General features: G+C 34.2%; 1 protein-coding gene across 1 annotated transcript; it reads right to left on the reverse strand.

Moving 5' to 3' along the window:
* Positions 1–261: 261 nt before the first annotated feature.
* Positions 262–32,299, reverse strand: LOC128222134 (uncharacterized). The gene is made up of 13 exons (XM_052931003.1): positions 31,877–32,299; positions 25,585–25,681; positions 22,255–22,346; positions 21,703–21,779; positions 20,419–20,509; positions 20,153–20,264; positions 18,721–18,791; positions 16,938–17,094; positions 10,113–10,183; positions 9,389–9,473; positions 7,578–7,654; positions 2,980–3,067; positions 262–2,493 (listed from the first exon to the last, which is right to left on the reverse strand). The coding sequence occupies exons 1-13, from the start codon at positions 31,938–31,940 to the stop codon at positions 1,440–1,442; spliced, it is 2,136 nt and encodes a 711-aa protein (XP_052786963.1). The 5' UTR covers positions 31,941–32,299; the 3' UTR covers positions 262–1,439.
* Between the last annotated feature and the right edge of the window lie 21,207 nt (positions 32,300–53,506).

Here is a 53,506-nt window from a genome sequence, read left to right on the forward strand (position 1 = left end):
ACGGGAAATCCTAACTTCTGGTATATACAATATATTGGTTTATTCAAATGGAACTTTGAAGTTTGTTTTCTCGCTAACGACATCATTAATTTAAATATCATTTCTGCTTGACAGGGATCATGTGATGAGCGAAAAAGCCCTTTTCTATATAGGTTTATTTTAATGGATTTATGACGTCACGATTTTTTGCTTACTTCATAATAAGTGTTATACCTATATCTTATTGTCGGGGTTTGTTTGTTGAGAAGAAATACTACATCGTATATATTATTTCATTTTAATGGATCAATGAAGGAATAAATAATTAACAACATGAAATTTTGGAAACATGCAACAAAAGCAAAACCATATGAAACGCAAATATTTTACAGTTTGCAAGATGAGTATAAGCGAAAAAATCATACACATGTATGTTCGTTTGAAAAGAAATATCCGTTTTTACGCCTGGGAGTTTACATGCAGTACTGTTTTTTCGACCAAAATTGTTTGAATGAGGTCCCTTTCACAATATTTTTTTAAACAAAAATTAGGCTCTCTTTTTTAGCTCATACACTTATAGCAAGAAGTAGAGACATGTTTTATTGCAGTCATAGGTTGTTATAATTTTTCAAGCCCAAGAGCTTTAAGGATGTTTGTTTAAGAGTTCTGCGTTTGAAATACACTATCTTTAATTCACACGTTAATGTTTTCTATCGTTTTTTTCACAAGTCTAAGGATACTGGCCCCATTCACAAAACGATAATAAGAAAACACTGATATGTATTTTGTAATGTATTGGTACTGTTTTTTTAAATAACTGTTAAAGGCCTAGTTTAAAGGCTTAGTTTAAGCCTTCTGTAAGCTTCCCCGCCAAAAAAATCAACTGCGTACAGTACACAACCTCTGTTTCTTGATCTTAATCTACTTGCCTTGATCCCTCTTATCAGATCTCCGATCTGAGTATCCTGCTGTGCAGTTTTAGAAGTTTTACTATAGAAATGGACCCTAAATGGCCCTGAGCCAATAAACGAATACACAGGAAATTGGCCCCTACTGTGACACCAGTGGAATTGGCAAGAGATGCCCAGCAGGGGATTATCATGCCAAACATTCCTTAAACAAGACCTTTAAGGACTAAAATAAAAAAAAATATTACGAAATACTAAAAAACGAAAGGAGGAGTATATTCAAGAGTTCTGCCTTATTATATTTCTAAATGAATGTTATAACAGAAATATCAAATTACTTGATATCATTAATTAAAGAATAAGAAGAAAGAATATTCGAAAGGAGCGCAAACATTAAATAGTAGAATACCGATGCATGTTTATACACCAATAACTTCATACAGTGTTCATTCAAACAAATTGATAATGATTTGTGTCCGATGAGACCGTCGTCCAATATAAAACGTCGAATCTTTTGCTGTTAATCAAATTTGTAACACCGTTTCTCATTGGCTAAAAGCCACTAGCCCAACCATTGAAGAGCGAAAAACTGATCGGAACGCCCTTTCTTTCAGATGAGACCACAGAAGAGGTTCGAAACGGCTGCACAGGCTCGATTGGTTGAATTGGAACACCTTTGTTAACCGGTTTTGAAGCAACGGATCCGATCGGCTTGATAATTGAGTCTGGCTTAACTGGAGCAACATTGTTATGTATGATTTTTTGGTTGATATGTTCTTGTTCTACAGATTCAATATGTTTGCTAGCTGAATGTGTTTTGAGAGGTTCTTCAGTCATGGGTAACTTTTTGTTTTGAAGATGTTCTTGATTAGGCAAAACGTTCAGCGGTGCTTCATGTGGAACCATTCCTTTTAGTTCTGGATACAACACGTCCAGTGGAGTCTCTTGTGCTTTAACGATCTTTCCTCCCGTTGAATCGACGTGTGCAGGCAACTTAACCAATTCCTTGTGCATCGGTTCTTTGGCGGCTATTTTATGAACCGATTGCTCAATTGGCGTTTCGAAAGCTGCCTTTTTGACTCCACTAAACTCAGACACAGCTTGAGCCTGAAGCGCAGCTATGTCAATGTCATTAGGGTGAGTTTTGAGGGCCCCCTGTATTGCTTCTGATGGAATAACTCTCATTTCATGGGGGAAGGCTTGCAAAAGAGACAACAGATCAGGATCCTGGATCGGAGGACCAGCGTTCTTCAAAACTGGCGCAGCGTTTATTGGGCCTGATTTAACAACATCTTTCTTTAACTCCTCATAGACTGGCTTACCAACGTGATCAACATGGGTCAGTTTCTGCTCATGGTGAACTGACTTCTTTTCTGGAATATTTCCAGCGAGCATGGGTTTCATTATATCAGCCAAATTTGGAGCTAGTTGTGATGACTTCTGTAGTTGTTGCTGTTCTAGTATTTTCTGATTCTCCATCGCCCTCTGTCGGTCCTCACGATCTTGCTTATGTGAGCCATCCCCGTCAAACACTCGACATGGACCGGTCTCTCCGGTGTAAATATCTATAAAATTGTAATTGCAGAACGCGTCACAAGGGTCGATCCTGCAAAAGAAGAGATAGCATGTTTAATATAATGATTATAACAGTACATCAAATTTATCGCAACAGTAATTCTGAACTCTTCAGCCACTTTCCATCTAAAATAGCTGTCGATGTATGCCGGTACATCAGAAAAAGAAGTTCGCTTGTTTGTTTTTAAATAAAAATATTCATACATTGTAGTGTTTTAACGTGTATTATGTATATCTCAGTCTAAACTCCTTGTCAATGAAGTGTATTATTGCATAAATAATTATTATTCCAAGTGGTAAAGTCATTAAGTTTAACAGCAAAATTGAATTCACTACGCGATCTACTTAGGTGATCCTTAATCGTTCTGATGAATGGACGCGAGACAAATCATTTTACAATGCAATAAAACTCGAATTTACGTAAATGCTTAACGTAAGAACCAACTGTATTCACTTACTTAAATGGTAAATTGTGTCGATTTAAGTTTAGGTTTTAAGTAAATCAATACACACATACTGGCACATGAGCCTGTTATTCGATGGACATATGTTTGCTGGACAGGTGTACCAAGGGCAAGATCTCGGCTTTATCCCGGCAGGGCATTCTGAAACACAAACAAAAAAGTCTATAATGGTTCTTATTTCAACAGGACACCCTTTTACATCAACAGACAAGTCTACCAAGGGCCTTATCACAGCAAAACACCCTATTACATAAACAGACAAGTCTAGCAAGGGCCTTATGTCGGCAGGACCTCATATTACATAAACAGACAAGTCTATGAAGTGTCTTATGTCGGCAGGACCTCATATTACATAAACAGACAAGTCTAGAAAGGGTCGTATCTCGGCAGGACACCCTATAACATAAACAGACAAGTCTAGCAAGGGTCTTATTTCGGTAGGACACCCTATTACATACACAAAAAAGTCTATAAAGGGTCTAATCTCGGCAGGACACCCTATTACATACAAAAACAAGTCTACCAATGGTCTTATATCGGCAGGACACCCTATTACATACACAAACAAGTCTACCAATGGTCTTATATCGGCAGGACAACCTGTTACATACACAAACAAGTCTACCAATGCAGGACACCATATTACATACACAAACAAGTCTACCAATGGTCTTATATCGGCAGGATACCCTATTACATACACAAACAAGTCTACCAATGGTCTTATATCGGCAGGACAACCTCTTACATACAAAAACAAGTCTACCGATGGTCTTATGTCGGCAGGACACCCTATTACATACACAAACAAGTCTACCAATGGTCTTATATCGACAGGACACCCTATTACATACACAAACAAGTCTACCAATGGTCTTATGTCGGCAGGACACCCTATTACATACACAAACAAGTCTACCAATGCAGGACACCCTATTACATACACAAACAAGTCTACCAATGGTCTTATATCGGCAGGACACCCCATTACATACACAAACAAGTCTACCAATGGTCTTATATCGACAGGACACCCTATTACATACACAAACAAGTCTACCAATGGTCTTATATCGGCAGGACACCCCATTACATACACAAACAAGTCTACCAATGGTCTTATATCGGCAGGACACCCTATTACATACACAAACAAGTCTACCAATGGTCTTATATCGGCAGGACACCCTATTACATACACAAACAAGTCTACCAATGGTCTTATATCGGCAGGACAACCTATTACATACACAAACAAGTCTACCAATGCAGGACACCCTATTACATACACAAACAAGTCTACCAATGGTCTTATATCGGCAGGATACCCTATTACATACACAAACAAGTCTACCAATGGTCTTATATCGGCAGGACACCCTATTACATACACAAACAAGTCTACCAATGGTCTTATGTCGGCAGGACACCCTATTACATACACAAACAAGTCTGCAGGACACCCTATGACATACACAAACAAGTCTGCAGGACACCATATAACATAAGCAAACATGTCTACAAAAGGCCTTATCTCTGCAGGACACCATATAACATAAACATACAAGTTTACTAAAACTAAGATATCGGTTGTATCTCGGCAGGATATTCTGAAATACATGTATAAACAAAGAAATATACCAAGGGCAAGATCTAAGCTTGATCTTGATGGAACACACTTTAACGCAACTTAACGAGTATACCGATGGCAATATATCGTCATGCTCTCGACGAACGCACTGTTAAATGAGTGATTATAAGTGAATTGAATAACGGCGTACATGTTAATGGAGACAGATTATCAAGCAGGACAAACACTCATGTTTTACGCACTGTTCTCCCATGCAGGACAGACGCTAATGTTTGACGCACTGATCTCCCATGCAGGACAAACACTAATGTTTGAAGCACTGACCTCCCTTGCAGGACAAACGCTAATGTTTGACGCACTGATCTCCCTTGCACGACAAACACTAATGTTTTACACACTGAAGACGCACTGATCTCCCTTGCAGGACAGACACTAATGTTAGACCCACTGATCTCCCTTGCAGGACAGACACTAATGTTTGAAGTACTGATTGCAGGACAGACACTAATGTTTTACGCACTGATCTCCCTTGCAGGACAAACACTAATGTTTGACGCACTTATCTCTCTTGTAGGACAAACACTCATGTTTGACGCACTTATCTCCCTTTATGTACAGAGAACATACACCATTTATCTGTTTTCTGCTTGACATGGCTCATATAATACGTGATTTATAGGAGGCACAGCTGATTTGTAAGTATTTGCTTTTAAATGTTTTTTTTATCAGACATTCATCACGTTCTAGCTTGACGAATACACGTGAACGGTTCCAAATATAGTTCATGTTTACACGTTTATCATTTTATCGTCGTATGGTTTTGTAAGGTTTCGTAATATTGAGGACATTATTTGCGAAATATACATTACACGTATATTATTTGTAAACATTAAACAACTGTTCAATGACAAATGAATTTTTTATTTATAATCACTATCTATTAGTAAACAATACCGAGGGTTAAATCTAAAGTGTTTTTGGTGGGTGATACACCCTTCCCATATCGGCAACACCCATCTCATCCGCCCTCCTGGAAACCAGCATATGCATCCTACTGCCTTCTATGAACTGATTAATTTTGTTATTAATAATATATGTCATGTGTTTCCGTTCCGGATCGAAAAATCCGACCCGAGGGCGCCTGCGTTGGCAGGTAACGAAGCTTGCCGAGTTACCGGCCACGCAGCGTGCCCGAGGGTCGGATTTTTTATCCGGAACGGAAACACATGATTGATATTTTTTCTAGCATACCTTAGATTACATTTTTTTGTGAAAAAATACATAGATTGATGTTTACTGACGTCATGACGTGCACTAATTTTTATTCACTGCATACGTCAAGAAGTTCCTTCAGTATCACGTCTTTTGAGGGTTATTTTGTTTTGTTTTGAAGGTATATTTTTGTAAAGTTAATGTTTATGGAACTCATCTATTGAAATCTCATAATTATGGTTACAAAGAGTGTAAAATAAAAGAAATGAAAAGTATTACGTCACAGCGCGTGACTCATCTGGCATGGGGAATGCCAGATGGAGTTTTCCAGCACGGCTGAATTCACCGGAAATGCCTATCCGGTGTGCTAGAAATTCAAATATGTCTTTAGCGTTGTTGCGCGCTTCATTAAAATTAATCGCGTGCAGCATATACGCAAGAAAGAATACGACCGAATCCTTACATGAATACATACAAATTTAATATAATTGGTAGATGAAACCTATACCTACTTCAACTTAACATTTGTTTTAAAAAATACGTCGAATTAATTATATTTATTCTTTTACAGCCTCATAAATTAAACCATTATGACCATGTCCATATTCTGCAGCATACTGGCCGTATCAAAACCGAACTCAAACTCCTATTAACAGTTGTTTAAAAAAAACCTCGAATTAATTATATTTATTCGTTTAGAGCCCGATTAACTGTGCACCAAAACCATTAGGACCCTGTCCATATTCTGCAGCACACTGGCCTTATCAAAATCTAACTAAAGCCCTTAAACTGCAATATTCTTTGTGGGCATTTTAAAGGCATAAATGGTTCAATAATTGCAGTGTTGAGGTTTTTTTTAAACACATATTACATATAACAATTAATTATGATATAAAATGGAGCTTTTTTCGTTTAACCCATGTCATTTTCATGATACACGAATCTTGCAACAGATTGTTTTAAATAATTAAAATGTAAATTGTTCATGGATGCAGAACATTAAAAAACAGACAAACGCGTAGCATAGGCTAGGATTTAACTAAAAATACCTCAGATTACAGGTACATTTTATAAAAAGCAAGGAACTATTCGCTTAATTGCTTAAAAGCTAACAAAAAAGGACAAATTCGAATTAAGATAGTTTCAACGTTTCTTTTCACTTGCTTTAAATAAAAGAATGAATGACCCCTTGAGAGTGTCCGAGTTCCTTTTCATTTAAAGCAAATATGTACATTATCAGCAACAATAGGCAACCCTTTTAAGATACAGAGAGTGTCCGAGGTCCTTTTCATTTAAAGCAAATATGTACATTATCAGCAACAATATGCAACCCTTTTAAGATATAGAGATTGTCCGGGGTCCATTTCAGCTTCATTAACTTTGTACACTACCAGTAACAATGACAAACCCTTTGAAGATATAGAGAATTTCTGAGGTATTTTTAGTTATATCTTAGTCTAAGTCTTCTATAAGTGACCCCTCCCCCCCCCCCCCCAAAAAAAAAAAAAAAAAAAAAATGCGTATAGTACACAACCTCTGTTTATTGATCTTAATCTACTTACATTGATCTCTCTTATCAGATCTCCGAGTTTTGAAAGTCTTCTTATAGAACTGGACCCTACATGGCCCTGAGCCAATTAAAGAATACACAGGATATTGGCCCCTACTGTGACACCAGTACAATTAGCAGGAGATGCACAGCAGGGGATTATCATGACAAACATTCCTTAAACTAGGCCTTTAACTTTGTACACTACCAGTATCAATGACAAATCCTTTGAAGATATAGAGAATTTCCGAGGTCTTTTTTAGTTAAATTAACTGTTCTTTGTCATTGTAATAACCTACCCTTTGGCGGCATCGCGCAATCTATCTCATGGCCACCCGCGAAGAATTTCGCCTCGCATTTCCCACACTGTGAAGCCCTGTAATGGAAACCATTATACCTTTATAAGAATCTGTATACAGTCAAACCTGGTTGAACGGTCACCTGCTTTAAATGGCCACCTGCCTTAACGGGCCACTCCAAATTCCCCCCGTATGTTTTTACTTTATAATATACGTGCATTAAGCGGCCAACTGTCTAACGCGGCCACGGCCAATAATTTTTGTCCCCATGAAGCCATATAAACACTAATTAACGGCCACTAATCCCTTGTCACTGACACTTCAACTTTTCCAATACACAGCTTTAATTGCGTATAGAAGTTTACGGAAAAGAACGACTGCCTCGGGTATCTCCGTCATCCAATAAAAATTAATATTGCATCACACGATTTCCATCCGTGTTTACTCATCGAGAAATCATGTTTATTACACGTCGGCGAATGTTTTGATCAGAATTGACACAATTAATGACACAATTAGTAAGATAATTAAATAATTACGAAGTTATTTATTAAATACCGACAAAAACACCGGTTATTATGAATTCACAGTGTGCATTGTCATTCTAAGGCCTGAAACGACTTACGATTTTTATTCACTTCAATATTATTTTTCGAAGTGCACGGATTTAAATTTCTATGAACGGATATTTACAATGCATTGTTCTTGATAAACGTTGATTATGGCTGGAAATAAGACTAATCGAAAGTGTTTGACTCTAAAAGAATGTGTCGAGTGTATAAAGTTATTAGAAAACGGCCGAAGTACAAGAAGTGTTAAAAAGGAATTTGACTGCGAAAGATCGGAAAAAGTTAACTAAAATGTGTATCTACATGTAGTTGTGTAAATGTGTAGACCGATAGACTGATCTGTGGTGTGTTTTGTTTATGCTTTGCATCAACATTTATATAATGTACGGACTATTTAAAAAAAATGAACTTAAACATGCGTATGTACGTGTAGTTGTGTACATGTGTAGACTGATATGTGGTGTGTTTTGTTTATGCCTTGTATCGACATTTAACTAATTATGTATTTTATTTATAAATTTGAAGTATTAAAGTTGAAGTTATTTTATCTATACAAATGTATTTGTATTCAACTTTCTTCGATAATATTGATACAGATGACATGTTACTGATTGTGGTGTGAGGTGGTGGTTAAGATACATACTCCATCTCTGATTATAGCTAAAGTGGCGGAAATGTCAAACCTGGATTAAGTGGCCACCTGTCATAAGCAGCCACATGTAACCGTTTAATTAGCAAATGCACATGATGATGATGATGATGATGATGATGATGATGATGATGATGATGATGATGATGATGATATGATGATGATGATGATTATGAGATTATGATGATTATGGTGATGATGATGATGAAAATGATGATGATGATGACGATGATGATGATGATGATGATGATGATGATGATGATGATGATGATGATGATGATGAAAATGATGATGATGATGATGATTATGATGATGATGATGATGATGATGATGATGATGATGATGATGATGATGATGATGATGATGATGATGATGATGATGATGATGACAAAGGCGACGACGACGACGATCATTCAAAATATGATGATGATGATGATGATGATGATGATGATGATGATGATGATGATGATGATGATGACAAAGGCGTTGACGACGACGATCATTCAAAATATGATGATGATGATGATGATGCTGATGCTGATGATGATGATGATGATGATGATGATGATGATGACGACGATGAAAATGCTTACCTGCACTCGGCGGTAGGGCAGTAATGACCAAAGTATTTGCATGGGTCATCAACACACTTGATGATTGGGACACGAGGTGGACATTCTGGAAATATCAAAGTCATTGATTATTGATTAATAAATGTGTAGACTCATTTTTATCTTTATTGTTTTATTAATGGGATGATGTATCTCTTGTTATACGCATTAGTGAGTATCGACGTATTTTAAGCTAACTTCAGTTGGTTTGATATTGTTATTAGGTAATTAATAACTGAGCAATAACTTCTATTTCAAACATGTGTTTGATTCAAAGCGTTCAAAGATGGAAGAGCAAACAGATGCGACTCTTTTATTCGCACATTGAAATTATCTTAGTGAAATAATATCATACGACTGCGCATGTGCGCTAACATTTATGGTTACCATAGGCTTTCAACATACCGCTGGGCTTAGATAATAAAACCTTGTTTCTGTATGATCTCGATCTCTTGGACACCTTTTTACAGAATTCCATTCGGGCCATCGCTTCAGCATCGTACTATCGAGCATCGCGTTTCAGTTCAAATCATTTACTGTCGAGGGCCCACATCGAATTCCGTACTTTCTTGATTACGAAAGCTGATTAAATTTCACAAACAAGTGGCTAACTTTTGAGGCTAAAACGTCAAACACGCATCTTATTTCTGTATTGAAATTGTGTGTTTTGTGGTCACCCTTAACGTCAGGATAAAATAAGACATACCGTCGCTAAGACAGTCCACGAGCTTGTTGTCAAGGAACCACGTGTCTCTACAGCCGCCGCACCCATCCGGTCTATAAATAGAAACAAAATGGCCGACCGCATTAAGTTTGGTATAAAGACTGTGGAAATCGCCGACACCCACGGAACACAAAAGAAGTCAATTAACGAATTAAATAAAAAAAAATTTTTACAATCTTTAAGTGACTCGCTCATGTTTTTGGACAAAAAATTATTTTCACGATATTGCATCGGAAAACACTTATGTTATTATAATTTTACTCTATAATATCGAAATTGCAGAAAAAAAAATACAGGCATGACATGAAAAGTATTTTGCTTTTAGTGGGGTCGAACACGCGCCGTCAAGGAAAAAAATAGCCTGTTAGTCCACACGGCCACCGGGACTTTAACAAAAGTGGTGGATATGTTGACATATTAAGGATACATTGATAAAATCACGTGATAATGTCAATCAATCAATTAATCACGCAACACCACAGCAGTAATTAATTTTCAATCGTGTTATAAACGCTAATGAAAATTGTTGTCTTCATAGACGATATTTGAGCAAATATCAACATTTGCTGAAGGGTTCTAGCTTTTGGTATTTTTGTTTTAAAACTCCTGATGATTTGCCACACTTTATTCCGTAATTAAAGAAAGTGCATTTAACAAACCATGAGCATGTCACTTTAATATTTTTGTTGATTGAACTATGTGTTCTGTCAATTTAGATCATTCATTAAAAGTAGCTGTATTCCAAAAACAGTTAATTTTAAATGCGCAATTAAGAACAAGAAGAATTAAGCATACTGATAATGTTTTACGTAGACAAGGGGCGATTGTTCAGAAATTGGCAAAGTTATAAACGTTTTAACATATTATTTGTTAATTTTCAAATATGTATTGCTTTGGAACAACAATTGCGTTTTTGAGATCTGCAATGTTTCTGAGAAGGTTCGTGAAACCTCTTAAACCTGGTCGTGTTTTTTTCTCCAAACCCAGATAAGAATATCCAAATTTTGGGCTATTCGGGAAATCCTTTGAGGGGTGGGAAAGTCGGAGGAGGGGGCGGCTAAAACCAGAAATCCTTTTAAATTCCAGAAGTATAAACAATAGTGTATGCGAGGTGGTTTGTACTTTTTTCATTTTTAAATATATTTTGTTTAACTCGGTTAACCCCATTTCCTCAAAACCCTTTGTGATGGACCTATCCTTCAATATCGGTTATACTTGTAATCTAAGTTTATGAGCATTTCGCCATTTTAACCAGTTTCTGAACAATTGGTTTAATAAATGATAAATGGTTATTGAAAATGGAAAATAAATCATGCCAATATTATATACCAGGGGACACCTTAATTTCCATTCTTTAATGTAATCCCTTGTGAATATTTTCCTATAAATGCAACATCTTCGGATATGTTCGGACCGCGCGCGATTCATCGCTTATGTATATAGACTGAATAGAGTTTATCTTCTTATTTTTGTTTTGTTTTGTGTCAGCAGGCCAAGAACAACTTTAATCGACATGTTGGAAACTTTTAATCTATGATATGTTAAATGTGTTTTTGTCATTAACGTTTCATCATCACATTTAAAAGTCATCTTATAAAGTAGGTGTCAACTATAAAGTAATTTTCCGCAACGTAATTGTGATGTAATATGACAAACTGTTCTGGTTACGGTCTGGTCGTTCTGTTTACGGAATTGGTGAGAGAAAAAACACTGCAAGATTTTCTTAAATGAAATGAAGTATTTTATATCTTTCCTAGAAAGAAATAATGAAATATTGGTGTAAATATAAGTAATGAATTTTGTAATTGATGTCAATAGTGGGGATATGAACGCAGTTGGGCTGGTTAAAGTTTGTGGAGCCCAACTGCGTTAAATATAGCAATAGTTATCAAGCAAAGACATACACTCATATAAAACAAAATGAACATAAACATAAGTAAAGAACAACAAAAGTTGTATTCGAACCAGAAGAAAAGAGTTTTGATAATAAAAAAAAAACAACATGTTTTTATTGTTAGTCCATTGTGAAAACATGGCAGCATGAAGTGGATGGGTACGAATACTTGAAGAATGGTATTCAGGTTACAGATTAATGTTTATGTGCAATTGTTTTCTCTCTGGCATAATTGGCAATTTAAAAAGTTTCTCTTACTTAAGCGTTTAGGTCGTGAATGTCAGCCGAATGTCAGGACCGAATTGTCTACATTTAGGCCTCTGACCGAAAGAAAGGCTTTGTTTATTTAACGGTCTATTTTTAGAAATAAAAACTGTTTTACTGACTGTACTCTTAAACTTGAAAAAGGAAAAATTTAAGGAAGCCGTTATTTGTTTCAATCAGTGAAATATATATCGATCTGTTGATCAGCTATATATCTATTTCGTCATGTTTTCATGAATGCATTTAAGAATGAATTGCATTATCCCGAAGTATTGGAAAATGCATGACCACAGTGTATGCAAATCTCGTGAACATATTTACCTGATTTACTGATTCATGTTATGACACATTGCGAGGGCAGAAAGAGAATAAACAATTATTATTGTAAATAAACTTCGGTGAGTAAGCAAGAAATAATCAATCATACTTGATTTAAAGCATCCTATATTGTTATAGAAAAGACGCATGCTATATTTATTTATTGACCTTGAACAAGGTCACGATACGGTCATTTAGGATATTAAAATGTTTTGCAACTTAGGGCTAGTCATAGGTAAAGGTTTTAAGTACAGTCGAACCCGTTGGCTCGAACTCGTTTGGCTCGAATTGTTCGTTGGCTCGAACTTAATGTTAAGGACCAATTTCTTAATACTGAAGATAATAATTCCCGCTTGGCTCGAATTTCCCGAGGCTCGATGTTTTTTCGCCGGTCCATGGGAGTTCGAGCTAACGGGGTTCGACTGTATATACACACAAACATAAATGGTTTGATATGACGCTTTTGCATAACCACTTAATTTGTGTATGTATATACTAACAACCGTATTTATCTTTAGTAGTCTGCATGACCTTACATGTAAACCCATCTACTTCATGGGCCAGCCACTGTTTGTATATACCGCTTCACATGATTTAAATTAATAGCGGGTATGCTTCAATGAATGTATTGAAAATCTTGAGAAATACATATTGACTCCTCATTATTGACCATAAAAGTAGGGAATATATAATATATACATTTGTATATTTGGCGTTCGAAATGCATTTTTGACCTTTATTTGATGACTAATTATTGTGAGAAAGAATTATGCCAAAAAGAACATGAAAAGATATGAGGCTGATTGTTTAGGTGTTTGTTACAGCTAACATTACTATTAAGACTTTAACTAAATTATCTAAAAAAATGTGTAGTATTTACTGTTTGACATTTTATGCATATTTTGAACATTACATCACTTAACTGTATTACACTTTCTATAAAAATAATGTGTTTGACTTGACTTGTGGACGTTTTATATATCAATTTAATATACACAGTGTTTTATATGTTGTATGACATTTGTATTTATTATAAACTATGTATAGTGGGCATAGACGATGTGCAATATACAAATGGAAATGACAACTTTTATTATATACACATCATAAATCCACACGGTGTCCTGGTAGCGCAGAGGTTAGCGCACTCGCATCTCACCAAGGCGACCCGGGTTCGATTCCCGGCCTGGGCGCATGTGAGTTTGGTTAGTGGTCACCAAGCCGGACAAGTGGGTTTTCTCCGGGTTCTCCGGTTTCCCCCACAACACAAGACCACACTCTCGCGTAAAATCGTGCCAACGAGAGTGATTAATATAAGTTGTTATAACTTGTTTCACAATCGTTGTAAAATTAAATAAAGTTTAAACTAAATCCACACGCAATATATATCGCAAAATACGGTAATCCGTTGTTCACTCTTTTGACGTCACGTCATAACAAGTATCGTTGGGCGATGTTAAAATGACGCCATAAAACAAAATAGTGCCTCGTTAAAATGACATTTATTATGAAAACATGTGGCTTTTAAGTGATCTTTCCAGTAATGTATATAATAAAAGGGTTATTAGTACTGCGTTTTGATACGGAATGTCGTCTTCGACTCTCGTGGATTTTTGCAGATTTTGATTTCGCAAGGTTTGTGTATGATATGTATAAGAAAATGCAAAATGAGTGTCGGAGTATTGTTTAGTTGGAAAATTAATATCCCCTTATGGCCTCTAAAAGTCTACACCTATGAGATGAAAACATGTTTTGAGGTCAGCTGGAAAAATGAGGGTAGGTCGGGTAACCGCATTCTCCTTCATCAAAGGTTTAATAATAATAATAATAATAGAGTGGTACGCAAAGCATCTTATCTCTGGTGTACGAAAATTGGTAACCGAAAAAATCACATTTGATTTTGTTACAAATTTGACTCACTTCCTGGCTTTGAGTCATGACAAGTCTTCTTTTTTATTGACTCATATTCATGCACAACATGAAAGCATGAGGTCTTTGATAAAAACAATACAATTCAGAGGCTCAAATGAGTATTCTACGATTGTGTCTTGGCCATATCAATATTTATACTATGTATAAATGGCCAAAGTCAAGGTGCCGATTTGCCACTAAAATTTGAAAAAAATGATAAGATATAACAAACATTCACGTTTATCAACTATTAAAAGACCAGATAGTCCCGTTTCACAAAATTAAGACTGAATATAGCACGTGGATCATTGGATTCAGACATTGACATTGTTTACGTTTATAATATGGGATAAGTACAATGAGAGAGTCACAATTTCAAAATTATTTATGCAAACTGTCTTAAAGCTGCACTGTTACAGATTGAAGGTTTTTATTTTTTGTCTTAGAACAAGCCATTTTTTTGCAAAAATCCATGGAAACCAGTTATATAACACTGCTGACAAAAAAATTAGATCGTAGATTTTTATATTTAAGTTAAAAAATGATGTTTTATGCATTTTTCTTAAACCGTTAGAACGGTTAAAGCCATAAAACATTAATTTTCGAACGGAAATATATCAATCTACGATCTATTTTTTTTTTGTCAGCAATCATATATCATTGGTTTGCTGATATTTACGCAAAAAATTGCACTTTCCAAGACAAAAAAACTAAGAAGTTGTAAAAATGGTATATCTGTGAGAGAGCAGCTTTAAATAAATAAGAATATTAATGTTTGAACGAATTTGTTTAAGAACAGCAGAGACCATTTTACCCAAATTCACAAATACCTTTTAATGAGTTATGTTAACAACTGTTGTCTGTAAAATTATGGTTATTTTATATAAGGCTTTGTGAACGCATTTTTCCCTAGGAAAGATCAAAATAAACTCGTACGAATACATAAAACGTTGTGGGATATATCCAGCTGTCAGGTATATGACATTTAATGATTTTTGACATATCTTACCCTGGGCAAATGGCAATTAATTTCTTGACTCTTTAATTGCGAGGACATAATCATGCCCCCATAAAAAAAAACACTCGTTTATTTGTCAAAAATGTCAAAATGGTATTTAGCCTTTTTACGGAAAACCGAATTGTTTTTACGTAGCAAATTGATAATGTTCATGGAAAATGATAAGTTGAGACGCAGCAGGCATTACAGTTGAACTCCGTTGGCTCGAACTCCCATGGACCGTCAAAAAACATCGAGCCTCGGAAAATTCGAGCCAAGAGGGAATTCTTATATTCAGTATAAAAATGGGCTCTTAACATTTAGTTCGAACCAACGATGAATTCGAGCCAAAAAAGTTCGAGCCAACGCGGTTTGACTGCAATTTAATTATAATATCAGACATTGCCCAGTTACGGCAGATTTCTGCAAATGAATCTCACATAATGTATCGGAGCATTGTTCAAATTAGCTGGTCAATTGAGTGTGTCTTAGAGGATAATATTTGATGTTTATGTTTTTACGTAATATATCTTATATAATTAATAGTAGTTTTCAATCTCATCTACAAATGCAGTTCGGGAAGTTTATGCAGAATATTCATCACGTTCTGTATCATTGTATGCTTAATATAGTTTGTGTTAAAATAGTAGTGTGTAACCTCTACTGCATTTGGCGTTGGGTTTATTTTGCAGAACTCACCTTCGTCCACTTTTGATTATATGGTGTTAAAAACCGAACTACTCGCAGAATTACTTCCCTTACAGTTATCACTGCCACCATGAAAATCACGTGACCAAGAATGGATATCACGTGATTCATAGATAAAGATTTTAAATTATCACTGAATTTTATTTTTAACCTCAATACACCTTGAATTATTGAAATGATATAAAACGATCCGAAATCAGAGAAAATAAACCATTTTAAAAACAAAAGAGGTGATATAGCTTAACTCCATATTCTGCTTGTCAGGGGAAATCACTGCGTATCACTGCGTATGGGCTTGCTTGTTAATTGTACAATCAAAACGATAACTCCGTGTTTAATTACGGATACAACACAGTAAACAATCATTCGGAACTTCTCGGCCATTTTAATCGAAAAAAACCTCGGGTGTACATGGACGGTTTACATACTCAGAAATCAGTATGTTTAAGTCCGCTGCAAGTAGATCGCGTAGTAATTTAATTTAACAGTTAAACTTCATGACTCAACTCTTGGGCATCTTAACTATGTTTGCAATGATACCTTCTCTGGCAATCAATTTAAACTTAGATCAATAAACACTACATTTAGTAAATTATATCATTCAAAATTTTACGAACTACTTCTACTGATGTACCGGCATACATCCGAGGTTGCTTTCGATAAAAATGGCTGAGGAACTCCGCATGTGTAAATAATCAGTTGCATGTAGCAGTACCTGCAGATTGCGTTAGGGAAGTTTCGGCAGATCTTTCCTTCACAAGCTTCCTGGCCACAGGGAGTAAGCGGCTCGTTCTGTGAACACTCGCGTTGCCATGGTGCCACGGGTGCCTTACCGGATGATTTGACGATCGGGCCTGGCATGTCTAAAAATGCTGCGAAAAAGAAGAATATTAACGAATTATTAAAGATGCACCCTTATTCCGGAAAAAATGTTTACCACAATTAATACAATTGGTTTAATATACAAAACAAGATGAATACATGTCGAAATCAATGCTCTTTATGAAGGATACCAAGTTTAAGATGTAAGAAAGGTGTAAAAAAACACGGTATTTCTACCCTTTTAGACGATAGTAGTTCGCATTAAATCTTTTAGCACTCACCAATCATTTAATATTTTTGCGTATATATCTATTAAATTAACAGTTACAATCTTGTTAGAAGTTAATATTTTCCAGAAATACATTATTTAGAAAGTTGTTAAAGCTACAAATGTATATATGTTATATATGTGATAGTTTTGTTTTTGAAAGAGATTGTCACTTTAATCACTTGACTCAGTCGGGCATCAATTTATTTTATTACATATGAAACCTTTTCTAATGCTTTTCATAACGTTATGTTGGTAGTTGTATGCACTCTGGTGTTTTGAATAGGTTGTGGCAGTTATTTTCTTACCCATTTTCGTTATAGAGCCAAACACTCTATTTATAATCAATAAAATAAATTAGGAAGAGTATATAAAATCAAATCGGTTTTTATGTCTATTTAAGATTGAATAATTTCGTGACTTTTCTCATAAGTTAACAAATTTTGAGGACAGTTTATAATTATTAAGGAAGGGAACTCTTTCTCAAATTAGATATACATTTTACATTTGTCTTCGTTCTTCCTGAGCGCAATAATTATTCTTATATTGCCTGGAACAATATCTGTATAGCATTCAAAACACCTCGTCTCGGCCCATACACACTAGGTGTACATTAAATTAGACTTCAATTTTCTACACAGCATATTATTGCCACTTCAAACCACAATTAAAATAAGAATACGAACATATTGAAGCGATTGCCCTTTTCGCATTTGTTACTGCGTAGTTCCACCATAGTATGCACAGAAATTGATTTGGAAAAATATCCATTTCAGAAAACTTCAAAGTGCGATTAAAATGTTTTGAATAAGGACATTAAACATCAATATTAAAGTACATGTATAACAATAACCATCTAGTAATTAAGCTGTCAAGAAATCGTTTTTTTGTGTATTTTCTTCACAAAAAAATTAATTTAAGGTATTCTAGACAAATGTGTGTCCGTTCCGGGTAGAAAAATTCGACCCTTGGGCACGCTGCGTGTCCGGTAACGAGGCTTGCCCTCGGGTCGGATTTTTTTCTATCCGTACCGGGAACACATGACAGATATTATTAAGCTTACACATCCCAGAAAACTATCACGTTTAGAATGTGGAAATATGTTGCTCCCTCGAAGAGGCATCTACACTATGTATGTTCTAAATGAGCTATGTACGTCAGACGCGTAGCTGCCTTTACGCGGGAACGCGGCTGAATCCACATGCTTCTGACAAAAAAAAAAAACACGCCACAATTGCAGTTAACGTACTTGACTACATGATCCTAAAACTGCCCATTTTCCAGTACTAAATAAATGCAGAGAATGCACCAGATTGCACCATGATTTTCAGAGGGGGCATGCCCCCGTACCCCCTTGCACATTTATGAATCCACATAAATAGAGGGCTAGCTACGCCACTGTACGTACCTCCTGTTTCACAATCTACTGCCATATCGTCAAGGTACCAGGCAGGTGCGCAAACATTGCAATTGTTGGTTCTGGAATGTGAATAAACAAAGTTACGATTACGTAATCTTTTCATTACGACATTACTGGTCCAAGCGCATACGTATACAAATATGACCGGAACGGTGTTTTAATACATTTCGTGAATAAGTTGAACTTAATTTACACATTTTGATAAAGAAAACTACAAATACGATACCAACATTGAAAGTTAATTATTAATCATGTTTTATATGGAATTTAAATGCAGATAACATTGAGTGTACTTTCAGTTTCCTTTTATGCGTTATGTTGCTGGCCTTAAAGCTGCACTCTCACAGATTGAACGTTTTGACATCCTTTTTAATTTTTGTCTTGGAACGAGCCAATTTTTGCGAAAATCCATGGAAGGCAGTTATATAAGGCTGATATAATTGATCGCAGATTTTTATATTTAAGTTCAAAAATTGATGTTTTATGCATTTTTCTTAAACCGTTCGTAACGGTTTAAGCCATAAAACACTAATTTTCGAAAGGAAAAATGAAAATCTGCGATCTGATCTTTTGTCAGCAAACTTATATCATTGGTTTGCAGATATTTACGCAAAAATTTGCTCTTTCCAAGACAAAAAAAAATAAACAGTTGTAAAAATGGTATATCTGTGAGAGTGCAGTTTAACTGCATTCTGCACAGCTAGAGGCCCAATTTCTCAAAAATTCTTAAGCTTAGCAGTTTTAAGTAGCTTATTTCAATAAGTCAAAATAATACTTTCATTAATTTTGGAATTATGAAAAATGGATTATTGTGATTGAAATAAGATAATGCCTATCTAAATATATATTATTGTTCTTTTACATGTTCATATACAACATTATTATTCAATTTTTGTCCTCAAAGTAAATATTGGAATTGCTTGATGAGAGTAAAATAGAGCTGTGAACTGTATGATTTGAAAATGTAGTATCAAGTAGGTACAAATATAAAAAAGTTTGAGTACATTAACCACACACACACATATTCACTTTTTATTTTGTCACGGTAACATATCGTTACAACAGACATGTAATAACATAAACAGGCAATTGGGTAAACAACATGACGGAAAATAACAATTGAGGCAATTTTACCACCGGGTACAGTGACAAATCGCTAACAGACATGATTAAGGAAATCAATGTAATACAAAGTTGTACAGCTTAAAATTTGGCATGTATACTCACAGATCTGTTGCCGATATAACTAATTATATAGACTGAGGATGTTAGAATTGTGCAAAATCAAGTAATTATAGTTAAGGGATGCTAGGTGGGGGAGTAAAAAGCTTGACATAGAATTTTGACAAATTTTAACCCATATCAGATACTTTTCAAAAAGTCCTTGATTTCTCGTCAATAAGAGGAAAACGCCCCATACCTGCAGACTGCTCTAGGCACTGCCGGGCAAGTCCTCCCAAGACAGACTGAGATGTCACACTTTGTAGGTACACACGTTTCACGCACCACTGTGTCAATGGGAAGTCGCTCAACTGAAACAGATATAGCACACAATGAACATATTTATAATTACAGGCTAATTGTAGGATACATTTATCTTCTTGAAATGTCAAAAACGACATCATATTTGCATGATGCATGTATAAGATGTTACTGTTACAGAATAGAATACACTAATTGTCTTACCATCATTAAATTTCGGGCACTTAACCCAAGCATCCTTCAGAAAATATTCCGCCTTGCATTCCCCACAGTTGCTTTGGCGACACTTTGCGTTCTGAAATATTATGTTTAAAGATTCACTCCTATTTCCAAATAAGATTTACCAAAATTAGTACAATTGTTTAAATATACTAAAAGAGATGAATAAATGTCGAAAACAATGTTTCTTATGAAGGATATCAAGTTTAATTAAAAAAGATGCCCAAAATACGTTATTTCTACCTTATGAGACGATAGCAGATCACAGTAAATCTTTTCGCACTCACCAATCATTTAATATTTTTGCGTTTTCAGCTATTAAATACACGGATAAAATGTCGTTATCAGTAATAGGTATTTCCCATAATTGCATTATTTAGTAAGTAGTTAAGGTAAATTTATGTTTGTTATATATGTGTATATGTTGATTTTGAATAAGAGTGTCACCTTAAGTTATTATATTATATAAAAAAAACAAGATAGGATAAGATAAAAACAAACTATTAAAATTTGTACTCCACACAGCAGCTTTATCAACATTTTGCATTGTGAACAGTTACAAAAAATAAGTAGTACATGTATATGGAATTGTTAATAAGAGATGACAGGGTAACACTCGCCTCAGCTGTGTAAGCAGCGGCAACGAAAGTGCTTACTATGACATAAATCTTACATAGTTTATAATAGAAGTTCAAATACAATATAAACGGACCAAACACAGATATATTCATTTTTGTCCAAAGTCCAATGTCGTATGTTAAATTTACTTCACACAGCTTCACTTTGTTCCAGACCTCTAGACAAAATCAATTAAAAAAATAAGACATGCAATTTTGCCAAACATCCGATAGGGGTCTAACTGATGGCTCTGTATCAGAGAATATTACCATTTAACCATTACGACAAGTTGTCATTTTTGTAGGAGAACGTTCAAGAGAACGACCAAACGCAGCTATAAGAATCCTATAAAAATGATACCGGACAAGAACATAAAAAGGGGGTGAAAGCTCTAAAGCTCTCAGTTACATTAAATCAGGATGCAGTAGAACCTTTCCTCTTTCATTACTCGAAATTTCAAAAAGGTATTTTTATTTAGTCAAAACGTACCTGGATGCCATATAGTCAAAACGTACATAGAAGTTGTTTTAGTGAAAACGTTCCTTGAAGCGTATACATGTAGTTATAACGTATCTTGAAGTCGTTTGGTCAACACGTACATTGAAGTTTATAAGTGAAAACGTACCTTGAAGTCATTTAGTCTAAACGTACCTTGAAGTCCGGGTGCTTACAGGGCCATTTGCAGGAGTCAACTAAACATTGAACCACCCTTTCCCCGTTCGGACATACTAGAAACGATACATGTAGACCATAATTATAAACCATACATTCCATATTGTATAGACGCCACTGTAGACCATATATACAGATAGGCCATTTAACCAATATATATATAATGTTAGCCGGTCTAATTTTAGAAGGAAAAATGCAAACTAGTGTGATAAGCTCGATGTAGGTGGCATCGCAAGCGTCGTGGTTGTCGTCGTTTCCGGTGTTGCGATTGATAACCTTAATTACATACCAGCTGTTTTGGACACTGTTTAACTTAAATTTAAAATAAAGGGCGAAGGTGTCCATCTCCCACTCACCTAACAGTTCAATGGTTCGATTCCCCCAACTAAGGACAAATTATCTTGGTCTTGAAAAAGAACATATTACAGTATTAGTTTTTACCAGGCGTAATTTAGGGTAATTTATAGTTCAGAGACCGTATCTTTAAATTTGAGCTTAAACACAAAAGTACATTATCAAATATGAACGTACATTTGGGGTCTATCCCGACATTGCAGTTTGCCTTCTCTCCTGACTTCGAATACCAAACCATCTTGCAGCCATTACACTCGGTCCTCTCCATTCTGGATGTGAAATATGGGGATAATATAGATCGGAAGCACTAGAAAGGGTACAAGCATATACACAGACTATACAACATGACTTATCATGGGTGTAAACCATAACGATGTTATTTAAAGTGATATACTGACTGAAATCTACAAAACATTACATTTTCAAACAATGTATTTGAACGCTGTAAGAATATACATGTACTTAGTTTATCCAAAGTCATAATTTGTACACTGATTATTCCCGCTTATTTTTTGTTAACATCATATAATAATTTACTTATTATCTGTAAATTATACTTTCATATTGACCAAAATATCCTTACTGACCTTGACGATAGCCAAGGTCAATAGAGCTTTTGCGGTCAATATGAACTGTATATTTTACAATTAATAAGTAAATAACATTATTACATTATACCGCACGATATATTATGATGTCATATGCTAAACTGTGTACGGTCTTTAAACAGACTTGTCAATATGGAGTTCTTAAAGTTAATTTTCCAGCACCATTATAACGTAACTGTTTCCGGTCTGTAAAATGACAGGTCATTGTTGCGTTTTATTTTGACTAGGATTTTCGTCCAATCATGGACGTTGTATTTAAAGATAACGTAATAATACTGCCTATTTTCTCAACTAGCAAAGAGGCAAAAACTACGCCTACAATAAAGACAAGTATTCCGGGCGAAACCTAAATTGTACGGGTCTTATTATTTTTCGAACTGGCTTCATATCACCTACAAGCATCATATCAATAGTTTTTCGTTACATGATTTAAAAATATTCTTATAAAATTATTTTTTATGCACTTGAAAAAAAAATGAACAACAGCGAATGTTCTGAGTATCATTAATATAACGAATGGTAGACGGTACTTTAATTGTTAACAACTACTTATTAAAGTCAAGATTAACAATGGCTTTTGTCATTTACTTATAATTAAATAATAATAATCATCAATCATATATGATCTTTCAAACTGTTTATAATTTATATACGCTTTTTTGTTCCTTTATTTACAAACAACATCATTGAAATGCAAAATAATTATCAATTATTTAAATAGAGATTCAGAGATTCAAAGATTCAAAGATTCAGAGATTCAGAGATTCAGAGATTCAGAGATTCAGAGGTTAGGAGATTCAGAGATTCAGAGGTTCAGAGATTCAGAGGTTCAGAGATTTAGAGATTCAGAGGTTCAGAGATTCACAGATTCAGAGGTTCAGAGATTCAGAGGTTCAGAGGTTCAGAGATTTAGAGATTCAGAGGTTCAGAGATTCAGAGGTTCAGAGATTCAGAGATTCAGAGGTTCAGAGATTCAGAGGTTCAGAGATTTAGAGATTCAGAGGTTCAGAGATTCAGAGATTCAGAGTTTCAGAGATTCAGAGGTTCAGAGATTCAGTGTTTCAGAGATTCAGAGATTCATTGATTCAATGATTCAGAGATTCAGAGATTCAGAGATTCAGAGGTTCAACTTATATATTAAGTGACTTGAACACAAAGTGTTCCTCATTACGTGATAGATATAATACATTCAACAAATATGTTGATGATACTTGGAAGATGGATAGATTTTTGCAAGTAGTTGCATTCATATTATTTAGCCCAGACCAACGTTAAATGCAAAAATGTGAAATCTTAATGGAGGGCCTTTCGGAAATAACAAATATTTTATGACTTAATTACAAACAAAAAAACAAGTTACATAAGCAAAGTTCATCATCATCTTCAATTAATTTCCATCTTTTGTGAATACATCACATGTCAAATAGCCCTTGTGTATTTATAGCTGGAAATAACAACAAAAAAGCATTCCGTTCTGCCCACGCCATTTTTATCAAGGCCAGACGGTCGTATTTCCATCTATTTTATGATGTTTACAAAGAAACGACTATCTTTTCCTTAAGTAAAATGTGCAAATAAAACAAATTTATTCAGTGATAAAGATCACATTAACTACGATTAGCATATGTCACCTTGACATGTCAACACCCTCACACCTGACCAGACGTTATGGTATCACCCTTTCTGGATAGAAATGCAATACTGTTTGCATTCTCAACTTAAAGGCCAAATTAAATCCTCCTATAAGTGACCCCACCCCTCCCCCCATAAAAACAACAACAACAAAACAAAAACAAAAAACAAATTCAAAAAACAACCGTGTATTGTACACAATGTCTGTGTATTGATGATAATCTAAATGCCTAATTGTCTTATCAGATCTCCGATCTGAATATCCTGTTGTGCAGTTTTGGTGGTTTTATGATAGAAATGGTCCCTTTATGGCCCTGAGCCAATAAACAAATACACAGGAAATTTGCCCCTACTGTGACCTCAGTGGAATTAGCAGGAGATGCACAGCAGGGGATTATCATGCCAAACATTCCTTAAACTAGGCATTTAAACTAGACCTTTAACTTAATTTGATACAACTCGAATTAACACATCTCACCTCCGTTCTGTGCATGAATCAACCCAACATGCTAATAGCAAATACAATGTCAAACAGTTATAAGAGAAAAAACAACATTATAATGGATTATCGGAAAACTAATAACAAGTTAGCTAGCCTTGACAAGCTTGATTGATATGAGTATTTGCTTTAATCCCTCGCCACCCCACATCCTTCACCCCATCCCGCCCCTCTGAGAACGGGTTTAAGGAAACAGTTATCGGGACGTTACTTGAGGAGGTTGATCAAACGCAGTTCTCAGACCCTTAAAATAGTTTTATGTCATAAAAAAACTTCAACTACATGTGATTCTACATATACACCGTAAATAAGCCAGCAGGATCAGTAATCATATAAACTTATACCTGTATTCTGTTAAAGGCACACAATGGAGAATGATGCTAATTTGTTTTTCATTTTCAATGTATTATCATGTTTTACGTATTCAACTACAACTATTTAAAACAACAACAACAAACAAACAAGATAATGCATTAAAAAATAAAACTAACATCATCCTTCATTGATTTTTTTTAAGCTCGTTGTTGTATACACATTTATCATTTATGAAACACGACTCCTTTCAAACGAAAACATTGGGGGAAATTGTTTTGTAACAGTGTAAGATCATACTATAGTTCACCCTATTGAGCGCTTGAGCTAAACTGAACGATTGGCACTGCAACAATAAATACATATCAAATTGATATTCTTTTATTCTACTTTTGAATCTCATTAAATCATAACAACATGTGGTCATAGAAGGGCGACCATGTTCACGTGACTTACTTGCATGTTGCATCCGGGTCACCGGGACATTTCCCGCCAAACTTACACGAGTTGATTAGACACGAAATCCAGTATTTGCCAGGAAAACATGCATCAACTACAAAAAAGAAATACGCATAAATTAAGCACACCGGAACTAGTTTATCCAATGTAAATCCTTAGTGAACACGTGTTTTACCGGCGGCATCTAATCATTTATTGATAAGGCCCAAAAAAAATGATCTGGTTAGGGTTACATCCTTTTCAAAAAAATGTAAGGTTGATAAACCTTTTGATTTATTGTTGTTCTTTTATAAGGCTTTATTATAAAAATGTTATTTCATCATTGGAGAACGGGCCCCGGTTTCTCGAAACTTCTTAAGCTTAACAGGCTTAAGTAGCTTATTTCAAATAGCTCAAATCCATACTTAAATTGAACTTAAATGAAAGGAAATTGGTTTAATGTGATAATCGTCAATTTAATTTTATCTAAACTATAAAAATTCTTAAAGAAGTTAATATTATGCAAATTATTAAAAAACAAAAATAGAGAGCTTATCTTAATCCTGTTATAAGGGACTTAAGAAGTTTCGAGAAATTGGGCCCAGTATTCAAGTAATATTCCGTATAAAGCGTTCAAGGTTTTAAACTACATATCAAAACACACTAAAAAATAATATATATATATTCATTTTTATTTCGAATTGACTATAAAAACGGTGTTGGCGGTGCCTTTTTCGTAGGTATGGTCGGGTAACCAAATGTATCTTTCTAGGCTTAACGCTATTTTTATGCGTGTGTTGTCAGGGGTCATGATTACGAACAGTCTAGACTCAGACTCAAACAAGCCCTTTGATCAAATTACAAAAAAGCATCTTTATTTTTATTCGTTTAACCAAATTTTTTTTTTGAATTATTGAACTATTTCAAATAGTAATAAAATCAGATTTTTTTATCATCAAAACTCATCTAGAGTGAAAGTAACAATGAAATGAAGATTTGCAAGTTTGACACTTGGGTCTGAACTCAGACTTTTGAGTGATCTTAATCATGGGCACTGGCTGTGGTATATAAGTCTTGTTTTTTCATTCCGTCTCTTTTGACCCGTGTGCCTCTAATATATTCGCTGCGCTCCACTCCCTTAGAATACTTATTCAGGAAGAAATGACTTACAAGTCTAGTTTAATCCTTCCATAAGTGTCCCCCCCACAAAAAAAACAAAACAAAACTGTGTATAGTACACAACCTCTGTTTATTGATATTAATCTACTTGCCTTGATCCCTCTTATCAGATCTCTGATCTGAGAATTCTGCTGTGCAGTTTTAGACGTTGTATTATAAATTGGAGCCATAAAACAAATACACAGGAAATTCGCGCCTACTGTGACATCAGTGCAATTAGCAGAAGATGCACAGCAGGGGATTGTCATGCCAAACATTCCTTAAACAAGCTTTTAATAAACTCAAACCTATACGTGAAACCTGTAAAAGCCAGCAGAGCGTTCTCTCAGTATTTGCAATACCTAATCAAAATACGAGCATGGTTAGGGTTCGTTTGTGGTCTGTTCGCGGTGATTGCATTTGTGTTTATGATTTTTACCCGTTTGTATCTTTGTCATTCGCGACTGGGCCATTTCCTTAACGAGGTTATTTTTTGTTTACTTGGTTTGTTCCTGGGGTTTGCAAACTTCCAAGCAAACAATTTAGTATTTAAACCAATCAAACACTGAAATTAACGGGAAGAACTTTTCCATCATGTGAAATGGTTAAAATATTTCTTCTTACAAAACGTATCAAATGATGTACGGTTCGAACAACACATGTTGCAAAAACTATTGTTGCGGTTTTGCATAAACATCTAATCGAACATCAATCTTGTCCAACTGTTTTTAGTGATTATTCAACAAATGCAAATCACGTTGTTTGACGTAGGAGGAACAAACATACATTCTCATTGCAAGTTTTACAAAGAAGGATTAATCAGAAAAATCTAGAACATTGTTTTACGGGCAATATAGATATAATTATTTGTTTTTAGCCTGCTACCTCAACCCCTCATTTCCTTGTTTCATAGTCCTTCACTCGTTGCAAAGCAATTTGCATCATTCCTATCCTATTTTTGATATTAAAAACAAAATTCAAACGCATCACATTTTAAAGGGACTAGACACCAGATGGTCGCACAATCAGACAATACACTATTTCCTCAAGACAATCCTAGAACTATTAATAAGAGCTAGTATGAGGCCAATAATACATCACTTTACATGACCAAATTAACATATCGTCGCTGTCCCAGCTGAGTTTACCCGTTTAAAAACAGTGCATAATGGTTTCCCAGTATATAGTGGGTATATATAGAATGATTTCTTTTTTTCTTACAAATATATCATCTGTTGTCAAGTCTCTTCAATGCACCTTTTTCATCATTTAATAAAATAGACAGTGTCATGTTAGAAAATTCAGATGCTTCATTTTCTAACCGCAAACCAAATAATTTTAAATGCCTTTTTGTTGTCAGTAAACTCACGTTTAAAGGGTGTATTTTAAAATACCTTTGTTTTACATAATTGCAGTAAACCCACGTTTTAAAAGTTGTGTATTTTAAATTAGCTCGTTGTTACATAAATGCGGTAAACCCACGTGTTTAATCGTTATGTACCTGCAGCTTGTTCAAAGATGTATCGTTCTTAATGTCGGCCAAACAGAGAAACAAATACATAATAGTACATCGTGATATGTTTAATGTTCAGGATGCGTTTACGACTGCATCCCGCTGTTAACATTTTAGCAGGCGCCTTGTACCGGTACTGATTACGAACTATTTTTTTTATGACATTTCTGTATTTTTTGGGGTTTACTTAAAGCTGCACTCTAACAGATTAACCCTTTTTACAACTTTTTTTTTATTTTTCTGTCTTGGAATGAGCCAAATGTTGCGTAAATACCTACAAACCAGTGATATAAGACTGCTGGCGATACACAAATCAGCTATTTTTCATATAAACATTCGTTTTTAAAAGAACAAATGCTCAATTGCAGTAGATGCTACAAATATTAAACGTAATGAATTATTATTTAAAATGTAAATAGAAGTATTGATCTTTTTTCTTATGAACGCAACAGGGCAAGCGAGCAATTGAACAAGAAGCGCTAGCGAGCTTAATGGAATTTGCCCGTGTGACCTACTGCGTTCATACGACATAAGTGCCAGAAAAATGCGATCAATCCTTAAATAACACTCCCAATTGGACTGAGAGTGTTCATGTGATACATGACCGTTAGTAGACGCAAAAACGGCTAACATCTATTTAAATCTCGACATCATATCCACTGATCTTGAATAAAGATGTCCTTTGATAATTTCGACGAAGCAATACGTCTAATTTTGGCCAAGGTATGTGCGCAGCGCTTATAAAATGATTATGTAACTGAGTTGCAGCCGGGTTTAATAATTTTAGTTATGATGCAGGTTAGTAACAATATATGCTGTGTGCGGTTACCTATTTCAAGAAGGAAAATAAATGTTTTCTATTCATATGTTCATTGAATTAACGAAATGAGAATGGCCTTTCATATCAACTTTTTCTATTCTATGAAAAATGAAAATAATTAACGCAATTTGTCTATGAGTTTGTTTGTTAACTTCTTCAAATAATAATGTAAAGCAACTCACGCCTGGTTTGAGATCTGATGGATGATAACTGATACCTGAGGGCAATAAATATTATTATCTGGTGCAATACCTCCGGATTGGGGAGGTCACGGCTTAAATGCTTAGTTTAAGCCTTATTATATTCCCCCACCCCCTGAGTATCCTGCTGTGCAGTTCTGGATGTTTTTTATCGAAATAGTCGAGGCATTTATTATTTTATTTTTTTAAATAAAAGTAATATTATTATAACAATAGCTTAAGATAAGAATAACAATGATGTTATATATAATAGCCAATTTATATTATTTACCCAGGGTGCTTCACAATTTGGATATAACAATAGTGATCATGCATTTAAAATGGATTAATATATAAATGTTATATAACTATTTAAAAACTTATCACTCTTATTTGCTTGTTATTTATTTCTAATCAGTTAAATTAATAAATACATTAGCTATGCATATTGCTTATAGCGTTAGTGAGACAATGAGAAAACCTACTCTAACCTAGCCAGTATACAAATATACAGGAATAATGCCTCTACTGTGACACCAGTGTAAATAAACAAGAGATGCACAGCAGCGGATACTCATGCCAAACATTCCTGAAAGGCCTAGTTAAATCCTTCTATAAGTGGCTATAAAAAAATAAAAAATAAAAAATAAAATAAAAAATAATTACAAACAATAACAAAAAACGTGTATTGTACACAACCTCTGTTTATTGATCTTAATCTAATTGCCTAATTGTCTTTTCAGATCTACGATCTGAATATCCTGCTGTGCTGTTTTGGAGGTCTTATTATAGAAATGGACCCAAAATGGCCCTGGGCCAATAAACTAATAAACAGGAAATACGGCCCTACTGTGACATCAGTGCAATAAGCAGGAGATGCCAAAATTACTTAAACTAGGTATTTAAACTACATGTAGGTCGATAAGGATGGTGCTGTATAACCAACGGAGTCACGTTCGTAAATTCTGGAAAATTAATTAACCGTTTTACGCCACAGATTTATAGTTGATTCTATTGGTTTAATTAGTCTAATGACGTTTATTTGTGGTGATATGAACGTGATAGTGTTGAAACGTAATTAATAAATAGCTGATCTATCGGCCTACTTCATGCCGAAATATTTGTTCACATTTTTTTATAGTTAATCGCTAAAATGAATAGTCAGAATGAATAATCCCCAGTATCAATTAAAATATTTAGAAACAAAAAAACATCAAAGAATGGCTTAGCGAGTATAGTTTGAAGAAGTCTGTGTGAGTTTATTCTTCCATTTTTTTTTCCAAATTTATCAACATGCTTTTTACTTCGGTGAAATTGTTCGTAGGTCAAATGTTAATTTATGAGATTGCAATGATATTGTACTCCAACCATTATTTTCGGTGTTCAACACGGCCTGTGAAATTTGTTTGTGGTCACCAAGTCAGACAATGGGTTTTCATCCGGGAACTCCGGGAGTGGGTTTTCATCCGGTAACTCCGGGTTCACCAAAACAATCCACAAAAACACACTCTAGAGTAACGATGCTAACAAGAGTGGTCAAGATAATTTGTTTCACAATTGTTACAAAATACAAATTTAAGGCCCAGTTTAATCCTTCTTTCAGGGACCCCCCATCCCCCCAAACCGTGTAATGTACACAACTTCTGTTTATTGATCTTAATCTAATTGTCTAATTGGCATATCAGATCTCCGATCTGAATATCCTGATGTGCAGTTTTGGAGGTTTTATTATAGAAATGGACCCTAAATGGCCCTGATACAATAAGCAAATACACAGGAAATTGGCCCCTACTGTGACACCAGTGCAATTAGCAAGAAATGCACAGCAAGGGATTGTCATGCCAAACATTCCTTAAACTAGGCCCTGAAGTTTTAACAGACACAATCATTGCAGCGGTGAATCAGCAGCACATCCTTTTCACATTTGCCCCTACCCCTGAACCGAATTTTAGATGGCTTAAAACGTTGCCAGGGGAAGGGGATGCTTGACACAATTTTAGGTGATGGTTTTTAGAAAATTTTGTTGTCTAATATTGACATTACATGTAAATTTGGACGAGTTTAGGAGGGGTGCGTGCCGAGGGCACCCCAACTTAAACCGCAAGCGAGTTGACATATTTTGCGTGAGGCGGTTATTGTTTACATTTATTTTATGTATATTAGACACTTTCCCCGCTGCCATAGTTGGCTTAGATGGGGTGCATTTTCAGCTAACATGTGAAGACTTTTAGTATGTACTTACATTAAAAAATGGTTTGTTGCTGTGTTGCATCAAACCCATTATTTTGTAAGTACATACTAACCATATTTAGCAATAACATAATTTAAATTTTAACTTTTACATAACATAACATAACATAACAATTATTCAGCATTAAATGATATAACATTCACAGCCAAAATGCAAAACATACGAAATCAATCATATGAAACAAATCATCGTGAAGAGCAAAGACATAGAGAAGAATACTATATATGGTAGTTTCAAATTCTTAACCTAATAAGGTTCTCAATCGTTACAAAGATGCATGGTATAAATATTAACTAACATTGTGCATAGTTTTTCATATACATATACATACTATATTCATACATAGATTAATCAGATCATCAACAACAGAACAATGGAAATTTACTTACCATAACTGTACTTCCACGACAATGCCAATATGAACAAGTTCAGAAATAACTTAAATGCATCCATATTGCTTTGGTATAACGAGCGTCTATGTAATGTCTATGTGTGGCTGATATGTCAATTCTACATTGAATAAATAACTTATTATATATTATGCGTGATTTTTTGCCGATAGACCACAATGGTCGTTATGATTTTAACACTTTGTTCTTTTTTAAAACACTAAACCTCGTGATACAATTCCAATTGAAAAAATGCAGAAAAATTGTCAACTGCGTAAGAATTGCACCGTTTAGTCAAACTATTCGCTATAATATAAAAACAACTTTCAACTTCATTTCAAATAAATAAATAACTCCTCTCTGATAATCGTTTTATTTTAAACAATTTATGTCGACATAACCAGTTAAAACGTTGAAATCACGTTACGCTTGGCGTAATTAACATAATGTTACGTTGAACGGACGTTAAAACTACGTACGTTTAATAAAGATTGCATTCATTTACAACAGTATTGCTTAATCTTTGTTTTATTGTTGATGAGCATAGACGCTGGGTTAGTGACAGGCGATTTACAAGTATTTACGTTGTTAAATTAGACGTGCCATGGTACGTTGACGTAAATCGGACTTCTAACGTTTTCAACGTATCGCTGCTCATGACTGACGTACGATTAAGGATGCAGACTACTGTGGTTTTGTTTGTTTTGTTGCTGCTTAGCAAAGATCTTGATTGCGTGTACTGATTTAAAACATGTAATAAGCTTTTGTAAATACATGTTCGCCAGGGTCGTAGTTTAGGTAAAAATTTGGGACGGTTTCTGCACGACTTTAATGGAAGGCCTACCGATCTTAGTAGATTGTTAGTTCATATAGGCGCATATTTCCAACCGGTAAAAATATTTAACAGTACACCGACTGCCATATATTGAATATAAAACAATTTAATATATCCGGTGCCGTATTCATGAAACATGTTAAAGGCCTAGTTTAATCATTCTATAAGTGACCCCCCAAAAAAAACAAAAAAAAACAACAACAACAACAACAATAAAACAACAACAACAACAACAACAACAACAACAACAACAAAAACAACAACAACAAAACAACAAACAAACAAACCGTGTATAGTACACAACCTCTCTGTGTATTGATCTGAATCTGATTGCCTTGATCCCTCTTATCAGCTCCGAGCTGAATATCCTGCTGTGCAGTTTGGGAGGTTTTATCATAAAAATGAACCCTAAATGGCCCGGAGGTAATAAACGAATAAACAGGAAATTGGCCCCTTCCGTGGCATCAGTGCAATTAGCAAACATTCCTTAAACTGATTACTTATAGAAGGCTTAAAATCATTTCCAAACTAAATCGATTTCTTAGTGATACAAAAATTAGGAACGGACTTAAGATAAGCCATGACGTAAGAAGTTTTATGAATACCACCCCTGGCCCCAATTTCTATAAACTTTAAGTGACACTTTAATTTAAAATCAATACAAACACATGTAAAACAAACATAAATTTTGAGTGATCAACCTTTAACTAATTACTAAATAATACATTTATGGAAAATATTAATGACTATTAACAATATTATAACTTCGTATTTAATAGCTGAAAACGCAAAAAAAATATTAAATGAATGCTAAAATAGTTAATGCGATTTGCTATCTCTCGTAAGGTAGCAATATTGTATTTTCTGCTCATTTCTTTTAAATTTAGCTTGAACAAGAACAAGGTATCCATCATAAAAAACATTGTTTTCGGCATTTGTTCATCCATTTTGGTATATTAAAACAATTGTATTAAATATGTTAGACTTAGTTGGGTGTAAAAATGCATCGTTAAGCTTAACAGGCTTAAGTAGCTTATTTCAATTAGCCAAAATACATACTTAAGTATAATTTTGATAAATAAAAAATAATAATATGATAATCATGATGATAATTCCTATCTCAAGTCTAAAAACTCTTAAAGAACTTAGCATTACGCAATTTATTGAAAACCCAAAATAGAGCTTAGCTTAATCCTGTTATAAGGGACTTAAGGAGTTTCAAGAAATCGGGGCCAGGCTGTGCATTTTTATTCTTTCGAGTTTTCAGAATGAAAGTGAAGGCAGCGGCCTACACCGCCTATTCAAAGCTATGGCCCTACGCATGCGTACTGATTAAATGGATGGGCAATCTAATCATTTACTGTAGCCGTACTTAAAGTTTACGGTGACCGATATCCAGCAAGTCTTTTATTTCAATACGCCGTTGGTAATAATGGTAAAACTAGCTTAGTTGGCCACCTATTATAATAAGTTTATATATACATCTACGGCTCTGGCCAAGTTATATATCTGAATATTTCGGACATATGTAAATTTAATAAAGCGATATTTAAATATTCTATTCTATACATGAGACTGATCCAGAACATTCTTTTTATAAACACACAGACATATAAAAATATATATGCATTTTCCTTTCTTTGGCTAAGATGTTAAAAAGTCCCCTAGCTGCGTCTTATGAAGTGTTACTATTTTTAAGATCCGATGTACAATTATAAGCTTTCCATTTCATTACAATATCATTATAATGTTAAAAAGGAATGCCACGGGAAGCCATTGAATGTTGTCATGGAAATTATTGACCGAATATGCACCACAAATAAAGTAATGGGATTTAAGTGTGTGTCCTTTATTTCAATTTAAATATTAGTGAAAATGACCGATTTCTTAATGTTTCAAGTTCTTAGCATCTTTTTTTTCTTTTTTATTCCAATTTGTATCAGAACTATAGTAACTTGTATATCCTCTACACATTTACCCATCCCAATTGTTACCAACAAATTATGAGTCACCATGGGCAATGATTACAAACAGTTTTAAGTCCGGGTTCAGACTCAGGCTCAAAAAAGCACTTCCAGAAAATTACAATTAATCGTCTGTATTTCATTCGTTTAACAATAGTAAATGTCAGCTTCAAATCACAATGACATTCAGCATATTTTATCATGAATATTGACTTATTTTTATTTATTGGGGAAAGTAACAATTGCATCAATTTTTGTATTTTTCCACTTGAGTTTAAACTTAATCCCCCCCCCCCAAAAAAAAAACAAACAAAAAAAACAAAACAACAACAACAAAAAAACAAACAAACAAAAAAACACACACACACACAAAAAACTGTGTACAGTACAAAACCTCTATTTATTGATCTTAATCTACTTGCCTTGATCCCTCTTATCAGATCAGTGCTCTGAGTATCCTGCTGTGCAGTTTTGGAAGTTTTATTATAGAAATGGACCCTAAATGGCCCTGAGCCAATAAACAAATACACAGGAAATTGGCCCCTACTACGACATCAGTGCAATTAGCAGGAGATGCACAGCAGGGTATTAACATGCCAAACATTCAACAAACTAGGCCTTTAAAGTACCACTGCTGCAGTCTTTGTTTTAGTGAAATATCGATATATTCATCACCAATTTTTGAGCACCAAAAGCTATATTTCACGTTGACATAGTCACGAGTGGAATTTATAATTTTGGTTTCACGAGGTAAAGTAAAATATATTGTGATCTTACACTGAAAAAAATCTGTTCATTATTTAGAGGTTAATACATGGAGGTGCCGGGCCGTTGTGATTGATAATTGGCGCGAGTGTCATAAAACGGCTGAAGACGCAGTCGAAGAACGTTTTGAGCATCATAATTGGAATTCAACAAACATTAATATCTAAAATAGAAAAATATATTTAATTGTGCTTTGTTTCATTTCAGGTATAAAGCATTTTATAAGCTAAAATTCTTTAAAATAATAACATTAAAATTATATGACAAATGGAATTTAAACTTACTGTACATGGTTCGATGAATGATCTGCTGTTGAATTATTATAAAATGGTGCGAATACATGCATCTCTGAAGATATCCGTATTATTATTGTGCAGTGTAATCTTGGGAAACAAAACGTCTTTTATTGATTAGAAAAATACATTGATTCCATCAAAGAATCTATCATTAGCAAACTTTGTTAATATATTAAATACTAGGCTTTTCAATTAAAAACTGTTCAGTAATTATGTTACACTAGATACAAATCATTTTTATGTTATAAAGGTCAGGAAGTGACATGTTTACATTTACATGTTTAAGGATTTGATCAGGGCTGTAATATTGCCTCCTTATTGTTTGCTATGGTCATATTGTATGAATAATAACTATTATACAGTTATAGTGGTAGCTATGTCGGTTCACGGAGGTTCATTTTCAGCGTCGCAAATTCGCCCTGAATATAAATAAATAACCTTGGTGCGTGAAATCTATGTATGATAATAATATATGCCCTAAATAAAGCAAAAACAAACTCTTCACTAAACAATTTGCTTCACTAACCTACTTGAAAAAAAATAGGTGTGGAGTGAAAAATACGGTTTGGACGATTTTTACCACTATTGTGAAATGAACAAAGGAAATGCATGTAGGCGCATACATCTTACTGTCAACAATTCTAAAACCACACACTTTGTTTATGAACAGCTTAAGGTAATACATGAAGGCTTTTGAACGATGCGTCAATTTTGTGAAAACAACAAAACAGTTCACAATCCATCAAAACTGGCTTAAACGCCACATTGTTTTTCATTGAGTATCAATTTTCATCAATTATGTCTTAATTAATAAATGAAAATATTTTTAAATTTATAAATGCGAAGTCTGAGCGGACAAAATGAATATGAACAATCAATGTTAACATCACGTAATTCAATGAAATAAAACAACAACATTATAGCATTCACCTTTTAATATATATTTTAAGATTGATATATTTATTTTAATGGATGTTTCAATCACCGTTATTTTTTTATTTGTTTGTTGTTGTTTAATCTTTTTTTTTATTTTGGTTAGGGGAATAAACGGGGCCTAAAATGATTTCTCCCACCACAAATAAGTAGATCAAAAAATTTGGTAGCTGGAAATTCTTTTCTCCCATCTCAGATAAGTAGATCGGATGAATTGACCATGCTAGAATTTTTTATCTTGCCCAAAGGCAAACATAAAACAAGTACCCGTATGTAACTCCTTTTAATGGTCATCACACAAATACCTCCATTGTTGAAGACTGTCGTCTGAAGCATCAAAGAAACCTTGTCTTGTGGAAATTTTTAAAATCCAAATTAATTATATTTCGCTTCAAATGGCAACATAAAAACGTTTTCTCGCTACATTCAAGAAATAATGCTGCACTCTCATCAGAACTATCTTAAAAAAAGAAGATTTGACTATTTACATAATCTGAATCACTGCGCGCATTCTAAATATTACCACAAAACTAGGTTTCTATGATGCTACAGACGACACGTTGAATCATGTACGAGTTCTTGTACATGTTGTTGACATACATGCAAAAGTTACATAAATATCGTTTTTGAAATTGCACATTTAAACACTTTTTATGGTTTACTGATACTTGCAGAACACAATGTTCTTGTTATTTAAAACTATACACATATTTGGGTGGCGTAGTGCATACCTTGATGAAGTAGTGCATACCTTTATGACGTAGTGTACATCTTGATGACGTAGTGCAAACCTGGATGACGTATTGCATACCTGATATAGTGATAGTGTATACATATATGACGAAGTGCATACTTATATGACGCAGTGCATACATATATGACGTAGTGCATACATATATGACGAAGTGCATACATAAAATTAATGACGAAGTGCATACATATATGACGTAGCGCATGCATATATGACTAAGTGCGTACATAAATGACGAAGTGCATGCATATATGACGAAGTGCATACATAAATGACGTAGTGCATACATAGATGACAAAGTGCATACATATATGAAGAAGCGCATGCATATATGACGAATTGCATACTTTTAAGACGCAGCGCATACATATATGACGCAATGCATACAAATATGATGAAGTGCATACATAAATGACAAAGTGCATACATATATGACGTAGTGCATACATATATGACGTAGTGCATACATACATGACGTAGTGCATACATATATGACGCAGTGCATACATGGAATGCGTAATGCATGCATAAATGACGTCGAGTATTCCTTGATGACGTAGTGTTTACATGGATGACGTAGTGCATACCTTGATAACTTATTGTATATATGTATGACGTATGCATATACCTTGATGGCGTACTGCATAAATATTGCCAGCACGTACATGCGAATGTAGGACGAAATCCCCCCACCCCCGACAAAATCCCTCCCACTCATTTTTGTATAGGTGGATATAATCCCCCCATCATTTTTCAAGGCGGACATAATCCCACTCACCAATTTTACAAAACACCCATCAACAAGGTTAAGAAAAAAATATTTCCATTATTGATTTCCAATTTTGTTTATTTTATAACACATTTACACAGCATGTAATGAATATACAGTCATAACAGGTATTTAGTATGCATAATTACAGCTTATTATAATTTAGGAAATCTACATGTTTATTTAAAATATCCATGCAGCAGTTAATAGAACTAAAAAGAACCTTTTTGTCGTTTGTCTGCCTTGAAAAAAATGATGAGAGGGATTTTGTCCGCCCTTCCGTACATGTACCCATATAAGTAATGTTTTGCAGAAGACTTGGGGAAATATTGCCGCGCTTTCACGGTTGTCGAGTAACAATATAAACAGAAAATACCTTAAACAAGAAAAACAGATCGTAAAAATGCAGAAGGCTGGCGGAAACAATGTGTATCTTACAGTCATTACCTTAAAGCTGCACTCTCACAGATTTGCCATTTTTACAACTTTTTTTATTTTTTGTCTTGGAAAAAGCAATTATTTGCGTAAATATCCGCAAACCATTAATATAAGATTGCTGAGAAAAAATCAGATCGTAGATTTTCAAATTTCCGTTCGAATATTAATGTTTTATACCTAAACCGACTTACAGTTTTAAGAAAAATGCATAAAAGATCCATTTTTGAACTGAAATATAAAAATATGCGATCTTATGTTTTGTCAGCAGTCTTATTTAACTTGTTTCCATGGATTTTCGCAAAAAAATAGCTCGTTCAAAGACAAAAAATAAAAAAAAAGTTGTCAAAACGTTCAATCTGTGAGAGTGCAGCTTTAAAGACATACTATAATATATCACTACTTTCTGTATTAATATTGACGTTTTCCCGGTCATCGGTGTTTTGTTTTCTTATACGGTGGTCATACTAGAGATATAAAATATCAATCAAACCCACATTAATACGGAAATAATGTCCACAGTCAGATTTGATTGTCATATTATTGCCGAAAAAATGAACGAAAATACAAAAACACGCCTTTGATTAGCGCTAAGTAACTGTAAACGAATATTATCGTTATTTGGGGTTATATCCTCGACATTAATAAAGAATTGTCGGGGCTTGTTGGGCTTACTGTATAATTTTCAGAATTAATAAATATTATTATTTAGAAATATGAGTATTTTACACGGAATTTTACTTTTTGGACTTATAGGTAGGCATTACATAAATGAATACAATACAAATGATATATTTTGGTATATAGAATAAGAAATATATTAGAAAAAATATTAATTCCTAAATTAAATATTAAAAGATATGGATATTTCATGAAAAGCTCTAAAGTATATATCGATTTTTATATTTTAATTACGATCAATTTATTTTGTATTTATTACAGCAATAAATACTGCCAAATAAAACATACTGTGAAAACTCGTTCAACTAAACCCAACACATTCGAATTTTTTTTCGATATAACCGAAACATCGAGATAATGAAGTTCGATATAGCGAGTTTTGAGAGTAGTTTATTTACATTTTACAATAGCATATTGCTATTTTAATATAGCCTAAGGCGATGATTGCAATTGTGTTTGTTCAAAGTTAAGTAAAGAAGTAGATTAAACCTTTTGGTTTCAAACCTCGAGGTTCTGCTAATCCCTTCAGTTGAGCTTATATCTGTTTTAGATGCAAGTCAGGGCGGCCGTTTAAATAGCATATTTAAGTACTCATCTTAAATCTGTATGGACGTCACAAATGGCGACACACTGATATTTCTTATTTCATCAACTTTGTGGGGTTTTTTTTAGTATTGGCTTAAAGGCCTAGTTTAAGGAATGTTTGGCATGACAATCGCCTTCTGTGCATATCATGTGTCACAGTAGGGGCCAATTCCTGTGTATTTGTTTATTGGCCCAGGACCATTTAGGGTCCATTTTCTTAATAAAACCTCAAAAACTGCATAGCAGGTTACTCAGATCAGAGATCTGATAAGACAATTATGTAATTAGATTAAGATCAATACACAGAGGTTCTGTACTATACACGATTATGGGGGTGGGGGGGGGGGGGGGTCACTTATAGAAGGATTAAACTAAGCCTTTAAGTTCAAGTCACATAAATATTTAGCAAAATAACGAAACTATGGCGCTAAGAAAATTTAAAGTGACACTCTTATTCAAAATTAATACAAACACAATGTATAAAATACATAAATTTTGAGTGATAAACCTTAACTTCTTACTAAATAATGCCTTTATGAAAAATATATATTACTTATAACAAGATTTTAAACGTGAATTTGATAGCTGAAACGCACAAATATTAAATGATTGGTTAGTCCTAAAAGATTTACTGCGATCTACTATCGTCTCAAAACGTAGAAATACCGTTCCTTCAAATCAAACTCGGTATCCTTCATAGAAACCATTGATTTCGACATTTATTCTTGCTATTTGGTATATTAAAACATTTGTATAAATTGTGGTAATTCTTATGTGGGACTGGGACCAATAACATGAAATCCTACTCCCAGTTTGGAAGTCAGAGTGCGTCTTTAAATTTACGACTTAAATTGACTAAGATCTCGATTGAATCGGCCCCGAGACCTCTGGTAAATTGCGCTAAGAAATCGGGATAACATTCAAAAGAGAACATTTAAGTAGTAAGCAATCACAATAAATGTGTGGCCTTGTTTATTGGATGTCCTGCATGTTAACTCCTAGTTATGCATCCCTTGTTTATTGCCCTTCTGTCACAGGAAGTTTTCAATGTTCCTTTGTATTGTTTATGGACTTATTACCAATTGGGACTGTGTTCATTATACATTGTCGACAGGAAGTGAGGGTCTTTACATTTCTCGAAATATTGACTTTATGGTTTTGTATCAAACCGTTATAACAAATTTCTTTTCTATTTTCAGAGATATGTTTATCGCAAAGATGTAAGTATTTATTTATATATATATACTTTTGTAAAGTGATTAAGTTTTCCCCTTTCTCACATAATTATATGTTCGGTCAATTTGTGTTTCTCTATATAATGGTTTATAAAATGACAAGAAAAGTATCTTGTGTCGGATCCTTGGAGGACACTTAAATCGGAACACATATTTAGTAGTATTTACTTCTCCACTACCCGCGATAAGGATATTATACATAGCGTGAGATGTATTATTTCTATCACGCGAGTCGTTGGTGTAGAGTCGAAACCCGTTGGCTCGAAATCGTTTGGCTCGAAATCTTTGTTGGCTCGAACCGGATGTACAGGACCGATTTCTTTAAACTGAATGTAAACGTTTCCGCCTGGCTCGAATTTTTCCGAGGCTCGAGATATTTTCGTCGGTCCCTGGAGTTCGAGCGAACGGGATTCGACTGTAGTTTCTGTTTTGTAACATACCATTATGGACAATGATCAAATAAGCTGCGTTCATATATTTGAATATCGGGTCAACATATGCTAAATCTTGAAGGAAGGCCCAAAATAGAAATGTTTGAAAAGGTCAAGTTCAACTAAGTTTTGAGCAACTATATTTTTCAGGAGTAGAACAAACATCCTTTGCAAAATATATTGGGGGTAATAAGAAGTTGAGCAAATTTTACGAAAACAGATTTTATTAGATTTCGGTTAAAATACATTTGCATTTTTTTTCAGAAAAAGCGGTCAACAATATCAATACAATTTTGTGTCAAAATGCTTGAGATTACCCAATCAACAATGGATTGCTGGTTTTTGATTTTATTTTTTCAAATAAGAAAGATATTCAAGAAAACAATGCAAAAAAAATGGATTCAATTCAATTTCTGGTTACAAAAATGCAAATTTCTTTTTCAAAATACAAGCCATCACTACAAAGCCGCAAAACATTTTTGATCGAGTAGTTTTGAATTTTTTGACACAAAAACAGAGTCATTCTGTATAAAGACATTTCCGTGTGGAGTAAGATTTTATCAGATTTTTAATGAAAAATACTGAAATGTCTTCATTAAGAATTTTTATATTTTTTATAATGATGATGATGATTATGATGATGATGATGATAAGCCTGTTGCTGTTGTTGTTGTTGTTGTTGTTGTTGATGCTGGTTATGCAGGTGGCCTTGGTGGTGGTAACGTTGATTATTAAAACATGAATACATGTGCTTTATTTATATTACAGTTCAGTTAAGACAACTACACTTTAACCAACCAAGATTCCAAATTCGCCGAAACAGTATGTATACTTCTATAATTCGTTATTTTCATTTATAACATCTTATTTTGATAAACATATATTATATATGTAGATATACCCAGGTGTTTTATACTTATATAATTCGTTATTTTCATTTATTGATTTTTCAAGTAAGAGATTCGACTAACTTCAAAAATTATGATTTTGATACATTTTTTTTGCATTTTACCCTTAATACAAATGGGCAGCACTATTCGTTCATTTGTCTCTTTAAGTTAACATTTTAACTTTGATGAAGTGCTACTTGAAGCTGCACTCTCACAGTTTGAACGTTTTGACATTTTTTATTTTTTTTTGCAAAATTGATGTTTTATGCATTTTTATGAAAATTAACCAAGTTAATTTTTGGCAATTCTCATATTATATCTATCATATAATTCACTTTACCATTTATTTCCATAACGTAATGCCTGACAATGTATCAAATACCATTTACTAATACTTTAAAGGTATAATGTGTTCTCGCGTTCAGTTTGTATTGTTTATAAGACCTTGAACATGTGCCTTAACTGAAAATCATTGATAAGCCATTGTCTAAAAGCTCGTCCTTAAAATTGACATTTGATCAGGACATAAATATATATATTTTCTTAGCAACTAAGTTCTTTAAACAATGTCATATTGTCTCGCTTTCTTGGCGAAAAACTCTTAAAGGTTTCCAAAACTTGTTTTAGAACATTTATTGTCTTCATTTTTTTGGGTTATTTGTAATTTGTTAATTCAGCCTCAATTTTCTTTGACACGGAGAGGTCACATGTATTTAAACATTGATTTCATTTCAAGTAAGAGTTTTGCCAATGCGTGTTAGAAAAAAAGCATACGTTTAAAAGAGGAAAACAAAATAAAGTTTTTGTAGCATGATTTTAAAATATGTTTGACAAAGAGTTATTTTATAAAACGTTTGACTAATTGTTTTTTATTATTTTGTATATTTAAAGCGGGAATATTTGATGCGGATCATGTGACGTTAATAGGTAAACGTGATAGATGTTTTACTGTTATTTGCTTTTCTTACATCATCATCATCATCATCATCATCATCATCATCATCATCATCATCATCATCATCATCATCATCCTCATCAGCATCATCGTCATCCTCATCCTTATCATCATCATCATCATCATCATCATCATCATCATCATTATCATCATCATCATCATCATCATCATCATCATCATCATCATTATTATCATCATCATCGTCATCATCATCATCATCATTATCCTCATCCTCCTCCTCCTCATCATCATCATCGTCATCATCATCATCATCATCATCATCATCATCATCATCATCATCATCATCATCATCATCATCATCCCTCTCATCATTATCATCATCATCGTCATCATTATCCTCCTCCTCCTTATCATCATCATCATCGTCATCATCATCATTCTTCAGCTAGCTTTTCATGTCTGGTATACATGGGCCCGTTCCATTTAAAGATTCTAAGCGTAACTTCCAAGATGTAGGGATATAGCAGATGGCATCAGGTTTCTTTCTTCGACTTTGTTTGTAATTTTAATACCACCAAAATGTTAAACTTATTCAAATGTATCGCAAAATTTCGTAATAAAGCACTTTTAAATTTTCACATCACGCTTTAGACCTTGAAATGGGCCCCTGGTTTCCACACTGAAAATCTTTAGCGTAGCTTTTTTCCTTGGCTTGAGGCTTATTGCCTTTCAGCTTATTTGTACATATTCATTGCTCTTTGCTTTAATGTGCTCCTTATTTACACCATCGACCTCATACACGGTGTTTATCCTTGACCAGAAGAGAATTTCTCCCGCCCCAGATAAGTAGGTTCAACCATTTGTCCATGCTTGAAATCCGTATATTGGCCAGGGACAAAAACAAAAAAAAATCCCGTATTTAAAAAAAATATATACAAATACATTTTTACTATATTTTGTTGAACTGAGATGGGAGAAAAAAAGTATATTCAATGGCCGCTCGGGTAAGATTGGTTCATCCTTACCCTCCCGTAGGGTGTTCTGTGGAAACTCGGTAGAGTTCGTTTCCTCGAAACACCCTACACCCGGGTTTGGGTTGAACCTTTCCTATACTCTCGGCCACTGTAAATACTACCAACCTCTGCCACCACGAACACAAGAGCTTGAATCCAGCAGTTATTTTTGTAAATACTTGTTTTACAAGTACATATGCAATATTTAGATAAAGTTATATTAGACAGCATTGTTTTCATTTTTAAGTACGTATGCAATATGTGGATTAAGTTTTGTAAGACAACGTTGTTTTCATTTAGGGCATATTAATAAAAGAACAATGCCACGTTTAGAATGACGTCACGTGATATTCGTGGTGGCAGTGAAAACTGTACGGCAAGGGAAGTAACCGCTGTATGGGGTTTGTGGATTCATACCTTATCAACAAATTACTATAGTAATAGTTATGTGTTAGTCTGGTCTTTTGTTTTGATTTGTTTTCGTTATCTTCTATAAGTCAGTAAAAACTACTGGCCTATCAGACCCTTGGCTGGTATTCAATATTGGTCTTAATTGGATCTAAGAACGATGTAGCTAATCGGATTACCTGTTATTAATAAATAGACAATACAGTGAATGAAATCAATGATGTACGACCATAAGATTAACGTAACCTAAGTGACATATTGAATATGACCCCTGAACGAGATATACAGAATGTATAAACAAAACAGACAGACCACACACGCTGTGTTGACGCCTTAGAACGACCAGCGTCAGAGGAGTGTACAGGGGGTTTAAACTATGTGAATCGCGCGTAAACGCTGGCTTCCGTTATACTTACTTTTAAATTGAATGTTGTGATAAATGTTCGGCAAAATGTGCGGTTGCACGTGCATAAAACAGTGAGCTCATGTTTTGCTAATATTTTCACAGTGGTAATATTGAAACATTTATTACTGCATATATATTTTGATGTGCTTGTGTGGTCTGTCATGTGTGGTCTATTAAGTCATAGTATGTCTCTTGTTTAAGTATATTTTGGGACTTAGCCTTGTTCTTTACAATAGAACCTTCGACCATGTCTGGTTACTGGGCTTGCCCGTGTTATGTATATTTAGTTGATATTTCTTTATCATACTGACAATTCGCAAAACATCGGCCATTAAAAACGACCTCGGATGTATAGGGACGGTTTACATACTCAGAAATCGGTATGTTTAAGTCCGCTGTAAGTAGTTCGCGTAATAATTTCATTTAGTAGTTAAACTTCATGACTTAACTCTTGGGAACCTTAAATACTTTTGCAATTGTACAATTCACTGACCTTAGATATTAACTTAGATCAATAAATTAAAGCTAAAACCATACATTGAATTAAAGGTATAATTGATAATTTTACGAACTACTTCTAATGATGTAGCGGCACACATCCGAGGCTGTTTTCGAGGAAAATGCCCGAGCAGTTCCGAATGCATACATTACATCGTCATCGTTACAAAACAGTTAATTATTCGATCACTCCATGCTACTGGAGTTGACCGTGTTATGTACTAGTATATTTAGTTTGTTAATTTTATCATAAATGACATTGTCATCGTTACAAAACAGTTCATTACATGTTTATACCTGTATAACCAGTTTAATAGCTTGGCGTGATGTATAAATAGAGTTGCTATTAGTGAACACTTTATCAGGACATTTTATGCAACAAGAACTTAGAATTTATATTAAAAGTATAATATCGCGTTCGTGGTCATTCAATACCAAATTTGTTAATCTCGTTTAATTTATTTTCCAAAGACAATTCCTTGAGTTTATATCAATTTCTTATAGCTCGAGTTTGAAGCAAACTAAAAGTAAATGTTAACCACACTCTCGAGTCTGATTCCTGGGTCAAACTAACCAGTAATGAGTGTCCATGTGCGAGGCTACAAGAACGTTCCCCGACCGGGGATCGACCCCGGGACCTCATGGTCGGAAGGCAGACTCACTAGCTCTTACCATTTCGACTTTGAAAACTGTTTGATAAGTTTCGTATTGGATGGCCATATACTAAGTTCATTTATCAGAACGCCCGAAACAGTTGTTCTTAAAATAAATTAAATATGTTATAGTTAACAATGTTTACGCCATCTTACAAGATATATTCAGATCTACTAGCATCTTCATTTAAACTCATCAATCTGGCTTTTTTTAAATCATTACATTGCGAATGTTACTTTCTGTAGGACTAACTAATTGATCAGCTTTAAACTAACTAGTCTGTCTTTTAAAATAACTACTTTGCGACTGCTTCTATTTATAGACCCTTTGCTATTTTTAGATCCACGCGCCTCGTTCTCGGGTGCACACGCTTCCGCATCTGCCTCGACTGGGCTTGGAATATCAACGATTAATTTAAATGAGTTGCTGAGACTTCACCACCAGTCATTGTTAAGACAACCTGCTAGGCAAATTGTCCAGTAGGTCAAATAGTATAATGCACCAGTCAATTGTAACCATCCCCCCCCCCCCGATCTGGTTTTGTGCTCGCGCCGAAATCGGGGGCATTTGGTGGGGATTTTACCAGCAGTTCGTCCCCGCAGGGCGGAGATTTTACCCGGGGTTGGCTAGACCGATAGTCAAATTCCCCGCTATTCCCCGGACCTCGGGGCCGTGGTAACAATTGACTCGTGCATAATCTTATCGAATAATAGCATATTTATTATATTATTCATTTTTTATGTGTATAACATTTCGATTCGTACATTTTGTAAGTTTAGCACTTGAATATCTAACTTGTACGGCAACGTTGTTCGAACTTCTGACTTGGCCACGCTGTATATGTTATTTAGTTGAAATCATACGTAATTATCGACGTATTTGATCATACTGTAGCCATTTTATTAACACGCCTACAATATAATTTATTATGAACTTATGTTAAAAATGGTATATTAAGGCAGTATTGATTTTCTATTTGGCAATTAAAACTTTCACTATAGTTCGTGGCACTCTCTCTACATTTAACTTAAGGGATTGATTTAAATTTAACTTTATAATTTGTCGAACGTTTGATGATACAGATGGTGCTCTTTAATAGGAGAAGTGTATCCCACTTTCAAAGTATCGGAACATATATTTGCAGTGTTAATGCTGTTTTGATAAGTTATTATTGACAAAATTAGTTGTGTGTAACCTAAAGCTTATATTCGATATTGGTCTAAATCGGATCTAGGAGCGATGTAACTAATCGGATTATATGTTAATAATAACTGGCCAATAGTGTAAATGATGTCAATGATGTATGACCATATTGTTGTCTTGAGTCGCATATTGAATACCATCCATTGTTTTGATTTCTGCATTTAAGGAGAAGAATAGCTGTTCCTCAGACGGTGCAACTTCCGGCTGCGCAACCCATAACTTCGCACCTGAGCAGTGCGCATATGCCGCAGCAACAATTCGGAGGTGTACAATCACCGATTATTTATGGGCTTGACACACCAGGTAAAGAATGTAGCTTAAGTTAAACATCACTATACCTCAGACAGAGACTTAGTGCTAAAATATTTGTAAATGTGTTTTACAAATACGAATTGATAGTTTGCTGAATTCATTTACAATTGAACCCGTAAAGAGGTTCAGCAATTTAACATTATATACTGGCCCCTATTTCTCGAAAATGCTTAAGCTTAACAGGCTTAAGTAGCTTATTTCAATAAGGCAAAGTACATACCTAAATTGAATTTTGATTAATGAAAAATGGTTTATTGTGATTATCATAATGATTATTTCTATCTAAAGCATGAACACTCTTAAATAAGTACATTTTACCCAAATTATTGAAAGACAAAAAATAGTGAGCTTAGCTTAATCCTCTTATAAGAGACTTAAGAAGTTTCGAGAAATTGGGGCCAGAGTTAAGACATAAAATTTAACATAATATACACAGTTAAGACTCAAAATAGATTTAACGACACAGCGAAACAATAATAACGGCGAGATTCTGTCAATACATTACAACGACCAGGAATGGGCATACCGACACAAAAAAAGTTAAGGTGATGTAATAAAGTCAAATGTTATATAATCTTGTATTGATGAAACGATTAACGAGTATCTGTTAAAAATCGATCGTTTAAGACTGAGATCACCGATATCGATTACATAATCTCGGAATAGATTAACTTTATTGAATTTCGCTAATGAAAAATGAAGAAAACATCAAAATATTCATGATTCTGCAATATGTTTAACACTGTAATGCACATTCACCAATGCTTCGTTTAACATGTTCATCTTTTTGGCGTCTTTTTCAGATCCAAACACACCTGACACTCCAGACCTTGGTATGTTACCCTTTTAATGTAACTTGTATTTTAAAGCTGCACTCTTACAGATATACCATTTTTACTTTTTTTATTTTTTGTCTTTTACAACTTTTTTTAGGCATTTTCGCGTAAATATCTGCAACCAATGCTAAAATATTGCTGATAAAAGATCAGATCGCAGATTTGCATATATCTGTTCGAAAATACATGGCTTAAACCGACTAACGGTTTTAAGAAAAAATGCATAAAACATTAAAATTTAAACTTAAATATATAAATATGCGATCCAAACCTTTGTCAGCTGTCTTATATAACTGGCTTTCATGGCCGCAAAAATTGGCTCGTTCCATAATAAAAAATAAAAAAAAGTTTATAAACGTTCAATCTGTGCGAGTGCAGCTTTGAAAATACTTTATAATCTATATATTTAAAAGCCTCTCACCAAAAAGGTTGTTAGTTCGATCCCCAGACGGGATACTGTCTCACGACCTCTCAAAAAGGACACAAATGCTGGTTATTGCCCAGGAAATGGACTTGAGAGACATCCAATTCAGCTGTTTTTAAAATCAAGATACAATTAATAGTTATAAACAAATGACAAAAAAGATATTTTTTTTTTTTTTTGTACTTTGTTTTACCTTTATACCTGTATACCGGAGTTATTGTGTGACGTTGGTTACATGATTTTATCTATATATCTAATAATTTCACTTAATAATATAACATTATTTCATGTGTCACCAGGTGTTTGTAACATATAACGGTTTCTTTTTTTCAGTTTACGCGCCGAGGAGTATGATGAACGACCTTCACCAGGGTAAGTGATGATGATGATGATGATGATGATGATGATGATGCTGATGCTGCTGCTGCTGATGATGATGATGATGATGATAATGATGATGATGATGATGATGATGGTGGTGGTGGTGGTGGTGGTGGTAAAGGTCTAAGCAGCTGCTTATGACAGGTGACCTCTTTATCCAGGTAGGAAATTTCCGCCACTTTGTTATAACAGAGGACGATTATATCACTTTTCAACCACCATCAGTTTCATCAGTTCGATTATCTCTAAAGAAGATTAAATACAAATACCAACTATTTGTATAATGCGGTGTAATTTTAAGCGACGTTCTTGTTTATTTTATTGGGCAAAAAATACAATGAACGACATTTAACAAAACATACGAATTTGATAACCCTACATAATAAGACAGTTTCGCATTCTTGTCGGTTTCTAACAGTTCTTGGTCATAACTACTGGTTGACGTTAAGGGTTTTCCCCTTAAAAATGGTAACCAGTTGCAAAGATTGAACCGTACGCCTGAAAACGTAATCCCCCGACCCCAGTTTCTGTTCTATTATTAAAAGTTTAGTGTACGGACTTTTCTCATTTCGTGTTTTTTCATTATATTTTGTGAAATTGCGACAATGAAAATAAGCGTTAACCATAAAAAAAATGAAAACAATGCGCACATTTACTGAGCAAATAATGCTCCATGTGCTTTTGAGAGAAAAGCGAAACAATAGTTTAGCCCATTTTAATATCGCCATTTTCACATTGTCCGATTTGCTCCTTTTCGCCCTATCATGAGAAAAATATATTTGTTTATGTTATTTCAGTTGAACTGTTGAAGAATCGAGCGGAAGCTGATGGAGGTGAGTTCGTGCATATTCGGTTATGCTCGGCAATGTCCGGAAGATCTTCGTATTATTTGCTGAGCGTGTTAACGTTCAGTATAAGCTTCTATTTGGATAAGTTTTGTGTTTTTCAACAAACAATTTATAAAATAGAAAATGAGCTAAAAGTTTTTTATGTTTGGTTTCACCCTTTAAAAAACCCCATTTATTACAACATTTATTTGCAGTGATATTTTGCTTGTCTTTTTTCAGTCGTATTCGTGTAATGAACTGCAAGGAGCCAACCTGAATATCTGCCAACGGTAAAAATCAACCTATAACTTTTTACTATTAGTTATGATAGATATGCTTCGCCTGTGAGAGGCCTATGTTATGCCGATGAAAGTTGCTGTATTCGGCGAGTTATTGGCCTTCAATGCATACGCTATACTGGTCAGGGAACACTTTTTCGCCCGTACTAATTATTCGCCCACCCAGTAAAATTGACAGCCATGAACTTCGTTTGTAAACCTCATTTTCTAAGAGTTCAAGCTGCAGACAACAGTTTATAGACGTTATGATCTTTGGGCAAATAATGTTTAAATAAATAATATACTTTTTTTTAAACATGGCTATTTATCAATAATATTCAAATTGCACCATATGTGTTTCAGCGGGCGATTAAACACTTGTTACCACTTAACAAAATAGAAAATACTTTACCCAAAAATACTCGCTTAAACAGAAAATGATTTGATAGATTTTACAGAAAAAAAGATAGAAATAACATTTTTATTGACAACCAGCAGTATTTTTTCGATATTTTTCAAGGTTTACTTTTTTCTACAAGTGGGCAAATTAATGGTACAACAACACACTGTCAATTCAGTGGATTTTACTGAGTATATTCGGCACATGAGATTTTGTTAACATAACCATACATTATAAATATTATCAAACTGATTTTTAAATCAGGAGCTTATTTTTTTTTCTGTGAAATTTCATTCCGTAGTATTCAATATTTCTCAAGTTATTCAAGAAAAACCTTCATTTGCGGGCGAAAAGGCGTCTTTAACCAGTACGCTCTGCGACTGTCCAGAAAATATTCGTTGATTAAACACATTAATTAAACAAAATGTAGTTTGCATGTGCTGTGATTAATTCATATGTGCAAAATAATTGTGTCTCAATACTGATCATTGTGAACATTTCCTGATAATTTTTTTTTTCAGGTTTCAAAACTTATCAACAAATTCACGGTGCATCCGGAAACCAAACTTTTGAAAATTATGTATCAGTGAATTGAGTATTACTATGTATCTTTTTGTATCATATCTGTATATTTCTTGAGTAAAAACGAAAAATATAAGAAAGTGAATTTTGTATTAAATACGTTTGATCTTGTCATAGAATGTTCATATATTATCCCATAGCTGTGGATAAGTGTACATGCTGGGGCTGAGACACCAAATGCATCTGGCTTGTCTTAGATGAGATCATAGGGCTGGCAGCATAACAACATTTGTAAGGTTCATTAGAACTGCAGCTATATATTTGTTGTCATCAAGAGTTTCCTCATTCGGAACACCTCGGCCATTTTTATCGAAAACAACCTCGGATGTATTTGGACTGTTAACACACTCAAAAAGCGGCACGTTCAAGTCCGCTGCAAGTAGATCTCGTAGTAATTTTATTTAGCAGTTAAACGTCATGACTTAACTCTTTGGAATCTTAATTATGTTTGCAATAATACACTTCACTTGCAATCAATTTAAACTTAGATCAATAAATACAACTCTAAAACACTACATATTTTAAAATGATATAATTAAAAAAAATACGAACTACTTCACCTGATGTACCGGCATACATTCGAGTTTTTTTTTCGATAAAAATGGCCGAGGCGTTCCGAATGGAGTTTCTTTTTCCCAGTATTCCACCAGCCTTCACGGGGTAGTTTGAAATCTGTTCGTTGACAGGAACAGATGAAAAAGGTTTGCAAAATGATTGATCAGTTGCTCTCTAATGGTCAGTGCAAATAAAATGGACATTGATGGTAAATGGGTCATCTTTCTTAAAAATAAAGATAACTTGTGGTGGCTTAAAACTAATTGGATATGATCATTGGCTGATGTTTTCATTGGCCATGATTCGGATGTGAACATATTTAGTATCGTTGGAAGCCATTTGGAATCAAATATATTCCAGTTGCTTTTTTTTCGGTGGGGGGGAGGGGAGATTAAAATTATCAATATATTTTCAAATATCTTTATCTGCGACCTGGGTGATATGAAAATTAGCTGAAAATTCCTGTTTTTGTCAATTCTTGGGAGTTTATTTTCAAACTGAGTTCCAGATACTCCAATATGTTTCGCTATAATAATGAAAAATAAGTTAGTCTTTTTTGCTACAACATTTTGATCAGAAAACAATTGTATTGTTTTATCAGAGAACAAACTTTTAGAACTACCAATGAGCAATGCATACAACCGTGTGGTTTTAAAAACTAGACACGGTGAGAAGCTAACACATTTCTTAACAACCAGATATAAATGCATAAACTATAATATAATTATGAAATATGATACTGTCACAGACAACGTCTAACAGAAACATTTGTCGGCTTCCCGACACTTATTTTTTAGTGTCATCAGATACTTGTTTTTTTTTACTTTTTTTCATTTTAGTGGTATCTATTGACACAATTTCACGTAGAATCAATAAGATTAAAAAGTCTTTGACTACCTACGCCTAATTGGATACTTTTGAAGGGTGGGGGATGGGTTTGGGCAATGCAAATTGGAAACAAATTTTTGATATGTGTTTGTTGGCACCAATAAATGTTGTTGTTTTTATTCTTCTGTAATTATCCAAATCATTCAGTCAGTTAGATTTCTAACGTATTTTCCCTATCAATTGGTAACAACATATTCACAATGGTTTAAATTACTTGCAAATCAAACATAGTCTAATATAGTTTATAAAGCTGCATTTGCATTTTAGGTAAAATTTTATTTAATTATTTTTAAGTGCCACCATATCAGGCAGATCTCAGACCATTCTTTATCAACCTTCGAATTTAACAATGATGTTGGTATTTGGTCTGTCAGCAAGCAACTCGAATAGGCACGGCACACCTCAGACCCTTACCTCATGCATAGGGTTTATGTTTTGAGTTATACGCTTCAGAACGTCGTAAAACACATTATACACAA

This window comes from Mya arenaria, chromosome 16 (assembly GCF_026914265.1).
Source record: "Mya arenaria isolate MELC-2E11 chromosome 16, ASM2691426v1".
NCBI lineage: Eukaryota > Metazoa > Mollusca > Bivalvia > Myida > Myidae > Mya > Mya arenaria.

Bases quoted from the DNA above. Each gene is read 5' to 3' on its own strand.
- LOC128222134 (XM_052931003.1), bottom strand. From the start codon at position 31,940: ATGGATGCATTTAAGTTATTTCTGAACTTGTTCATATTGGCATTGTCG. The intron at 25,682-31,876 runs GTAAGTAAATTT...TCTTTTTTGTAG, and splicing joins GTCGTGGAAGTACAGTTATG to TTGATGCATGTTTTCCTGGC. The intron at 18,792-20,152 runs GTATGGGGCGTT...TTCACATTCCAG, and splicing joins GTGCCTAGAGCAGTCTGCAG to AACCAACAATTGCAATGTTT.